The sequence below is a fragment of the Plecotus auritus genome (assembly GCF_963455305.1).
Source record: "Plecotus auritus genome assembly, chromosome: 6".
NCBI classification, from domain to species: Eukaryota; Metazoa; Chordata; class Mammalia; order Chiroptera; family Vespertilionidae; genus Plecotus; species Plecotus auritus.
The window spans coordinates 38,063,041-38,135,129 of NC_137773.1; the positions used below are offsets into that span (position 1 = coordinate 38,063,041).

At 41.3% G+C, this 72,089-nt stretch overlaps 2 protein-coding genes across 4 annotated transcripts; one reads left to right on the plus strand and one right to left on the minus strand.

Annotated features, from left to right (window-relative positions):
- Window positions 1-344: 344 nt before the first annotated feature.
- LYRM7 (LYR motif containing 7) lies at window positions 345-30,228 on the minus strand. 3 transcript variants are annotated; one of them, XR_013960805.1, is made up of 6 exons: window positions 30,133-30,228; window positions 18,785-18,857; window positions 16,329-16,399; window positions 10,850-10,931; window positions 3,100-3,511; window positions 345-746 (listed from the first exon to the last, which is right to left on the minus strand). XR_013960805.1 is itself a non-coding variant. In XM_080672144.1 (5 exons), exons 1-5 carry the CDS (start codon window positions 30,148-30,150, stop codon window positions 3,441-3,443), a joined length of 315 nt encoding a protein of 104 aa, XP_080528270.1. In that variant the 5' UTR covers window positions 30,151-30,228; the 3' UTR covers window positions 1,713-3,440. The 3 variants fall into 3 exon arrangements, 2 of the variants coding, with proteins under 2 accessions (XP_080528270.1, XP_080528271.1); XM_080672144.1 differs by lacking the exon at window positions 345-746 and having other exon boundaries at window positions 1,713-3,511; XM_080672145.1 differs by lacking the exon at window positions 345-746 and having other exon boundaries at window positions 1,713-3,511; window positions 18,785-18,848; window positions 30,133-30,210.
- A 4,918-nt stretch (window positions 30,229-35,146) lies between these two features.
- Window positions 35,147-40,642, plus strand: HINT1 (histidine triad nucleotide binding protein 1). Its single transcript, XM_080672146.1, has 3 exons — window positions 35,147-35,411; window positions 37,629-37,733; window positions 39,032-40,642. The coding sequence occupies exons 1-3, from the start codon at window positions 35,301-35,303 to the stop codon at window positions 39,194-39,196; spliced, it is 381 nt and encodes a 126-aa protein (XP_080528272.1). The 5' UTR covers window positions 35,147-35,300; the 3' UTR covers window positions 39,197-40,642.
- Window positions 40,643-72,089: the final 31,447 nt, after the last annotated feature.

Genomic DNA, 72,089 nt, shown 5'->3' on the forward strand with positions numbered 1-72,089 from the left:
GTCCCCCATTGGTACTGGAACTGGTTTACACAGGCCAGTCTTTCCAGGGAAGGCTAAGAACAGGGTCAAGAAGGACTGAGAGTGGATCTAAAATGATTAACAGAAGATGAGGTAGACATTTTTGTTACTTTGGTTCATAGCTGTATCCTACTTGTGTAGGTTTACAATAAATTGGTGTCTAGGTCTCCATTAAAAGAGGGAACAATCACTTATGCCAAGTGCTACTGAGAGGATGAATAAAATAAGGACTGAGAATTGACCTCTGCATTTAACAAGTGGAGGTCACTAGTAACTGGGACAAGGATTTCAGATAAGTGACTGGGATTAAATCTTTTTTTTTCTTTAAACAGTTCACATTTATTATTGAAAACAATAAAAAAATCTTGTAAAGACTATCAATATTGTATTACCAAGAGTGAGGTAATTAGTTTACAAAACATTTACAGAATTTGATATGCAAACAATGCATTTAGGGAGGAAAGTGAATTAAGACACTAGCGTTAGAGGGAAACCAAGAGTCCTTAGTGCTGGGAAAGGCAGAGGGACAGCTGCGTGGGGAGCTCAGGGCACCCGGGAGACTGGGACGCCTTGTCACAGGAGGCACAGGCCGCAGCCCCCACACACTGAGGGGGTGTGGGAATGGCTGTGAGTCAAATAGTTCTACAAACATCTCTGGGCTGATGTGGACTGTTGACTGGAGTATTTTCTTGGTAGATGTCAGCATGGGATTAAATCTCGATTGGGATCTGTACAAGAGAAAATGGGAAGATAAGTGGAGGCCTCCTAGAACAAAACAGAGCTGATAAATGGTGCTGAAGCTTGAGAGCAGGAGAGGTTTCAAGAAAGTTTTTTTTTTTTTAAGATGGGAAATATTTCAGAATGTTGAATACTGTTGCAAAGATAATCTGGTGGAGAGAGGGGAAAAATATTTGGTAGTAAAGAATATTATAGGAGTAAAGTCCCTGACTAGCTAAGAGGGTTAGAGAAATCCCAACATGCAGTTGACTGTGTGCGAACCCCTGTGCAATAAAAAATCCATGCATAGTTTTGACTCCTCAAAAACTTAAGTTGTCCCTTGATATATGCAGGAAATTGGTTCTAGGACCTCCCTTCCCCAACAGATAACAAAATCCATACATGCTTAAGTCCCCTATATGAAATGGTGCAGATCAATGCATACAGTCAGCTCTCCACATCCACAAATTCCTGACCGTGAATCAAAAACTCTATAGGTATTTACTGAAAAAAAATCACTTATAAGTGGGCCTGTGCCGTTCGAACCCATGCCGTTCAAGGGTCAACTAACTGTATAGTGACTTGGGATATGATAAAGATTGCTTTATATGTAATCAGAAAAAGGATGGTCTATTCAATAAACGATGCTGAGGCCTATTGTTTTGCCATAAAAAATGATATAGATTCCTCCTTCATATCATAAACAAAAATAAATTCTAGATGGCATAAAGGCTGGAATATAAAAAGCAAAACTTCAACATTCAGAGGAAAATGTATTACAACATGTTTATGACTTTGGAGTAGAGAAGAATTTCTTAAAAAGATACAAAAGCAAAATTAATAAAGGAAAATATTTTAAAAAATGGATACACTAAAATAAACTCCTATACTTCAGGTTTATAATAAACAGAGTTAAAAGATGAGTCACATATTGGAAGAAGACATTTACATCACAAATAACCAACACAGGATTAGTATCCAGAACACACATATATTTAATTTTTATGTAGGTATGATTTCCATATATACAATAATACACATGGGAAGTAGCAAACCTTTTGACATGTATAATCCATTCCATAGACTACTAATTTCCTAAAAAATATTAGGAAGCATTAAGGGTAGTCTCTTGTTTAAGTGTTCTACATCTAAATAATTTTGATAATGTTCTGATCTCCTAAAATTATTTTTAAGTATTAAATTTTTTTTTTAGTTTAATGATTTTCAGAGGGAGAGGAAGGAGAGAGAGAGAGTGGGAAAAGAGGGAGAGAGAGAGAGAGAAACATCAATGTGAGAACACACATCCATCAGCTGCCTCCTACACACCTCTACCGGGGATTGAGCCTGCAACCTGGGCATGTGCCCTTGACTAGGAATTGAACCAGCAACCATCTGGTGCACAAGATGACACCCAACCAACTGAGCCACACTGGCCAGGGCTTAAGTATGAAATTTTATATCCAGTATTGATATACCAATATGTTTTGCCAACAAAGCATTGAGAATCTTGTAAAATCCTGTGTTATCATTGAATGGGAGAATCAATCAGTGAATGGGAGAAAACACACTGTTCACTGAGTAAAACAAAATGGTAAAGATACTCATAAAAGAGAAACAAAAGTAATATTAAATACAATTTTATAGTTACCACCATTAAATGGTAGAATGCTAAGCTATTTTATAATACTGCCAATCTCTTCAGGAATGAGAAATGTAGAAGAAAAGCCATTGAAGTTTTAATGATTAAAAATGAAGAGGATACAGTCATATATTACATTTTTACAATAAAGCCTCGCTGTGGTCTAAGTACAGCTAATTCTACGAAGGCTATAGTTTGACTAAGGGCCACTATTTATTTAAAAAATTAGGATTTATTATTACACATAGGTGATACTAGGTGATTTTGATATTTTATCATCTATTTTCAGAAGACTGATTAAAAAATGTCTTTTTAGGAACACAGGGATATTCTCTATCTGTAAAAAGAAACTGTATTACTTGTTAGCTACAGAAACCATTTCAGTGCTTCTGGAAACAAGGGCCACTTTCTGTGAGAGTTGGCACACACTGTGATTGTTAAAAAACTTTTTATTGATTTTACAGAGAGAAAGGAAAGGAGAGAGAGAGATATAGAGAGAAACATCAATTTGTTGTTCCACTTATATATTCACTGGTTGATTATTATATGTGCCTTGTGCAGGCATCAAACCTGCAACCTTAGAGTATCAAGACAATGCTGTAACCAACTGAACTACCTGGCTAGGGCCACACACTGTGATATTTTGACCAATGTAGTATGTTTGGGACAATATCAATGTAATCTAATGGTTTCATTTCACATGGGAGGAAAACCCATCGACTTACCAAAACACAGCATTCTCAAATAGTTATAATAAGAGCAAAATATTCATCAAGGTCAAAGAAAAATAAATATGATATATTCCCCTAAGCATTTATATCACTTGGTAAAATTTTTTTTCAATGAAAATGAAATATCTTATCTAATGTTCTTTAGAAATACTTAGCTATGGCCTGAAGTTTTCAGCAATGTCTTTTTAATGGGAAATTTAATTATAAAACTACACTTTAACTGACTAATTTTCAACATGCCAATTCAGAGAAAAATATCTCCATTTCTAGGACTTATGTTGCAGATATATATTTTAAAATTAAAAATTATAAAGACTTGATTTTATCCTAGAAATTCAGTGCTTCTGAGTTGGTGTATCACAATATGGCACATTTTCTAAAAGAAGGTCTTTCCTAGGAACCAATTCTGAAAAACAAAACAAAACAAGAAAGGAATAATTAACATCATTAAAATTAAAAAAATTAAATGCTAATATGCTTATTCCCCCTAAAATTTATAACAAGAATATATGGAGTTTTAAGGCAAATCTTCCAGGGATATTTTATTTCAGTTAACTTCAAAGGTGGAGTCCTTGATTTTAAATGGAGACAGTAGGATTCTCATTTCAAATTATTATAAAAACATTATGACCAACTTAACCCTTTATCACTTATTTATTAAATATAACTAATTAAATAACCGACCAGAATTCAGCTAAAGCACATTATCAGCCTTCTGATTAAAGATTACTAATAATTAAGACCATCAACTGGAAAATGTTTTTATATGACTTACTATAGAAAAGGCAAGACTGCTTTCTTAATATAAAGATTCTAAATTTTATAGAACAGTGGTTTTCAACTGGGGGTGTTTTGGGTGGTCATACCAACTGAAGAATGCTACTGGAATTTAGTGGGCAGGAGACAGGGATGTATGGAACAGGCTGGTACAGCAAAGAACTATTCTGGTCAAAATGTTAGGAAACAAACAACTCTTTACAAGTTCAAGAAGACTGAAATCATATCAAGCATCTTATCGGATCACAAGAGCATGAAACTAGAAATCAACTACAATATAAAAACCTCAAAACATTCAAACACATGAAGGCTATTTAGTATGTTATTAACAACTAGAGGCCTTATGCAGGAAGAGGCCCTATGCAGGAAGATTCGTGCAAGAATGGGCCTTCCTTCCCCTGGCTGCTAGCCCCGCCTTTGCTCTGGCCAGAGCTGCCTTTTTGCTCAGGTCCGGAGCCACCTTTCTGCCTTCCCACACTGCCAAGAGGCCCTGAGCGGCTGGGGCAGTGGGGAACACCTGCGTCGTCGCCATGGTGATGACGCAAGCATCCTGCCCCGCCCCCTCGGTGCCTGCATATGCAAATTAACCCGCATTCTTTGGTGGGTTAATTTGCATGCTCACTCCTGATTGGCTGGTGGGTGTCGCAAAGGTATGGTCAATTTGTATCTTACTCTCTTATTAGTGTAGATGAATGGGTTACTGATAAGATCAAGGCAGAAATAAAAAACTTCCTGGAAACTAATGAAAATGAACACACAACAACACAAAATCTATGGGACACAGCAAAAGCAGTCCTGGGAGGGAAGTTCATAGCATTACAGGCCTATACCTCAAGAAATAAGAAAAAGCGCAAATACTAGTAACGTTCTAACCCTACAACTAAAAGAATTAAAAGAGAACAAGAAGAAAAGTCCATAGTAAGTAGAAGGAAGTAAATAATAAAGATCAGAGTGGAAATAAATGACATAGAGACTAAAAAAAAATACAAAATATTAATACAACCAAACACTGGTTTTGAAAAGATAAACAAGATTGATGAACCTTTAGCCAGACTCATAAAGAAATAGGAGAAAGGACCAAAATAAATAAAATCAGAAATGAAAGAGGCAAAGTAACAACTGATACCACAAAAATACAAAGGATTGCTAAGAAGTTGCTATGAACATCTATATGCCAATAAACTGGACAACCTGGGCCAAATGGACGAATTTCTGGAAACATATAATTTTCCAAAACTCAATCGGGAGTAATCAGAAAACCTAAATAGGCTGATAACAAGTAATGAAATTGAATCAGTAATTAAAAAAAAAACTCCCACCAAACAAAAGTCATGAGCCAGATGGATTTACAGGCAAGTTTTACCAAACATTCAAAGAAGAACTAACACCTATCCACCTCAAACTATTCAAAAAAATTCAAGAGGAAAGACTTCCAAGCTGTTCACCCTTTTCAGCTACACACATGAACATATGCCCTTCTTCCCATATATAGAAATATCAGTTTACTATCTGACCCCTAAGATTTCATCCTGATTCAAATCAGGGATTTCTGTCTGATGTCCATTAGGTCCACATGGCATATACCTGTTAGACCATAGTAAAGAATAAACAGGATATAGCAATAAAAACCTGAAATGGGAAACACATGTCAGTCTATTCCACAGCAAATCCTAAATCCTGGTGGACTGGAAGAGCAAGGACTAGCTTTTGGCAAAGCAATAAATTCTCTAGTCAACCCTTCTGGCAGTAGTTAATCCTGTTTTCTGGGAGACCCAAAGACTCTCTCTTGTCCACTATCCTTCAAGGCTCCTTGTTCATCCTCTTGGGTATCCTACTTATCTGGAGGTAGGGATATTGGGGAATATGCCCTTATCTGAGGCTCTGAAGCTTTCATATAAAGAGTTCTTAAAAAAACAATGGCGGCAGAGTAGGAGGATGCTGCATGGACATGCTCCCAGGAACAAGCTGGAATTACAACTGAAATAAGGAAAGGCTTCCTGAATAATCAACGGAAAACTCACAGGCGAGAAACCTGATACCCAAGGACCGAAGGTGGAGATGGCATAGAGACTGGTTGGAGGGGCAGAGGCGCAAAAGAGCTGGCTGGGCACCCACAGACGGCAACTGAAGTCCCAGAGAGATATCTCAGCTGTGGGGAGTTGGGGGGTGCCACTGAGAACTCTGGGGTCTAATTCTGAAGCTGGTCTCCCCAGCAGAGAGCACCAAACTGAGAAGGGTACCCACATAAGATCTAGCTGTGAAAAGTGGTGGGGTGCTGTCTGCCAGGCAGTGGCAGCTGAAAGTTTGGGCACTCTCTTAAAGGGCCAATGCAGAGAAATTAATTCCCTTTGGAGCCACCCACCTTGTGCTCTGGCGGAGGGAGAGTGAAGTGGACTGGAGCTGTGAGAGCAGAACCCAGGACTGGGGACTCGGGGGATAGAGCTCAGAAGGCAGACACCCCAAGTTTCCTGGGCTGAGTCATTCCCTCACACAGGAGAGGACATCTTTCCCACATAGACATCTGCCTTGCCTGGGGGGAAGATAGTCGACACACCCTATGGGAAAACAACTTGCCTTGAGGCCACTTAAGAGATTAAAAGTAACAATGAGCCTCCAGGCAGGAGCAACTGCCCCACTCTGTTGAAAAAAAACTCTCGACACACCTGAGGACTATTGCCTGGGGGCAATTCAACTTGGAATCTTATTAGTCTGTAGACAGAGGCAGTCTCTGGAGGCTTTGCATCTTTGCCTGATCCAATTAGTCAGAAACAGCCTTTAACACTGTCCTGAACTAGAGATTGAGAGGTATAGAGGATCTACCTAAAACACAGTCACAAACCCAGACAACCAAAATGAGGAAACAAAGAAACAACCCCCAAATGAAAGAACTAGTGAATTCTCCAGAAGAAGAGATAAATGAAGCAGAGATAAGAAATTTATCTGAAACAGAGTTCAGAGTAATGATGTTAAAAATGCTCAACAGTATGAAAAAAGATGTAGTAACTATGGAAAAAGAACAGTCTGAGATAAAGAATGACATTACACAAATAAAGGACACATTGGAAGGAATACACAGCAGATTAGGGGAAGCTGAGGAACGAATCAGGGAATTAGAAGACAGAGTTGAAAACATCATTCAATTAGAAAACCAAAAAGAAAAACAATTAAAAATCAGGAGAACAGCTTAAGGGAGCTGTGGGACAATGTGAAATGTATCAATATTAGGACAGTAGGTGTGCCAGAAGAGGCAGAAAGGGAGAAAGGAATAGAGAAGGTGTTTGAAGAAATAATGGTAGAAAACTTCCCTAACCGGGTAAAGAAAAGTCACACAAGTTCAGGAGACACAGAGAACCCCAGACAAGAAGAACCCAAACAGGCCCACACCCAGACACATCATAATTAAAATCCCAACAATTAAAGACAAAGAGAGAATCTTAAAGGCAGCAAGAGAAAAGAAAACTGGTACCTACAAAGGAGTTCCCATAAGGCTGACACCTGATTTCTCGTCAGAAACTCTACAGGCCAGAAGGGAATGGCATGGAGTACTCAAGATAATGAAAAGCAAGGATCTGAGACCAAGATTACTATATCCAGCAAGTCTTTCATTCAAAATAGATGGTCAAATAAAGAGCTTCCCAGACAAAAAAAGGATAAAGTTCATCACCAAAAAGCCAACATTACAAGAAATGCTAAAGGAATCACTGTAAGGGATTGCTGAGAAGAAGAAACAGAGAGAGAAACCTAGCCATACAAAATTAAAATGGCTATAAATAAGTACCTCTCAATAATAACCCTAAATGTAAATGGATTAAATGCTCCAATAGAAAGGTGTAGGGTAGCTGAATGGATACAAAAACATGGACCCAACTATATGCTGTCTACAAGAGACCCACCTCAAAACAAAAGACACACACAGGATGAAAGTGAAGGGATGGTAAAAAAAAAATAGACTTTAAAAGCATCATGCTAAGCAAAATAAGCAAGTTGGAGAAAGATAAATATCATATGATTTCACTGATTTGTGGAATATAATGAACAACATAAACTGATGAACAAAAATAGAGCCGGGGGGGGGGATATACTAAAATATAATAGAAGTAATCCTGTTATAGATTTTTAATATTTCCTACAACTTTTATGATATCATACTATGTTAGTACCGTTTTGATAATATTATTATACTTAAAATCCTTATTCTTGAAATATTAAAGTTTATTGCATATAATATTATTATATGTAAGATCATTTTTCTTAAATAATTGGTGTTTATTGCATGTAAAGTTATCATATTTAAAATAGTTTTTCTTGAGATATTAATGTTTATTGCATGTAACATTATTATATTTAAAATTGTTTTCCTTAAAATAAACTGAAAAAAAAATAAAAGTAGAGCCATCATGGTAATATAATAGTTAAGAGGTCTGAGTATTTTAAGTCTCTCTGTTGCCAATAACTATATTTAAGTAAATCAACCTGAAATTTTGTGTCCTTGTCTATAAAATTAAAGTAGTAAATGATACATTAAAAAAAAAAAAAGAATTCTTTCAGCCCAGCCGGCATGGCACAGTGGTTGAGCATTTACCTGTGAACCAAGAGGTCACAGTTTGATTCCCAGCCAGGGCACATGCCTGGGTTTTGGGCTCAGTCCCCAGTGTTGGGCATGCAGAAGGCAGCTGATCAATGATTATCTGTCATCTTTGAAGTTTCTCTCTCTCTCTCTCCCTCTCCCTTCCTCTCTGAAATTAATAAAAACATATTAAAAAAAAGAATACTTTCAAATCAATAGTAAAAAGGCAGATAATTGCCAAGAAAATGGGCAAGAGATTTAAACAGCCATTTCATAAAATAACAGGCCATTAAACAACTGAAAAGGTGCTGATACTTCATTAGTTATCAGAGAAATGCAAATTAAAATCACAATGTAATACCATTACACAACTACCAGAAAGACTAAAATTAAAGAGCTACACAGTACCAAGTATTGTTGAGGATATAAAGCAACTGGAGCTCTAAGACGCTTTTGTTGGAAGTGTAAATTAGTCTAACCACTTGGAAAACTGGTTAGCAGTATCTACTTAAACCTAAATTCTATATAATAAAAACCTAATATGCAAATCGACCAAATGGCGGAACAACCGGTCGCTATGACACGCACTGACCACTAGGGGGCAGACACTCAATGCAGGAGCTGCCCCCTGGTGGTCAGTGCGCTCCCACAGGGGAAGCACTGTTCAGCAAGAAGCCGGGCTCGCTGCTCCTTAGTGCTGCCTTGGAGGCGGGAGAGGCTCCCGCCACTGCCACTGCACTCGCTAAGGCTGGCGGGCTCATAGCTGGTGAGCGCAGCAGTGGTGGCGATAGCCTCTCCCACCTCCGCGGCAGCGCTAAGGACCCCTCGGGGGATGTCCACCTGCTGGCTTAGGCCTGCTCCCCCCGGGTCCCAGACTGTGAGATGGCGCAGTCTGGTCTAAGAGACCACAGTGCACGAATGTAGTGCACTGGGCCTGTAGTAAACACATAGTCCCTTTGACCTGGAAAATTCACTGATATCTCCAAGAAATGCATTATATTTGTATTTGTGTATGTACATATCCATGCACATATTTTTTTAAACCACAAGGCACACATAGAATATTCACAGTATTATTATTTATTACAGTCCAAAATTAGAAACAACCCAAACAAACAATAGTAGAATGAATAAAGTGTAGTATATTCAAACAATATTTATAGAAATGTTGCTGTACACAACAATATAAATGATTCTCACAAATATAATGTTGAAAGAAGCCAAATAAAATAGTAATGCTATATGATGTAATTTATATAAAGTAAAAATACTTGATAAGTTAAAAATTGATAGTGTTAAAAGTCAGAACAATGGTCATGCTTGTGGGGTGGGGATGACCGGGAGGGACATAAGGTCATGAGGGGCTTTTGAGGTACTGGTAGTATTATGTAGCTTGATATGGATGTTGGTTACATGAGTATCACACTTTGTGAAAATTCAGTGGGCTGTACAGTTATAAATTGGGCACTTTTCTGTTTGCATGTTATACTTTAAAGAAAAAAGCCTTTCAAACACTGCTTAATGTCATCTTCTTTGTTGTTATTGTTGTCCCCAAAGAAACTTAGGGAATAAAAACAAATCCCATCCCCTGATTGCTCGCCTGGTTGCCTCCTGCAGAGGGAGGCCATGGGTGGCAGCAGTGGCGGGGCGATTCGGGGAGGGGCTGGCCACTCGCCATCCCCAGATTGGCCTGCCAGGGTTGCCTCCCACAGAGGGAGGCCACCAGTGACTGCAGTGGGGTGATTCGGGGTGGGGCTGGCCGCTCGCTGTCCACAGATCAGCCTGCTGGTCACCTCCTGCAGAGGGAGGCCAGACTGCGGCTTAAGCCTGCTCCCTGCATGTTGGACATCCACTGAGGGCTCCTAGACTGTGAGAGGGCGCAGGCCGGGCTGAGGGACCCCTCCGAGTGCACACGTTTTCATGCACCGGGCCTCTAGTATAATATAAAATGAGATTCTGCCGAAGCCCCACCAGGAGTCTTGAGGTATAATGAATGATCCTCTACTCTATTTTTATTTCTTATAATCCCAATTGTTCTGAATTAAAATAACTCTAATCATAGAATAAAAAGTAGAGAAACAGACTTAGTCTAGGTATGTGGTAAATGGTACTAGAAATATTAAGAACCCCAAATAAATATGATAAAAATAGTCATACTGTCTTTGTAATTGTAAAATAATAGTTAAGGTTTTAAAAAAAAATTTAAAAATAAAAAAATCTGATAAAACAAAGTTTCATATTTCAGTATTTTTAAATGGTAGCCTTACAAATATGTAAAATATATACCACATTGTCTGGCAAAATCAAGCTCTTTTACCAATCAGCATTAAAAGCACTGTAATTGCTCAATATTTTAAAACACATTGCAATCAGCAAACATTTTTCTTTCATTTTACTTACTCAGTGTATTGTGGTCTGTGTGAATACCTTGTATAACAGATGTTCTGAGCAACAATTCCACATCGGAACCTATTTTTATTAGCTGTTAAGAAAACCAAACACAGAATAAATCCTTCAGGTGTTTTTCAGTGGTTCATACAAATGTACTGTTTCTGAAAAGTATAGGTTTACTACAAATTTTTTATGTAATAATCTGCCTTTAACTTTTTATAACCATTCCAAGTGTGCAGAAAGCTCAGACAGGCATATACTTTTAACTTTTATCCACCTGTTCATATTTTGATCCAAAGCAGGTTTAGAGTATTTTTTTTGTTGTACATATATATTTTATAATGTTTTTAAAACACATAGTTTTTTTTGGGGTGGTGGTGGTGAATCTTTCTTTTATAGACTTGGATGTTCTGAATACTAGAAAGAGTGTTGGATTAGGAGTCAGAATACCTGGATTCTAACTCTGGTTCTGTCATTAAGTGTATGGCCTTGGTTTAATAACCTACTCTGAATTTCAGACCTCATTATTTGCAAAATGAAGAAATGGACTAGAACAGCAATTCTCAACGCTGTGGACCCCTTGAGCCACCTTAAGACCCTTTCAGGGGACCCATGATGTCAAATTTATTTTCATAATACTAGAGCCTAGACCCTTCTACACTGTTTGAGTTGTGAGAAGTAGAGTTTTCTCTATGAAATACCATTTGTACTTGAATGAACCACTGACAGGCAGACAAACTATGATTATTCAGACTTGGGTATTTGCTAGATTATTTTCTTGAAAATGAGTGAAATGAGGAGGGAAGTTAACAGAGGTCAGATGATATAGTTTTATAGATCATGCGATGAGGAGTCATAGAGGTTGTGAGCAGAAGGAGGATAGAATATGCCTTAAAAAAAAAAAGGTTCACTCTGCCTTTAAAAGTATTGAGAACAGGCTATAGGAATTTAATGCAAAAGAAGGAAGATCCAGTAGGAGGCTGTTATAACAATTCAGTGAGAAATGATGGTAACTTGAACCAGGAGATAATGATGAGGAGGATGAGAAGTGGTTGAATTCTAGGTATATTTTGGAGGTTAAGCCAATAGGATTTGCTGCCAGATTAAAGTGTGAGAGAAGGTAAGCAGTAAGACAGCACGAAGGATATTGGTCTGAGCATCAAGAGGAGGGAGCTGCCATTAATTGACATGAAAGCCTGTGGGAGATCAAAACCTCACATCCTGACAGACTTGAGAAGCTGCTTAGCAGGGTAGAGAAAGGGAAAAAAAGGGCCTCCTCATTGGAGGTGCATAAGCTTAGTGGAGTCTTAGGTCTAAGGTTGGGAACAAGGTTAGATAAGGAGCAAGGGATTAGAGGAGACCAGGAGGTGGTGTGTATGAATTCTAGAGCTGAAAAATTTTTTTTAAAAAAATATATAACTTCCACTGGACTAATAGGAACAGAGTTCCACATTGAAACTAACCTTTAAGGAAATTTATTACTTGGTGATGTATAGTTTCAAAGAATATTCACCATTTTTGGAAAAGGCTCTTATATACTCCTTTATCTTTCCAACTACTTATTTGTGTGAGACTGAATTTTCTTCATAGACTTCAACCTAAAAAACACGTTGAATGAGGAAGCAGATAAAATATAGCTGACTTCTATTAAGCCAGACATAAAAGAGATTTGAAAAATGTAAATCATGGCCGAAACCGGTTTGGCTCAGTGGATAGAGCGTCAGCCTGCAGACTGAAAGGTCCCAGGTTCGATTCCGGTCAAGGGCACGTACCTTGGTTGCGGGCACATCCCCAGTAAGGGGAGTGTGCAGGAGGCAGCTGATCGATGTTTCTCTCTCATCGATGTTTCTAGCTCTCTATCCCTCTCCCTTCCTCTCTGTGAAAAATCAATAAAATATATTTAAAAAAAAATAAAAAAAATGTAAATCATGCCATTCTTCTCACTAAATTATTTTGAAAATGTAGTTATTTTTTATAAATAATGTATTTTTAACATGTAATGGGTCTATTGTTTTCAAATGATTCAATCAATATCTATTTTAAATTTCTCAGTTTTAAATTCTAATATGGTAAATACTGATAAGTATAACACATAAACAGCACTTTTTAGGGTACTCAAGTTTTTAGAAGGTAAAGGGGTCTTGAGACCAAAAAGTTTGAGAACTGCTGGTATAGAGGATGCTTAAGTTTCCTTTTGTTGCCAAGTCTAAAAAACCCTCTAATTCTAATACATGACAAGGCAATTATCAAAAAGCTATTAAATATTTAACATATGAAAAGTTGTAGAAAGTACCATATGTATTTATATATAATAAATATCTAATTTCTAGATTGCTAAATGTTAAATTAGTACTCTAATAAAAGTAAAATGAATTTGAGAGATTGTAGTTCATTTTTTCTATATTTTTTATTTAATAAATCTTTATTGTTCAGATTATTACAATTGTTCCTCTTTTTCTCCCCATAACTCCCCTCCACCTGGTTCCCACCCCACCCTCTGCCCTTACCCCCCCCCCCCACTGTCCTCATCCATAGGTGTACGATTTTTGTCCAGTCTCTTCCTGAACCCCCCACACTCCATTCCCCCCTGAGAATTGTCAGTCCACTCCCCTTCTATGCCCCTGATTCTATTATATTCACCAGTTTATTCTGTTCAGCAGATTTTTTATTCACTTGATTTTTAGATTCACTTGTTGATAGATATGTATTTATTGTTCATAATTTTTATCTTTACCTTTTTCTTCTTCCTCTTCTTAAAGAATACCTTTCAGCATTTCATATAATACTGGTTTGGTGGTGACAAACTCCTTTAGCTTTTTCTTATCAATTCTGAATGATAGCTTTGCTGGGTAGAGTAATCTTGGTTGTAGATTCTTGCTATTCATCACTTTGAATATTTCTTGCCACTCCCGTCTGGCCTGCATAGTTTCTGTTGAGAAATCAGCTGACAATCGTATGGGTGCTCCCTTGTAGGTAACTAACTGTTTTTCTCTTGCTGCTTTTAATATTCTCTCTTTGTCTTTTGCTCTTGGCATTTTAATTATGATGTGTCTCGTTGTGTGGTCCTCTTTGGATTCCTTTTGTTTGGGGTTCTCTGCGCTTCCTGGACTTGTAAGTCTATTTCTTTCACCAGGTGGGGGAAGTTTTCAGTCATTATTTCTTCAAATAGGTTTTCAGTATCTTGCTCTCTCTCTTCTTCTGGCACCCCCATAATTCTGATGTTGGTACGTTTGAAGTTGTCCCAGAGGCTCCTTACACTATCTTCATATTTTTGGATTCTTTTTTCTTTTTCTTTTCCGGTTGGGTGTTTTTTGCTTCTTTGTATTTCAAATCTTTGACTTGATTCTTGCGATCCTCTAGTCTGCTGTAGGATCTCTGTATATTATTTTTTATTTCAGTCAGGGTATGCTTAATTTCTAGTTGGTCCTTTTTCATATACTCGAGGGTCTCACTAAATTTATCGGCCTTTTCTAGAAAATTCTTGAAAAACCTTATAACCGTGGTTTTGAACTCTATATCCAGTCATTTGCTTTCCTCCATTTCTTTCATTTGTGACCTGTTTCTTTGTCTCTGCATTTTGGCTGCTTCCTTGAGTTGATAGAGTGGCTTTGTGCGCTAGGTGCCCTATAGGGCCCAGTGGCTCAGCCTCCCCAGTTACCTGAGGTGGACACTCTTGGTGCACCCCTTTGTGGGCTGTGTGCACAGTCTTGTTGTAGTTAAGCCTTGATTGTTGTTGGTATCACTGGGAGGAATTGACCTCCAGGTCAATTGGCTGTGAGGATCAGCTGTGTCTACGCTGGGAGAACTTCTGTGCTGGAGACACCCTTATGAGACAAGACTTGCAAAAGCCTCTGTGCTCGGCTTGGATGGGGCGGAGTCTCAGGGCGGAGCAGATAGCATTGGCTTCCCGTGAGCCCTGCCCTAAAAGGCTCCTGGGTCTCAGTGTCTCATGGTAATCACTGTAAGCACCTCTGAGAGAAAGCCGCCCTCGAGTTTCGCCCGCTGCCAGACAGTCCAGTTTCTCCCCGAATGAGTCTGCGTCCCCAGAGTCTCGCCCGGAACTGGAGTGCAGCATAGTTGGGAGCTTCCGTCTCCCTCCCGCTTGAGAAAGCCAGCCGCGTACTCAGTTGCCAGTCCTCTCCGCACACGCGCGTCCCCATACCTCTGACTTCTGCAGCTCCTGTGAGTCTCAGTGTGCTTTTCTCTTTCCTTCTAGTTGTAGAATTTCCATTCAGCCAGCCTTCCTGTAGTTCTGGATGGTGTCCGTTTTGTCTTTTAGTTGTAGTTTTGAAATTGTTGTGCGAGGCAGCAGTTTAGGTGTTTACCTATGCCGCCATCTTGGTTTCCCCCTGTAGTTCATTTTCTCAGTTTAGTTGATATAAACAATTTAAAATGTAAAAAATGTTAAAAGTTTAAATCATGATTTAAAAATTTAGAAATTGCCAAATTGTTATCAGATTATTACAATCTGAATAGCAAATAGGACAAACCTCCATATGTACCTTTTAACTTCAATTCATGACTTGAGTCTAATGTCATCTTAACTTCTACATAAATAAAACTTTCATAGTCCCTGTTTGCCCTATCATGTGCTTAAGGGAAATCTTTCCCTTTTTTATTACAGGGATAGAAATTCTTAAGCTATTTCATTGTCTCACTGGCTTATTATAGATATTTACTATTTCAAAAATACATTTTTCAAAATATAAATGATTTTCATAAAATTTTAAGATTCAGAAATTCTGTTAAACACAGAAGAATTTCTCTAATTTATTCTTTCCTTTTTATCAAACCAATTCTTGGAATCATAACTACTCCTGCAAATAGTTTTCCATTTTTCATTTTCTTCCTATGGGTCCTTTCCCTATATTTATCCAAGGTTAGAAACAGGAATAGTTAGGAAGCTCAAAACTGAGACAGTGTATATACGCAGCATGATTTTATACAGGAAACAAATCATTGTTAATTTTTTCAATGAATATGCATTGGGAGTACTAGGGAGCTCACGGACTGATTTCAGTATACTGTCTTAAAGTAAAATAAGTGACTAAAATGCAAATATTAAAGGCAAACCAAGAGTGTTCATGAACTGTGGCTGGTTCACTTCCATTGCCAAGACAGGAATTAAAAAAAAAAAATCTGTCTAGTTGAACTAAATGAGTAGGTGTTTCCGCCATAGTTCTGAGTTACCATAGCACTCATTCTTTTCAGTTTCAGTGTGAAGATAGCACTTCTGTGGGTGTCTGGGTTGATTCAGCTGCTCTTGTTTTAACCAGGGCTACCATCCTTGTTCTTTTTTCCAGGCAACTTGTTTTCTTATGATTGTAGGCAGATGACCCAGAGGAGGTGAGCCATACCAAACAAGTGAAGGTTATCTTTAACTATTGGGTTTTTATTTCACATACCGCTCTATTTTCATCATTTCCCCTAGTTGCTAAGACAATTTATAAGCGTTTTATTGTAAAATTGAAAAATTCAATTACTGTACCTCTTCTATTTTCTTAGAAGAAGCTTCATTTTTATTATTTTTGAATTCTTCATTTATTTTTATTCTGGCTGCTACAGAAAGAAAAATACATATAGTTACTTGCTTTTCTAATTTATTATTCCTGCCCCAATAATTTACATGTTATTCATTATGAATGACTACTTCTCTAGTAAAGGAAATAGTTTTGCCCCATGTAAAACAAAGTATAAAAATCAGAAATTTATTAAAGTCTCTTGGAGAGCTTATGACAGGCTGGCAAGTTTGTAATTAAACCTAATATAAACCTTCAGCACTCTAATACTTTTGTTTCCTGTTTTTCACTTTCAATTTCATTTGTGTACTTATGAGATTCAATAAATCAATGTAATTCTTTGGTTCTATAAATCTAAGAACTTAAATTAAAATGTTTTTAAGATGGCAAAACTCAATACTTACAAGCACATTAAACCAGACACACATACACACATTAAAATAAAGATACAGCAGCTCTGAGCACTTTGGCTGACATGTAAAGTAAATGATAAATAAAACTTTTGTTCATGTACACCACTGAGACTTCAGCATCATTACAGTAGCATAATTCAGTTTAACCTGACAAACTGCATTCTTGTATTGCTGTAAGCATTTAATGGAATGATCCATATAAAGTGCTTAGTAAACATACAATGTTACCTGTTCTTATAATTACTTAAAAACATTTAAAGCAACAAAAATATGCTATTTTGATGTGAGAATAGCCATAAAACCTTCCTTCTATTCTTCAGAATTTCAATATGCAAGGTGGTTAGAGTTTAGGCTTTGGAGCCAGACTGCTTAGGCTGAATCCTAGCTCTACTTCTTACTAAGTATAATGTGGGGCAAATCCTTTCACATTTTTTAGTTTCTTATCTGAACAGAAATCATACAGCAAAATCTCGATATAATGGACTAATTTGGGCGAGGCAGGGTGTCTGTTAAAGCTGACAGTCCATTTTATAATAAAACTAGAGGCCTGGTGCACGAAATTCGTGCACAGGTAGGGTCCCTAGGCCTGGCCGGTGATCAGAGACGATCGGGACTTCTGGCTGCTGGCTGGGGCCTTCCTTCATTCTGCAGCGCCCCCTGGTGGTCAGTGCACGGCAAAGCGAGCGATCGAACTCCCGGTCTCCCGGTTGAACTCCCAAGGGGACACTTTGCATATTAGTCTTCTATATATGCAAAAGATAGACAGGTTTTCCAAATGTGTATGTTAAAAAATTGACAAATGTAGATACATTTTTGTAATTAAAATTAAGTATGTATGAAAGTTTAATTTCACAGAAAACTTTTCTATATGTATGACTGTAATTTTAAATTTATACTAAATAGGTCTAGTAAATGTGTGCATTCACCAGTCATAGTGAATAAACAAATGCACACGTCTGGGCTTGGCTTAGCTCTTGCTGGAAGATGGGTGGCACGTGTTAAAACTGCTGCAGAAAGTCACGCCATGCAACAACAGAACCAATTACCCCGTGGGATGTTCCAAAGGAAAAACAATAAAAAATTAACTTCTAATGCTCTGGTATCTGTTATCAAATGCTAATCATTTGCTGAACATTGTTTACGAGAGGTGACTCTTGCAGACTATGGTTGTAGATATGTAACATTTATGTTGGTGAAATTACTAGAATTTTTCAAACATATGGCCTATTCACTAAAATTTGTTAAAAATAATAAATTTGTTAATAACAAATAACAAATTAACAAAGTAACAAATTTATAGATTTAATTATAAGCAAATCTTGGTTTAAAGCATTTTAAAATTAATAGGGTGTTAAATTAACTTCACATATGACATACAGGCTAGAAATTTTTCCATTAAATCCTAATTCTGTTAAATCAATCTCTGCAAAATTGAGGGTTTACTGTAATAGCAACTACATCACAGTGTTGTTATAATAATTAAATGAGGAATTTGTGTAAAGTACAATATAAGGCATATATTTTAATATTCAAGAAATTATTTTTGGTGAATTACAAAAACTAGAATTTCCTGGGACAGTGGAGACACTTTACCTAGGTTAAAGAGGTTTAGAAATGTATGAGGACTGGAACTGAAGATGACCAACACAGAACCAGGTACGACAGAAATCACTTAAAACTGTGAAATACTAAATGTGGAATTGCTTGGAATAGATTCTCTTTCTTAGCTGCTGTCACTTCTAGAATGACACAAGGCATTAACAATATGGTAGTATCTAGTCCTAGAGTGTGTGAAATTGTGATTATAAAATAGAGAAAGGACTTTAATTTTCTTTAAGTGTATACTCCTCAAAAAGTGTAATGTAAACTAATCTTTATAACACATAACAACATTAGGGAAGAGGTAGTGAAGGTCATTCCCTAAGATGAGGCTTGGCTATATAGGGTCTCTTGGATATATGAGCAGCCATCTGAAGAATGGACTTGTCCCAATGGAAAATTAATAAACTTACCTTCTAATGCTCTGGTATCATTTTTAAAAACTTGTTGTCTGGTCCTGTGCAATGTTTTAAAGAGCTGTAAAACCTATCAAGAAAATCAGAACTTAGACTGCAAAAGAAAAAAATCACATTTTACATAATTAAGTAGCTGATGAAAACCAGGGTTTGTGGAAATACCTTTACACTGATTATTTATCTTTAAATTTTAAAACTTTACAAAAATAATACGAAGTTCTTTGAAACAAAACAATATAAAGATAGTTAAAAAGTTAGTAATTCCCCTGCAAAACCAGTCTGCCAAGGTAAACAACTTTACCAGTCTGGTATGTATTATCATTTTTCTTAAGATATGGAGGCCTTCTTTTGTTCTTAAAATGAGGCACATACTAGTATACACAAACTCATGAACTTATTACATCTTAAGAGAGCTCATGCCCTGACAGGTTTGGCTCACTGAATAGAGCGTTGGCCTGCGGACTGAAGGGTCCTGGGTTCGATTCCAGTCAAGGGCATGTACCTTGGTTGCGGGCACATCCCCATTGTGGGATGTGCAGGAGGCAGCTGATCGATGTTTCTAGCTCTCTATTTCTCTCCCTTCCTCTCTGTAAAAAAATCAATAAAATATATTTAAAAAAAAAAAGAGAGAGCTCGTAAGGAAGATGTTTTGGGTAATTCAGGCAAGCTCAACTGTGATTTCTCAAAAAATAAGTAGAATGCTGACACTTTTGATTATTACAAGAGTATGTTAAAAAATGGAGAGAAAAGAGTCAGATTGTGAGGAGGATTTAGCGATAGACTGAGGCCACCTCACACTTCTTTAAAACACAACAACAAAAAACAGTTCTGGAAGGCGGAGCCTAGCCATAAAGAACCCAGCCCTAAACAGCCAACCCTGTCTGGAGGGCGGAACCTCACTCCAAAGAGCCCGGCCTAGCCTAGAAGAACCGAGCCCAGCCCCTAAGCAACACCTATTCTTCCAGCAGGCCCAAGGAACCCATCCTGTGTGTCAGAGTGATTTCCATAGGCACCTCTCCTTGGGAGTCAGCAGCCCTTTCAACCTCTGGCTCCTAGGCCAGTATGCTCCCTTAAGGGTCCTCTCCTATAAGGCAATCTTGTGGAGACCGGGGCTTCCCCAGGGCTGGGATCAATATGATGTTAATGGACCTACCTCGGAATAGCCCAGCCAAGGCCTAAGAGGCGAATCTAGTTCCAAAGAGCTGACACTAGTTCCGAAGTGCCGAGCCTAGACTCTAAGACCCACCTAGTCCCAAATAGCCAAAGTCCGTACTGAAGGCGGAGCCCAGCCAAAAGCCACCTCATACTTCTCAAGCCGAAAGGATACTCCATGTTATTCCCCCAGCACTGCTTTTCCTCCTGTCTTCTCAGTTTCAGTAATGGGAGACACAGACTTTCTCAAGCCAGAAATTTTAAAGTCATCTCTAAAGCTACCTTACTCTTCACGTGGAAACTTTAGGATGTCTAATTTTTGTATATCCACCATAGCCCCAAACTACTTAAGATCAGATGCTCCCCATCTGTTTCTTAGACTACTTAAAAAGATTTGTCACTCTGCCACCCTTCCCTCCTTTTCTCCAGTCCATTCATCAGATAATATCTAACATTTACTGCGTATATCCTGTGTGCAAGGTACTGTTTTAAATATTTTATATATTTTAGAAAACCTATAACTTCAAAGGCATACACCAAAACAGAAACAGGAAACAAGGAGCAGAAAACATAAAGACAAACAACTACACTTAACTCCCAAGTTATTGCAAACATGCAATAAAAACAAAAAGAAAAATTTTTAAAGGAGCCTTTAGGCCCAGGCCTGGTGGCTTAGTTGGATGAAGCATCGTCCTGCACACCAGAAAGCTTCAGGTTCTATTTCCAGTTGGGGCAGATGCTTGGGTTTTGGGTTTGATCCCTGGTCAGGGAGAGTGTGGGAGGCAGCCCGATTGATATCTATCTTTCACGTTGATGTTTCTCTCCCCCCTCTCTAAAAAATCAGTAAACATATCCTCGGATGAGGATTTTTTAAAAAAAGGAATGTTCAGAAACTCCCAAAAGCTTATGGATATCAAATGAGTAAGAGCAGAGGTTAAGTTGACAAATAAAAATTGAGGAGAAAAAAGATAAGAAAATTAAGAGAGTGATCTAGATGGCTCCAACAAGAGAGAACAGAGAAAACAGAAATTAAAAGGGAGAATAAATTAAGGAAATTTCACCAAGTAAGGTGCTTGAGTTACTTGATTGAAAGGGCTCCACCAAGTGCCCAACACAAAACCCATACAATGGCTCATGATGTAAGTTCAGCACAATGCTAATAAAAAGAAAAATCTGAGAGAAAAAACCAGTTCACATACACTGGGTATGTGATCAGAATGGTACCTGACTTCTCATATCACTGTGAGAAGACAATAGTATATTATATTCAAGTTTTGAAAAAAAAAAATCCAGCTTAGAACATCAGACACAGCCAAATTATCACTTAAAACAAGGGCAAACACATTTTTTAGAAATGCAAAGTCTCATATGCCATACACCTTTTCTTGGAACACTACATGTGTTCCACCAAAACAAGGGATGAACCACTAAAGAAAAAAGCATGGGAACCACCTGTCCAACAAAGGAGAGGCAGAGATAACAGTAAAGGACAAATATAGGTCAGCATTTGTGCAACCAGCTGAGAAAGCAACTAGTGTGGACTACAGAAAAGGCTGAACTGATCCAGAAAAGATGTTACTAGAGAAAAAATAAAACTGGTAGATGTTAGTTTGGCTTAGAGTTTGGGAACAGATATGCAGGAAACTAACCAATGATAAATACAAGGCAGTTATTAATTTCAAGAAAATATAAGAATTATAAATTAAAGACAATGTAATCATCCTATCTAATAAAAGGGTAATATGTAAATTAACCATCACTGTCACAAAGATGGTAGCGCCCATAGCCACAAGATGGCGGTGCCCAGTACTCTCAACCCCCTAGAGTCCCCCAGTCCCGGGGGGGCGGCCGCTGAGAGCAGGCAGCATGAGCGGCCTGGTGGAATGCTTGTTACGGTGCCACCGTGACGAGGCAATCATTCCACTCCGGCTGGAGAGGGCCTCTGGGCAGCGGGCATGGAGTGGCCGGCGGGGGTGGGGGGGGCGGTGGAGAGGGGAAGGCTTGCGACATTGCCCCGGCGATGAGACAAGCGTTCCACGCCTGGCCACAGATGGGCCTCTGGACAGTGGGTGTGGAGCGGCCAGGCCCTGCAGAGAGCTACTGGTGCAAGGATTCGTGCACAGGGCTACTAGTATAGTTATATTAGAGATCTCAGCTGTGGATAAATTTTATATAGTCAAATAATATCAGAGACAAAAATTGATTAACCAAAATGTGTATATTGTGAAGAATAGGGTGTAAGGGGGAAGCTTAGTCCTCAACCTCCAATGTTAAGAGTCAACAAATAATATCTCCAAAGAGAAAATAAATAGTAGTTTAAGCATGTTTAGAAACATGGAGGTAAATATCAGAAGGAATAGCTAAAATGATTAAAAGCTCTTATCTCTGGAGAGCAGGAATTAGGAGTATGTAGAAGGAAGTAGATACCTACTGGCATTTGTGTAACATTATTTCTTTCTTTTTAATTCATCTGCATTTGTCACAACCTTTTTAAAGCAGAATGTGACTTGAGCACTATATTTCCATTCACAAAATTTGCTCTAAGTTACTTTCAAATGGCTTTACAACATGCCTAGGTGAGCTTATAATTTTGCTACTCTAAATAATACTTTTCTTTAGAAAACAAGCTCTATGGATAGTTACTTCCATCATATTGGTTCAGCTTAGTATACTAATTTCTAGAGGACATACATGCAGTTGATAAATACAGAGAAGATAGAAGGTTTAAGAAGGAGACCCTAGGGGATGAAAGTTGTTTTAACCATGTTTATCTCAAAACATTTCAGTGACAAAAGATTTGGTCTACTAAGGAACCCACTTGAAAGCTAAACACTTTAGAGTTAAACCATAATGTTAACAAAGATTAGGTTACACACATCTCACAACAAACATAACCTCATTCTGTTAAAATAAGCCAACATGAAACTAGAAGAGAAAAACTAGTTCTGCTTAGAACCAACATCTTTGATTTCAGGTTTGTCACTGGACTAATTTTCTTCTTTTTTAAAATATATTTTTATTTATTTTAGAGAGGAAGGGAGAGGGAGAGATAGAAACATCAACAATGAGAGAGAACCACCTATCGGCCACCTCCTGCATGCCCCCCCTGCGGGTTTCAAGCCCATAACCTCAACCGGGGGTCTGTGCCCTGATGGGGAATCGAACTATGACCTCCTGGTTCATAGGTCGAGGCTCAACTACTGAGCAACACTGGCTGGGCTCTTCTTTTTTTTTTTTTTTAAATCTTCCTCTTTCTCTTCCTTTTCTTCAGCCTCATCATCACTGACTTCTTTACCATGTTCTTCTCCCCCAAAAAGTAAGGGAGTAGCCAATAAATTGAGAGTGTTTTTTTCACAATCTCCTTTATCTTTCTCTCCTCCAAATACTTGGTCTGGTCTTCTTTCAGATTCAGGATGACCTCTGGTTACTGTGTCGGTCCTAACTGTGAACAATCCTACTCGGGAAGAATCCCAGGCATACTGCTCATCATTGTTATGTTTGGTGATTATGGGCACTTTTTCAGCAACCAAATAGGCTTAATTACAACCTGACACCATATGACCAATCATAGTGATATCCGCACAGCCTGCAAAGCTTCCATGAATGCTTTGGTCCCAGACGTGGCAATTGTACCAAGATTAATGATCAAATCAGCCTTGGCCATTCAATTCCAGTATCCATGATAGTGAGAGCTTGGTCATATTTGTTTGGAATGAGGCTAATGTGCAGCTCTTTCCCAGAGTCCAGTTTACTGGGATCTGACTAGCTTTCACAGCTGATATTGTCCAGTGGATATGATGAATCTGAAATAAATTCCCTCAGAAATATCTCTTTATTCAAGTAGAAAATATTGATGATCAGTGACATCAACTGGGCAACTTCTACCTGAAAGGCAAATGTCTCAACCTCTTCCCCCTCCATCGGTTGGTTGTGAGTCTGGGTTTCCTCAGGCATCTCAGCTAAGGGACCACACGGGCTCCAAAATAATGCAGCACCAGGACGCAGAACCAACTAGCCAACGATTTCTTAATCTTTACTACACATTTATCACCTTTATAAAAACTAAAAATTTTAAGTGAGAAAGAGAAAGGATACTATCAAAAAGAGAAAAGAGAGGAGAAACCAAGATGGCGGCATAGGTAAACACCTAAACTGCTGCCTCGCACAACAATTTCAAAACTACAACTAAAAGACAGAACGGACACCATCCAGAACCACAGGAAAGCTGGCTGAGTGAAAATTCTACAACTAGAAGGAAAGAGAAAAGCTCACAGAGAATTGGAGGTACGGCAAAGGGTCTTTGTGCGCGCAGAGAGGAAGGGCGCTGAGAGCCTGGCTGACTTTCTCTGGCGGAAGGGGGAAGGAAGCCCCCGACCGCACTGAACCCCAGTTCTGACTGCACTGAACCCCAGTTCTGGGCGAGCCCCTGGGGACCCACGCTCTTACGGGGGGAGTCTGGACTCTCGGGCGGAGACTCGGGAGCTGGGGAAGGCAGAAGTCTGAAGGCGCAGCGTGCCAGTGCGCACAAAGGCTGCGGAGGTTGCCACAGGCTTTCCCTAGTGGAAGGGAGTCAGAAGCTCCTGACTGCACTGAGCCCCAGTTCTGACTGCACTGAACCCCAGTTCCAGGCGAGCCCCTGGGGACCCACGCTCTTGTGGGGGGAATCCAGACTCTCGGGCGGAGACTCGGGAGCTGGGGAAGGCAGAAGTCTGAAGGCGCGCTCGTGCCAGTGCGCACAAAGGCTGCGGAGGTTGCCACAGGCTTTCCCTAGTGGAAGGGAGTCGGAGGCTCCTGACCGCACTGGGCCCCAGTTCTGACTGCACTGAACCCCGGTTCCAGGCAAGCCCCTGGGGACCCACACTCTTGTGGGGGGAGTCTGGACTCTCGGGCGGAGACTCGGGAGCCGGGGAAGGCAGAGGTCTGTGCGTGCGCGCAAGGGCAAGGCTGCCGGGAAGCCAAGACTGTCTGCTCCACCCTGAGACTCCACCCCATCCAAGCCGAGCACAGAGGCTATTGCAATTTGGCAAGTCTAATCCTATAAGGCTGTCTCCAGCACCGAACTTCTCCCAGCATAGACGCAGCTGATCCTTACAGCCAACTGGCCTGGAGGTCAATTCCTCCCAGTGATACCAACAACAATCAGGACTTAACTACAACAAGGCTGTACACACAGTCCACAAAGGGGTGCACCAAGAGTGTCCACCTCAGGTTAACTGGGGAGGCCGACCCACTGGGCCATATAGGAAACCTAGCACACAAATCTACCCTACCAACTCAGGGAAGCAATGAAAATGCGGCATCAAAGAAACAGATCACAAATGAAAGAAATGGAGGAAAACAAACGACTGGATATAGAATTCAAAACCACGGTTATAAGGCTTTTCAAGAATATCCTAGAAAAGGCCGATAAATATAACGAGACCCTCGAAGATATGAAAAAGGACCAAGTAGAAATTAAACATACACTGACTGAAATAAAAAATATTATACAGAGACCCAAAAACAGACTAGAGGAACACAAGAATCAAGTCAAAGAATTAAAATACAAAGAAGCAAAAAACACTCAACCGAAAAAGCAAAAAGCAAAAAAAAAAATCCAAAAAGTTGAAGATAGTGTAAGAAGCCTCTGGGACAACTTCAAGCGTACCAACATCAGAATTATGGGGGTGCCAGAAGAAGAGAGAGAGCAAGATACTGAAAACCTATTTGAAGAAATAATGACTGAAAACTTCCCCCACCTGGTGAAAGAAATAGACTTACAAGTCCAGGAAGCACACAGAACCCCAAACAAAAGGAATCCAAAGAGGACCACACCAAGACACATCATAATTAAAATGCCAAGAGCAAAAGACAAAGAGAGAATATTAAAAGCAGCAAGAGAAAAACAGTTAGTTACCTACAAGGGAGCACCCATACGACTGTCAGCTGATTTCTCAACAGAAACTATGCAGGCCAGACAGGAGTGGCAAGAAATTTTCAAAGTGATGAATAGCAAGAACCTACAACCAAGATTACTCTACCCAGCAAAGCTATCATTCAGAATTGAAGGGCAGATAAAGAGCTTCACAGATAAGAAAAAGCTAAAGGAGTTCATCACCACCAAACCAGTATTATATGAAATGCTGAAAGGTATTCTTAAAGAAGAAGAAGAAGAAAAAAGTAAAGATAAAAATTATGAACAACAAATACATATCTATCAACAAGTGAACCTAAAAATCAAGTGAATTAAAAACCTGAGGAACAGAATAATCTGGTGAATATAATAGAATCAGGGGCATAGAAAGGGAGTGGACTGATAATTCTCAGGGGGAAAGGGGAATGGGGGGTTCATGAAGAGACTGGACAAAAATCATACACCTATGGATGAGGACAGTTGGGGGGAGGTAAGGGCAGAAGGTGGGGTGGGAACTGGGTGGAGGGGAGCTACGCTGGGAAAAAGGAGAAACAATTGTAATAATCTGAATAAAGATTTATTAAAAAAAATAAAATTCACTGTCTTTTTAAGACTCTAGTTTTTTAAAAAAAAAAAAAAAAAGAGAAAAGACATCCCACAGAATGGGAGAAAATATTTGCAAATCTTATATCTTATAAAGGGACAGTTATCTAGAACATATAAAGAACAACTCAATAATAAAACATTTTTTAAATAGGCAAAGGATTTGAATAGACATTTCTCTAAAGAAGACAAACAAATGGCTATTAAGGCCAAAGAAAGATGTTCAACATTTGCCATTTGGGAAATAGAAATTTAAATCTCAGTGATACTACTTCACTCCAGTAGAAGGGTTACAGTAAAAAAGATAGTAAAAAACAAATGTTGACAAGATTGTGGAAATATTGGAACATATACATTGTTGGTTGGAATGTAAAATGGTGCAGCCACTTTAGAAATGTTTGGCAGTTGCTCAAAAATTAAACAGAGTTATCATATGACCCGCCTGGGTAAATACCAAATAAAAATAAAAATGTGTATTCACATAAAACTTATACATGAACGTCCGTATTATCTATTCATAATAGTGTCAAAAAGTAACCACCCAAATGTTCATCAACTCATAAATGGGTAAATAAAATGTCGTCTATCCCCAAGATATATTGAAGTCCTAATCCCTAGCACCTACAAATGTGACCTTATTTGGAAACTAGAGGCTCGGTGCATGAAATTCATGCACTCAGGGGTGGGGGCGGCGTCCCTCAGCACAGCCTGCACCCTCTTGGCCTGCGCCCTCTCGCAGTCTAAGAGCCCTCGGAGGATGTCTGACTGCTGCGGAGGCAGGAGAGGCTCCTGCCACTGCCGCTGCACTCACCAGCCCTGAGCCCGGCTTCTGGCTGAGCGGTGCTCCCCCTGTGGGAGTGCACTGGCCACCAGGGGGCAGCTCCTGCGTTGAGCGTCTACCCCCTGGTGGTCAGTGCATGTCATAGTGACCAGTCGTTCTGCTGTTCGGTCGATTTGCATATTAGCCTTTATTATATAGGATGGGGTCTTTGTAGATGTAACTAAGTTGAGGTCATCGTTATTGCCTTGGGGCTATCAGAGCTACTATCACGTTGGAGTTAATTAACTTTTATTAAAAAGTAGAAAGCTGCTTGGCTCTGTTGCACAATGGATAGCTCATTGGACTTCTAAAAAGCAGAAAGCTAAGTCACATATTGTCTTCTCTTTCCCATTTACTTATTCGGATTGGACAAATTTAGGCAGTGTATATAGAAATGTATTCTTTACAGATCAGTTTGAATCTGACATTGCCATTTATTGTAAGCTTGGACAAGTTACTTAAGACGTTTTGCCTCAGTTTTATTGTTTTTTTAATAATGAAGTAATTTTAAGGGTGTATGGTATAATTTCTATACTAGGTTTCACTGTAGTCATTATTTATCTACTGGAGGCCCGGTGCACGAAATTCGTGCATGGGAGGGGGTCCCCTCAGCCCAGCCTGCACCCTCTCCAATCCAGGACCCCTCGGGGGATGTCCAACTGCCGGTTTAGGCCCAATCCTGGTGATTGGGCCTAAACCGGCAGTTGGACATCCCTCTCACAATCCGGGACCACTGGCTCCTAACTGCTCACCTGCCTGCCTGCCTGATTGCCCCTAATTGCCCCCCCTGTTGGCCTGGTCACCCCCAACTGCCAGCCTAGTCTCACCCAACTTCCCTCTCCGCCGGCCTGGTTGCCCCTAACTGCCCCCCGCCCCGCCGGCCGGGTCGCCCCATATTGCCCCCCCCTGCCAGCCTGGTCATACCCAACTGCCCCCCCCCGCCAGCCTGGTTGCCCCTCACTGCCCCCTTCTGCTGGCTTGGTCGCCCTTCTCCTCCCCCCCCCGCCCCTGCTGGCCTGGTTGCCCCACACAGCCTGCTGTTTGGTTGTTTGGTAGCCCCTCACTAACCCCCCTGCCAGCCTGGTCACCCCATGTAGCCTGCTGCTCAGTCATTTGGTCGCCCCTCACTAACCCCCCTGCTGGCCTGGTCACCCCACGCAGCCTGCTGCTCCATTGTTTGGTCGCCCCTCACTGTCCGTCTCCCCCCCCTCCCCCCCGCTGGCCTGGTCACCCCACTCAGCCTGCTGCTTAGTTGTTTGGTCGCCCCTCACTGTCCATCTCCCCCCCCCCCCCCCCCCAGCAGGCCTGGTCACCTCACGCAGCCTGCTGCTCGGTCGTTTGTTCGCCCCTCACTAACCCCCCTGCTGGCCTGGTCGCCCTATGCAGCCTGTTTGGTCGTCTGTTCGGTTGCGATGGTTGCTTAGGCTTTTATAGATATAGATGCCTTCTAAGTCTGGGTTATATGCCCTCCTGAGTACATCCCAGCATTGGGCACTTACTACACTGAATGTTAATGGCTCACTTGTACCATACTTTTTCAAAGGCTTCTTGGTTACCTTTGTATCCTCCACACTTGGCATGGGTGTCTTCTGTACATTATAGGCCTGGCTAAAAGTGTTTTTGGAATGAGTTCTTTCATTTGTATTCAAGTTTTCCGAGCAATTTTCCATTTCAAGAACTTTCCATATGTGACTTCCTCTTTCTGGAATGGTCTTTTTCTCTCTTCATCTACCTATTTCTAATTAAACTTCACATCTCAACCTAACTTAAACTTCTATGAAATATTGTTTTGCATCCCTCCAGATTAAGTTAAATCCCAATTATATGCACACAAAATACACTATTTTAGCTCAAAGCTAAATACAATCCTAATCAAGTAATTGTTAAAAATCTCTGACCTGCTAGACTTCTGTATGAAGGCAAAGGTGGTCTGTTTATTGTTGCACCCACTATGCCTTAATAGTATAGGCTAAATGTTGGGTCTTAGGTATTACTAATAGCTATTATGTAAACTCAATAAAATTTTAAAATGAATAACCCTTTACAATTGTTTCTACTGGTGCTGTGATATATATTAAACCATACTGAGAACGCCAAGTTCAGTAGTAGATGAGGCATTGCTTGGCGGCTACCTATTATTGACCATAGCATTGCTTTCCCTCCCTATATTGTAGCAGGTCATTTCCCCCTTCCAATGCCTGGGTTTCAGCCAGTGACAGGGACAGGTCTCCACCTGCCATGCTGATGTTGAAGGTTAGGGATGGCTAGCCCATGAAATTGTGCACCGGCCAGGAACGTGTAACAGTGGCGAGAAATGAACCTGAGACCATGTGACCCCGGCAGGACCATTGCTTCCCAAGCTCATTCAGAGAACTTGGGTCTCTGTTCTGTGTCGCGGAGTGTTACCTTTGGTAAGTGAATGTGCTGATTTCCTTGGTTCCTAGACTTCTGTGTACCTTCCAATTACATGACTAGACTACACCTTTCACCTCATCGGGTGCTTGGAGCGCAGGGCTGCCTTTAGCGTCCCCTGCACTTCCCAAGGATGGGAAACGGGTCCCTCAGACAAATACTCAATGGGAGATGAAACGCGGGCAGAGCTCAAGTCTCGCATTACTGAACATACTCCGTACCCAAGCCGATTAAGAACTGGGAACCACTGGTGCCCCCCATCCCTCCTCCACACCTGCACAGCCCGTCAACCAGCCTTTAGGGTTGGTCACCGACTCCTCAGGTGCGAAGGCCACATCCTCCGTGGAGGGCCTGAACCCCAGTTACAGGACTCCATACAACTTTCGTCAGGCTACGCTCTTAACCCCCCCAGCCCCCGCTCTCCCCTGTCGGCATCGCACCCAACACCTCCCCAGGCCCTGTCACCTTGGCCGCCTGACCCATGTTTCTCCCACAGCGGCAGCTACCTCTTCAGCAGTCTAGTCGCCCCGCCTCTCGGCAATCAATCACGGCCCGTGCGCAGGCCAACTTCCTAACGCGCTGCAACCAATCACCAAGCAGCATCTCTCCGTAGCCCCGCCTTCCAAGGAGAGCATGGAGAGAGTAGTTTGCTGAACCAGTGACGTCTGGTAAAACCGCGAGAAGCCGCCGTGGCCAATTACTGTAACCGTAGAGAGGAGAACGGAAATCACCTGGACGCCATGTTAGTTAGGGGCAGAGTCACTTCCGGTTACTTCTGCTGCACCCCTCTGGTGGCGGAGAGTGGATTGACATTTAATAGAGATGGCTTAGGTACCAACATACCATACTGTTCGCTACCTCCGGTTTCGGGACTGTGTTCATTTATTAAAGAACTCTCTCTCTCTTTTTTTTTTTACGTTTTCCAGTTACGTCTGTTCTTGCAAAAGTACATAAATAAGAGCCAAGCCATAACAACTGTAGCGAACAGACATTGATTGGAACGCTGACTCCCAAAAGTGCTATGCATGCATTCTTTCCCCAGAAGGTTCCGCTGTTTCTTGCTTAAGACCTCAGGGCTAGTAGATGGAGGTCGGGGATACAAATCTCTACGCCTAACCTGAAAGCTTAGTTTTACCCTCTACACATCTAGCCTGCTCAACTTGCCTTACTCCTTGTTTTTGCTAGTCAAGAGGTCAGAAATAGTTTATTAGCAGCATCACGATCATAAACAATCATAAAACATTTATTTAAATACATTTTAACTTATGATCTTGCAAGCATCAGGAAAAATCTCAACTTTGTTCCCATTGCATAATCACTGTTTGCCTTTTGTACCTCCACAGCCTTTTAGGTTAGGTCAACTTCTAGGTAAAACTGACTTTATTAGAAATGAAAAGGTTTTGAGCAATGGGTCCCCAACACCCTTCCTTTTCCTTCTCTAATTTACATAATTTGAAATGCGTCATGAAAATAGTAAGGTAATTATCCACTTTACTTTTATTTTTTTAAATATATTTTATTGGTATTTTACAGAGAGGAAAGGAGAGGGATAGAAAGCTAGAAACATCGATGAGAGAGAAACATTGATCAGCTGCCTCCTGCACACCTCCCACTGGGGATGTGCCCGCAACCAAGGTACATGCCCTTGACTGGAATCGAACCCGGGACCCTTCAGTACGCAGGCCGACGCTCTATCCACTGAGCCAAACCGGTCTCGGCCACTTTACTTTTTTTAGAATTAAAAATTTGTAAATTACAGTTGACATTCAATATTATTTTGTATTAGTTTCAGGTGTACAGCATAGTGGTTAGACACTTAACATCATTTACCAAGTGATCTCCCTAGTAAGGCTAGTACCCAGGTGGCACCATACATAGTTATACAATATTACTGATTATAGTCCCTATGCTGTACTTTACATCCCCATGATATTTTTGAGTTGACTTTGCTTTTCTATTAAAATGCATTAGATTTTCAGAAGAGTGTTTAATGTAATCAAGCAATTAAACCAAATATACTGGGTACTTTCTTTTATCCAGGAAACAATAAATTAGATGATCCTGTGACATTGCATTGTAGAGTCTTCTGATTGTTAATGAATGATTAAAAAATGCTTATTTTCATTTCCAGATTAAGATCATAGCCCAATTTCCTAAAAGTTTATAAATTATTGTTACAATTTCTGGCTAACTGGGGTCCTGTATTCAGTTAACCCAAACCCCTCATCAGCCAATGTTTGAAAATACATTGTTCCCATAGTGCCCAAGTCAGTTCAGTCCTAAACCTTTTTCCTTAGATAAACCTCTATGGTTCCTTCAATTTTTTCATAAGTGGGGTGACTGTTCTGGTTGTTCTGGGAATATGTCCTGATTGGTGTGGGACCCAGAACTGAACAGGAAATTCCAACAAATTCATCATTCATGTAAGTTCATGGAGCTATGTGGTAGGCAGAATAATGGCTTACATAATTCTAGGAACTTCTGAATATGTTCTTTACATGACAAAAGGGACTTTGCAGGAGTGATTAAATTAAGGATTTTGAGATGGGATGATTATCCTGGATTGTCTGGTGGGCCCAAGGTAATCAATCACAAGAATCCATATAAGTGGAAGAAGGAAGCAGAGTTAGGGAGAGGTTTGAAAGAGGAAAATGCTCTGCTTCTGGCTTTGAAGATAGAGGAAGGGGCCACAAACCAAGGAATGCAGGTGTCCCCTAGAAGCTGGACAAGGTAAGGAAACTATTCTCCCCTAGATCCTCTAGATTGGAATGCAGGCCTGTTGACACCATAATTTTAGCTCAGTGAACCCCAATTTGGGTTTCTGACTTCCAAGAAGCCATCTGATTGTGGCCTTTTCCATCTTCAAAGCCAATAGTACAGCACCTTCAACCTTAGCCTCACCCCTGCTTCCGTGATTCATATCTCCTTCTCTGACTCTCACTCTCCTATGCTCCACTTTAATTTATAAGAGCCCCTGCGATTATATTGGCCCCACCTGAAAGAAATCCAGGAATCTCCTCACCTCAAGATCCTTAACTTAATTACACAAGCAATCCCCTTTACCAAGTAAAGTAACATACTCATAGGCTCCTGAGATTAGGACATGGCCATCTACACTGAGTGGCCAGATTATTATGATCTCTGAACACATAATAATCTGGCCACTCAGTATATATATTAGAGGCCCCGTGCATGAATTCGTGCATGGGTGGGGTCTGGCCAGCCTGGCCAGGGGGAAGGGACATGGGCAGTTGGCTGGCCTGCCTGTTGGTCGAACTCCTGGTCGAGGGGACAATTTGCACATTAGCCTTTTATTATATAGGATATACACTGAGTGGCCAGATTATTATTTTTAAAAAAATATATATTTTATTGATTTTTTACAGAGAGGAAGGGAGAGGGACAGAGTTAGAAACATCGATCAGCTGCCTCTTGCACACCCCCCACTGGGGATGTGCCCGCAACCAAGGTACATGCCCTTGACTGGAATCGAACCTGGGACCCTTCAGTCCACAGGCCAACGCTCAATCCACTGAGCCAAACCGGTCAGGGCAGTGGCCAGATTATTATGAGTTCAGAGATCATAATACTCTGGCCACTCAGTGTATATGATAGTAGCTTGGATTAGGGTGGTGGAGTAGAGGTGAGAAATGATTATATTCATGAAATGTGCTGAAAGTACAGACAGAAGGGTTAAGGATGATTTCAAGGCTTTGGCTTGAGCAATTCAATGAATGGCATTACAGTAGATATGGAATTCTGCAGGAGGGGGCTTTTTGTTTGATTGTTTATTGTGACACAAACAATTGAAAGTAAAAATAAATTTGAAGTGCCTAATAGACATCCAAATGGAGGTGGTGAGTGGGCAGTATTATATACCATAGAGCAAATTGGAATTAAGGGAAGAAATAATACTGGATGATAAATACTGGAGAGTCATTTCTCTGTAGATGATAAAGCCCTCAGACTTAATGAAAGGTGACCATATCATTTATTATCTAAACCAGTACATATTTTTCTTAACTTTTTGACAATTTCACTTACAGAAAATTTACAATAATAGAATTTGCAGATAACCTTTCACTCAGATCCCCCAAATGTTAACATTTCACCACAATTGCTTTATCTTTTTTAAAATCTATATATAGATGTGGGTTTTTAAAAAATCTCTGCTGTTTGAGAGTGAGTTGCGAACATGAAACCCCTATACTCCTAAATATTTTAGTGGGTTGTTTCCTATAAAAAAGACATTCTCTTACATCAGTGGTTCTCAAAGTATGGTTTCAGGCCCAGCAGCAACTGCATCCCTGGGAAACATTTTAGAAACCTAAGTTATAGAGCCCCAGCATATATCAACTGATTTTGATAATTTTGCTGCGGATATGTGAAGAAATTAGCATGATTTTCAAAACTATTCTATAATTTACAGGCATTATTTAGATTTTACCAATTGTCCTAGTAACGTCTTTGATAGCAACAATAACAAATGGGGAACTTTTGATAGGTAAGGGGGCCGCTATCAGTAATTTTGCCAAGACAAAGTGGTAAAATAAAATAATTTAGGGTCGTCCGGGAGGTGTAGTTAATTTTTCTCAATAAGGACACTTGGAGATTGCTAGCTAGAGAAGAGGGCCAAGAACAGAATGCAACGAGAGGCCTGGAACAGGAGGCTCACTGTAAAGGAGAAATAGCATCCAGAGAGGTCGGGGAGTGGACTATTGCTGAGGGGAGGTAATGGTCAACAGTGGCCAATGATGCCAAGAGGTCTAGTATGATAATTGGAATTACCTATAGGATTTTGTAAGCAGGGGTCCTCAATGATTTTAACAAGAGGGAAATGGGCTCAAAAAAGATGAGAAATATATATATCTTAAAAAGGAGCAAAAATGTGGAGGAGGATGTGGGGTTAAGGAAGGTGTAGGTACTTTAAGGTGGGACATTTGACGTTATGTTGGTTACTGCTGGGAAAAATTCTTTGTACAACAGGGTAGAGAGGTTTACATACTACTGATGCCTGGGTCTTGCCCCCGGAGTCTGGTTGAATTGATCTGGGTTGCAGCCAGGTTTTTTAAAAAGCTCTCCAAGTGATTTTAACGTGCAGCTCAGGTTGAGAATCACTGTTAGAGGGGGGAAAAAAAATGATGCAAGGAGGGCTTATGTCCCGGAGCCAAGACCTACTGTAGCTGAGAAATTAAAGTGTCACGCACGGTGTCTCACCCAGCAAACACTGCTTGGATTATCAAATCTTTACAGTTACAGTATCCAGTTTTTCCTACAAGGGTCCTTAAAGCAAGCGAAACTGGCTTACACTAGTAACTCCACTCTCTGAGAGACAAGAAAATAAAGAAAAACGATCTCACCGCGGCTCATGAAGCCTGGGATCAAAAACCTCCCTCAGGCTGGGTTTCGCGGGCCGCTCCCCTCCCGCTCCCACGCGCCCGCCGCGCCCGCCGCACCCGCCGCACCCGCCGCACCCGCCGCACAGGTCGCCTGTGCGCAAGCGCAGAACCAGCTCGGCCGCCGAGCAGCGGTCCCAGCGCAGCCTGGCCGCGCGCTCCCGCCGTCTGCCCGCTCCCCAGCTCCTCCCTCCTCGGGAGCTGCGCCCCCGGTAGCCTTGCGGAAGCGAGGCCACGATGGCAGATGAGATCGCCAAAGCTCAGGCCGCTCGGCCTGGTGGCGACACGATCTTCGGGAAGATCATTCGCAAGGAAATCCCAGCCAAAATCATTTTTGAGGACGACCAGGTAGGCAACGGGTGCCGCCTCGCTCGTGGGCTGAGGCGGGGCCGCCGCTCGTGGACACGCCGGTTTCCCCGGAGGGAAGAGAAGGGTCGGCGGCGCCGCGGGAAAGAGAAGGAACGGGACCGGCTGCTCGGCGCGGCCTCTGCCGCGGGCCCCCAGCCAGCGGCCTGCCGGCGCGTGCGGGCGCTCCGGTTACGCGTTATCTGCCCGGGCGCGGGCCCGGCCGCCTGGCGCCCGCGGGGCCCGCTTGGCGGGGTCCCGGCGCACGTGAAGGGCGCGCCGGGTACTCGGCGTGGGCGCCCGCCCGCTCCCCGGCTGCCTCGGACCTCGCCCGTGTCAGGAATCTTACAATCTCGCCAGCGCTCTGCCTGACAGGGAGAAACCCGATCGCGCCCTGACTCGGGCCCAATCTCCGCGATCTCCCGCGCACGGCAGGCCTGCCCGGCGATCTCCGAGCCGCGTGGCGCTAGAAGGCGGGCGGGAGGACACGCGTCCTGCGGGCGGCGGGGCGGGGGGCGTGCGTGCGCGCGGAGCCGGTCCCCCCGCCCGCCTTCTAGCGGGAACTAAGTGGGCCTGCTTCGCGGACTTGCTTTCCTTTGGCGCCTCCCGGAAGCAAGTTTATGCCAAGAGACTGAGAATGTAGTTCTTGTTGACTTCACCATAGGTGAAAATTCAGTTTTGGAAAGGCCGACTTCACGTGACTTTCAGACGTCTTGTGTAAAATATTTAGTGGGCTGTTGTTTTTATGGGTTTGGATCTCAGATAAAGCTTGGCAGGAGTTTGACTGATTTACATGGAAAACATTCTGTAAACTTTGTTAAATTAAGAAATATGGATTATAAGAGAAACATTCATTTTATGCTACTAGTAGTGTTCTTAGATTCAAAATGTTGGCTAAGATTTAGATTTCTCAAGGTGAACTTTATTTAAATACCTTTATTTGTCACTAGTTAGGGAAATTCTTTTGTTTTGGAGAGTGCACATTTCTTAAAAAAATAATAATATATATATATATATATATATATATATATATATATATATATATATATATATATATATATATATATATATATTGATTTCAGAGGAAGGGAGAGGGAGAGATGCAAACATCAATGATGAGCGAGGATCTCCGATTGGCTGCCTCCTGCACGCCCCCCACCGGGCATGGAACTTGGACCTCCTGGTTCATAGGTCACCGCTCAACGACGGAGCCACGCCCACCAGGCAGAGTGCACATTTCTTTTGAAATATTTTCAGTTGCTTTTTATGAATGATCGTTAAAATAATGACTTTTGAACCACTGTAGTCCCAATAGTTTTAACGGCATGAAGCCATCTAAATGATTCAGCATTTTTTATGGAGTACCCAGTAGAATTACTCCTGAGACAGGTAAGCAACATAGGTTCTAAGTAGCTTACACCTTCAGTAGGGAAGAGAGATACAAAAACGTTCTTGTAGTACCACTTGTCTACATGCTGCTTATCCTCCTCATGTCTACAAAAGAGAACAGGTGTATGTCTTAAATCGCTGAGTACAGTGGGAAGAAATAGGTATTTATGTAAGTGCAAATATGTGATTACAAAACATCGCTGCAGTCAAGGAAAAAGCCGGGAAATTACACAACGAAGGGCTCCTGACCTAGGGAGGTGCCCGGGGCATCAGAGAAGATACCCTTCGGAAATGATATGTACTGGGAGCTGAGGAATGAATAGCAGTTTAAGTGAGACAAAAGTTGGGGTTGAGAGGATCATTGCAGCAGAGATAACTGCACTTGAAAAAGCCATTAGGGTAGAGAGAGATGGAGAAGGTGACTTGAGCAGGAGGAGTTGTATGGGATCAACCTGGAAAGGTAGACAAGGATTTGTCTATGTAATTTCTACTCATCCTTTGGATCTCAGTTTAAATATTGCTACTTCAAAGTGGTTGACCCTGACCACCCAAACTAATTCAGGCTTTTCTCTGAAAATCATCTATTGCACCCTTTACTTTCACTTTGTAATATGTAGGGTTTTTGGTTAATTATACTTTTGTTTGTTTAAAGTCAGTCTTCCCATTAGACTAAGTTCCATGAAAAGGACCAGGAAACCACATGTATTGGATACACTACTGGTTTCCTAGCATTTACTACAGTGTCTCCCAAGGAGTTAGTGTGAAAGAATAAGTTTAGCTTACAAGAGGATATACTAAACTTTGATTTTTTTTCCCTTCCCTTCTCCTTAGTGTCTTGCTTTCCATGACATTTCCCCTCAAGCACCAACACATTTTCTGGTGATACCGAAGAAGCATATATCCCAGATTTCTGTAGCAGAAGATGATGATGAAAATGTAAGTAAATTTACTAGCACAGTTTTTATTTTCTTGCTATTTATTTATTTATGTTTAATTCTCACCAAAAGATATTTTTCCATTGATTTTTTTTTTTTTTTTTTTTTTTGAGAGTGGAGGGAGAGGAGGGGTTAGGGGAGGAGGGGTGGGAAACATGATGTGAGAGAGACACATTGATTAGTTGCCTCCTGCACATGCCCTGACCAGGGCCACACAACCGAGGTAGGTGCCCTTGACCCGGAGTCAAACCCAAGATCCTTCAGTCCTTGGGCCGATGCTCTAATTACTGAGGCCAACCAGCCAGGGCTTATTTTCTTGCTTTTTAAATTGGGAGGCTAAATTTTGACCTTAAACTGAGGTTACATTTTCGTTTTACTAAGTGCATAACTGAGGAAAACAAAATCATTAGGGCTTCAATATAATATATATAAATAGTTTTATTTTTTAAAGAATGAGATGTAATTGATATATTAATTTTATATACAACATAATTTGATATATATAGATATTATGAAACAATCACCACTATAATTGTAGTTAACATCCATCATCACAAATTATTAAGCAGAAAGGGTTCCCCATAAAGTTGATGAGATTCATTTTTCCTCAACAAAGAAATAGCATATCATATAGGAGAGGGTTCATGGACTCTTCTGTTAATACTGTTAGAGAAAAGAAAAATAATGTTTTGGTTTTGCCAGGAGGTACAGGCCTCAAAACTTTTTTTTGCCAATGTTCTTTGTGGTAGATTGGATAATTGCTTGTAAATATTTATTATTCTTTAGGGGTGTATTATACTTGCTGCCTCATTGATGTCAGGACTGGTGCTATGACTTGGTTTGGCCAATGAATGCAAGCAGAAATGATTTATGTTTTTTGAGTGGAAACTTTAAGAGCTAGCACATGGTTTACCATCTTCTCTCTTCCCTCTGCCTGGTCACAGCTTAATCAAATCTATCCTGATACACTGCTCCATAACAAGAAAGGGAGATGTCTAACTTTATTAAGAACACTTAAATACCACTTGCAATTTGATTTAAAAATTGTTTTAATTAAGCAGTAGATTTTTGTTTCCAATTTTTAAGTTGAAATTAGAAATGAATAAATATTTAATCTTACTGGGTTTTTACTTGCAAGTTATGTTATATTCGGCTGAAAAGAGCTTCCAAATATTTGTCCAAAGGAGTATGTTTTTATCTAGCAAATTTTAAATTTAATATTTCTTCTTTGTAGTTTATTATTTAATGACAAGAAGTTGTAAACTGCCTGTGCTTAAGAAACTTTTTCTTCTTTTCCAGCTTCTTGGACATTTAATGATTGTTGGCAAGAAATGTGCTGCTGATCTGGGCCTAAAGAAGGGTTATCGCATGGTAGTGAATGAAGGCTCAGATGGGGGACAGTCTGTCTATCATGTTCATCTTCATGTTCTTGGAGGTCGGCAGATGAATTGGCCTCCTGGTTAAGCATGTTTTAGGGATAATTTTCCCTGCTGTAGGCAATGATCAGTTTTGCAAATTCTAATATGCTAAACAGTACATTTTATTTTTGCCTGTGTATGGAGTGATTGAGGAAATAATTTCTAAAACCCATACATAATAAAAGACATCGTTGCATGTTCTGAATTCTGTTTTTGATTTATTACTTTAAAAATATATATGCTGGGATGTATGAAGGGGTGATCATAATTTGGTAGGTTTTTTTTGTTTTTTCTCCCCAAGGAGGATCCACATATGTACATTGTTATAGTGGTATGACTGCTCTTTGAAGACAAATTAAAAAATTATAAATGTAGCTTTAGCTTTGAAATAAACTTTTAATCCAGGAGAAAATTTACTAATCTAGTTATCTTATAATCTAAGAATAAAGGAATATGTGATATGATTGACCCAGAAAGTGACAGTTTTGGGTTTAGAAACAATGTTTTTGACCAAGCCATATGTTTCCCCTGGATTGTTGGGATAATTTGGAAAGGATGAAAGTAGATTTATCACAGAATTTTGATGACCTTGTGAAACCATACATTGGTATTTCCTTATCTAAATTCTGGCTGAATATTTATTATAAAGACTTGAAAACCTATTAGAATTGACTTCAAATTGAAAATTTATAGTTTTGAATGTGTATGTGCATGAATTTGGCTATGTGGAATAAAAGAGGGAATCTCAGAGTCTGAGTTCTCCTTATGTAGACTGACAACCAAACATGTTTTTTTAATCCTCATCAGAAGACATTTTTTCCATTTTTTTTTTTAAATTAAAAGAGGAAGGAGGGGGAGGGGTAGAGAGAGAGAGAGAGAAACCTTGACTGGTTGCCTCCCAGTGGGGCTAGGGATCAAACTTGCAACCCTTTGGTCTGTAGGCCAACACTCTAACCACTGAGCAAATTCCAGGGCCAACTTTTGTTTTTAGTCTTGCCATGTACCTAGCCTTTCTGAAGGCCACTTTAGTAGGGTTTGACACATTTAATTGAAAATTGTTTTTCTTCTTAATTTTTAATTTTGTTAGTGATTTTAGAATCATTTTGGGGGGGCGGGAATTAGGGAAATTGGTCATTTGTTGTCTTAAAAATATTTTTTTCCAATTGTCATTTTTTACTTTGTTCATGGTGTTTAAAATATTTGTACAGTTAATGTATGGATTTTTATTTCATATTTTAAAAAGCTTTTTTCCCATCACAGGAGGATTTTAAAAAATGGTTATTTTTCTCCCTAATACTTTTATGGCCTTATGTACTTTCATGACTTTTCTTAAGTCGGGGGAGGTCTGAGGAAGAGTTTTAGAGGGTTTGTGCCACTGTAAAGAATGTAATGAGAGAAGCATTTGTATTGTAAGAGGCTTCAGTCAGCTTTCTTTAGGTATATTTCCCACTGATTTAATCAAACCAGTGCTAATAAATCAGGTAGACAACTGCTAATGTGTCTTGCTGCTCGTATCTGTAACTTTTCTGCCTAAAATGGTTCTGAGACAAAATTTTCAATGTGTGAAGGGGGTGGGGTTTCCACACAGCACCAAGTTATTCACTAGACACCAGCTGAGTGTCTTACAGTTCAACTCAGAGATAGCGTCAGATTCCATGGGTTAGGGGTTCAGTGCCACAAGACTCCCTGCTCCCCTTGCCAGATACAAGTCCAGTTTATTACTGGTGCTTTGAACCAAACTAGCTATAAATCAGAGATTCCTAAGACCCCCTCTTCGGGTTCATTAATTTTCTAGAGCAGGCACAGGCTCTCCCTCCTGGGAGCACACCCCTTCTCCCCCTTTCTCTTCCTCTTCCCCCACCAGTGCATGCATCTCCTAAATTCGAAGGGACCCCATGTCACTTGCAACCAGGGAAGCAATGGGCAGTAGCCCCTTGTCCTGGGCTAACCCCTGGGCCTGTCCCCTTTTCTCTGTGTGACTCCAGGGAGCTGAGAGCAGCCCTTGGCTCACTTTCTTTTTTTCTTTTAAATCCTCACCCAAGGATATTTTCCCATTGATTTTTAGAGTGGAAGAGGGGAGGGAGTTAGAGAGTAACATCCATTGGTTGCCTCCCACACACACCCTGACCTAGGCCAGGATCCAGCCTGTGAGCCTGCAACTGAGCTATGTGCTCTTGACTGGAATCGAACCCATGACCCTTCATTCCAAGTGCTGGTCCTCTAACCACTGAGCCAAACCAGTTAGAGCTTGGCTCACTTCTTCCCATAAGAGAAGTGAGAGCCAGAACAGCTCTGCCTAGGCTCTCCTGGTGCTTCTGTCATAAGCTCTTCCTTGTCTCACTGTCCCAACTTTAATAAACATACTCTCAAAATTAAAACACTTGCTAGAGCAGCTCACAGAACTGAGAGACCATTTCTCCCATCAAAGAATAGTGTGGAAAGGAACATGCCAAAGAGTTACATGCCACAGTTATGTCCCCTTTTGAAGGAGCTTTGCTAGAGGTCCCACAACACATATATAATAAAAGGGTAATATGCAAATAGGCCAAACGGCAGAACAACCAAACAACCAATCAAAGAGTAATATGCTAATGATATGCTAAGGCTGCTCAACTGCTCACTGCGACGTGCACTGACCACCAGGGGGCAGTGCTCCAACCAGTAGGTTAGCTTGCTGCTGGGGTCCGGCTGATTGGGACTAAGCAAGATGGGCCAGACACGCCCTGGAGCCCTCCCATGGTCCCTCCCTGGCTTGATCATGTACCCGTGGGGTCCCTCAGCCTGGCCTGGCCCCTCCCCTCTTCCACTCTAAAAATCAATGGGAGAATATCCTTGGATGAGAATTTAAAAGAAACCAGCTCTCCAACATCTCACCAGGGGTCCCTCTCGCAATCTGGGACCCCTGGTGAGATGTCGGAGAGCTGGTTTCAGCTGATCCCACAGGCCACTCCCCTTGGGAGGGCACCAGATGCAGGGCTCATGTCTGGCGAGCGCTGCTATGGCAGCGCGAGCCTCTCCTGATGGGGACTGATTGGGCACAAGCCCGCGGCAGGCACAGTGGGGCTGGGATGAGCAGGAGTGGCAGGTAGGAGCTGCAGGTGGAGTTGGACTGTGGGTTTCAGCCCAATCCCTGCAGGCCATCCATAGGGACCCCACCCGTGCACAAATTCATGCACCGGGCCTCTAGTTTATATATCATTGGCCACCTAAAGCTGTAAGATAAGCTGAGTACCTTGTCATCCAGAAGGGGAAGGAAGTGGAGTAGATTTTGAGAGACAAGTTGCATTCTCTGCATGGGTTTTAGTTAAAGAAAACAAGTGGTTAATCCTTTCTCGAATATGTACTGCAAGTATGTCAAGAGTTGATCTCTATCCTCTGCATATCAATCACTCTCTTCCTTCATCAATAAAGCAAACAATATGAGAGCACCAGCTGATCATAGTAACTGCTTCTTGAGTTGCTTTCTGATATACAGGATCATTTAATAAAGAGATTTTTGCCTGTAATAGTGCATTAAGTTTTCTCCCTGAGTGTATTTATTATAATTATAGCTGGTTCTATAAGCTTCTCAGAAATAGTGTGACTTGTATATGCATTTGTTTGTTTAGAGTAAATGCTGATGTTTCTACAGCTGGTTCTTCTCTTTGTTTCATACTGAAGATTGTTTTGCACTTGTCCTAGAAAAATGCAGTTGATTTAACATGGATTCATTGTACTTTGTTTGAAAATGACCTGAGAGCTTGGGTGATTACTCTAAACAGTCAAGATTATTGATTTATAATTTAAAGTAAAATCCACCTTTTAAAATTGTACAGCTCAATAAGTTTTGGCAAATGTACATAGTCATGTATCCAACACAACAATCAAGATGTGCAATATTTTAGTCATTCCAAAAAGACTTGTTAGGAGGCCATTTTATAATCCATGCAAGAGATGATGATAACTTGGACCAGTATGAGCTGATGAGAAGTGATCAGATTCAGCATGTATTTGAAGGTAAAGCTGGCAGGATTTGCCAATGGGTAAAATATGGGAGTAAGAGAAAGAGAGGAGTCAAGGATTTTTCACTTTTCAAATTTCTGTAGACTGATTGGGCTTTCTCTGGTGCTTTTACATGAGCTTAGTCATGTTGCTGTGTTCTGTTGAAGGTTGGAGGGTTCAAAAGGAGCCCACTCAGATGTCTCACAGTTGGCACTGACAATCATCTGGGGTCCTTTGACTCTCCTCTGGTATGGCCCCTTATTTACCTTTAGGCTAGACCAGTTTACATGGTGGTCAGACAGTAATAAACAATCCCAAATTTAGTTTTAAACAGTTACAATGTGTTATTTTTTATGATTTTATGTGTTGGTTGGGCAGTTCTGCTTATCTCGCCTGGACTCACTCATGTAGGTTGGATGAAATGGATTCAACTGGGACAAATGGAATGGCTTAGCGGCTAAGAGTAGCCTTAGCCTCTTTCCCTGTTGTCTTTAACCCCAAGCTTCTTCATAATTCAATGTTCTTAGGGCAACATTTCAAGAGGGTAAAGCAGATATTGCAAGGCCCCTGTAGGCTTAGGCTTCAGAACTCAGATAACATCACTTCCACCACAAAGCAAGTTAAAAGGCTAGTTTAGATTCAAGGATTTGGAGAAGTAGATTTAACTTACGCATGGGAGAAGCAGAAAAGCCACATTGCACAGGGGTGAGGCAATCTGGTATCCATGGTAGCCACTGTGTAAAGAACTCATAGACTCTTGTAGAAAGGACAATGGCTGTGGCAGGTCCTCTGAAGTGTTACACAGGCACTTTGCTTAACTGGTATAGTGCACCTGAAAAAGTTGTAGTGTGTATAAATATCAGCCTATAATTAAGTATGCAAGAAATATACCTCTTACGGATTTTCTATAACAACTTATTTTCTGTTTTGAGTCTCTGATCCATCCATTTTAGTCAACTTAGAATTTCCCCCTATCCCTGGGGTTGTACTTAATTTCTGGAAAGTCTTATATAGTATTATGGCATCAGGAGGGGCCATCTAGGCCTCTTTGTCATTGGTCTCTACAGTCTACCTGAGACTTTCGTTATCTCATTCCTTATCCATTGATTCCTGTAGGTTGATTTTTGTAGTGATAATGACCATGATTATGATAGTAATTATGATAGCTTTTAACAGTATGAATAGCAATTGCTATTTATTTAGTGCCTGCTGTGAGATAGGCACTGTGCTAAAAACCAAAACAGTGCGGTGTGCATCTATTACAACCTGTGGCATTTGCCAGAGCATTGTATGTGTAATGGACACTTGTAATTATTGATGTTCAGCATTTGAACCCAGTTGGTATTTGAGGGATGCCTTGCTTCTCCCAAGAGAAGTTGAAATGAACAGACACCTAATATTCTAGCTCCTCTGCCAGCTGGGATGTAGGCACTTGTTTTAGACTCTGCCAATCAGATGCACTCATCTGGGATTTTGAATTTGAAACTAATGACACAAAGAAACAAGGACAGTGGAGATTTCTTTCTGGTGTCAGTGGCAGCAGCAGCCAGTTGGCAGGCACAACAGTGTCTGTGTTGCCAACCTTTGGATCTAGTATTGAATACCAGGGGTGACAACAGAGCAAGCAGCAGTCTCTGTGCTCAGTGGCAGCGGTAGCAGTGTACCAACAGTCAGCTTTCCGGTCCTGTTTTTGACTGGGTGTTATTTGCATAGCTTCTCTTTATTCTTGCCTATTTTCTCAGTTAATCTGGAGCTACCCATTAAATATTGTTCCAAGAGATCCACTGCTGGATACATTTTTTGCTAGGAATGGTTAGTTGTAGGCAGTAGATCCTCCGGGAAAGGTGCTGGTGGTTGGCAGGGTGGCTGGAAGGCTGAGATTCGTTACTACCTGGTTTGAGATAAAGGCGAAGAGAATCCAGCTAACATTAAGGAACTGAGTTTTCACAGCCTAGGGTCAATAGTAGCAAAACAGTCAATTAAATTATCCCATGGATCACAAGTACTGATATGCCAACGGAAGTCAAGCCTCTGGGCTTCCAGGTGCTACTGCCATCGGTGGTACGAAGAGTAGGTGGGACTCAAGGATTATTGAGGTGTTGTCATTGCTTCTAATATTGCCAAACATCCTGAAGAAAGAATAGCAAGCCAAGATTTCTAAATTATTAGTTTATCAATCAAAACCTAAGGGATCTCTATGACTGTGCTATAAAAATTAATGAGATTTTTAAAAAGACATAAGCTCTTGCAGCTGAAGAATTCAAATAGTTGTAAGCCTAACACAACCTTTGATCCTTAATGTTGCCAACTTTTATTTTAATTCATGGACTGCCTGGTCTCTTATGAGGAAGTGAGGTTATTGATCAGGAAAGAGTGGTATCTAAATATTTGGATTGAGCTATATTGGGGAATTTGGCTGACTCGGACCACCCCAAATTCCCAACCTATTGAGCCTCCCTTGTCAGCTGAGGCAGCCTCTTTGGATTCTTGATTGCTCGAAGATCCTTTCTCAATCACTCCTCATATACTGCAGTTATTTTTGTGCCTCTGTCTTTCAGAACAGGGAATTCTCTCATGCTCAATCCTCTCTCTTTCATGCACCTCTTGCATTTCTTTGCAATAACATATCAGAATATGCCAAGAGATCCCAAATAGTATATTTGGACCATCCTCAGAAACGTAAAAAGATAAATTACCAGGCAAAGCTAGCACTTTCTACTATTGACAGAATAGAGAAAGTCTGGAAACACTCAAGAGTTAAGGAGCTAAAGTAAATTTAAAAAGATTAAAAAGTAGAGGTTAAAATCAAATGCAAAGAGAACCAAATGAAAACAATTATGTATAAACTAGAGGCCCGGTGCATGAAAATTCATGCACTGGAGGGGGGGGTCCCCTGAGCCTGACCTCCCCCCTCTTACAGTCCGGGAGCCCTCAGGGGCGGGAGGTGACCTGGCAATCGGGGAAGGCGATGCCCCATCACACCTCTGCTGCTGCCTCTGCCGGCAGTGCAAGCCTTGGTTGGCCCTGGTTACCTGAGCCTCGGGTGGCCCTGGGCGGCTGGGCAGCCACCATCCGAGGCTTGCCTGCGCCTCAGGCCGGCCCTGGGTGGCTGGGGTGCTGGGGGGCTGAGGGGACTCTGGAGGCAGGTGTTGGGCCTGGCCTTGCTGCGCACCTGCCACCCCAGTGGGGCTGAGAGGACTGGGCACTGCCATCTTGTGGCTGTGGGCACTGCCATCTTTGAGGGCAGGGAAGTCAATTAGCATATTCCCTCCTTATTGGCTGTGGGCACCGCCATCTTTGCAATGGTGTGAGGGTCAGTTAGCATATTCCCTCTTTATTAGATAGGATATTAAACACAGAAGCATGGACACATGGAACAGATTGACAGATCCAGGAGGGGAGGTTGGTTGAGCAGGGGGGAACTGAATAAAAAAGGTGAAGAAGAGATTAGCTGAAGATCACATACGCATATACGCATAGCCCAGGCGTCCTCAAACTACGGCCCGTGGGCCACATGCGGCCCGCCAAGGACATTTATCCAGCCCGCTGTGTGCCGCTGCCTGTCCTGCTTAGCAGCCGACTCATCCCGGGCCCGCAGTGTGCATAGGAATTCGTTCATAGTTTTTTTTTAAAACTATAGTCCGGCCCTCCAACCGTCTGAGGGACAGTGAACTGGCCCCCTGTTTAAAAAGTTTGAGGACCCCTGGCATAGCCCATGGATACAGACATTTGTGTGGTAAAGGCGGAGCTTGGGGGGGGTGGGTGGAGGAAGAGCTAAGGGGAAATGGGCAAAAACAAAGAAAATATAAAGTTACTTAAAAAAAAATAAATCTTTATTGTTCAGATTATTACAATTGTTCCTCTTTTTTCCCCCCATAGCTCCCCTCCACCTGGTTCCCACCCCACCCTCTGCCCTTACCCCCCACACTGTCCTCATCCATAGGTGTACGATTTTTGTCCAGTCTCTTCCTGAACCCCCCAACACCCCTTTCCCCCTGAGAATTGTCAGTCCACTCCCTTTATATGCCCCTGATTCTATTATATTCACCAGTTTATTCTGTTCATCAGGTTTTTTGTTCAATTGATTTTTAGATTCACTTATTGATAGATATGTATTTATTGTTCATAATTTTTATCTTTACTTTTTTCTTCTTCTTCCTCTTCTTAAAGAATACCTTTCAGCATTTCATATAATACTGGTTTGGTGGTGATGAACTCCTTTAGCTTTTTCTTATCTGTGAAGCTCTTTATCTGACCTTCAATTCTGAATGATAGCTTTGCTGGGTAGAGTAATCTTGGTTGTAGGTTCTTGCTATTCATCACTTTGAATATTTCTTGCCACTCCTGTCTGGCCTGCATAGTTTCTGTTGAGAAATCAGCTGACAATCGTATGGGTGCTCCCTTGTAGGTAACTAACTGTTTTTCTCTTGCTGCTTTTAATATTCTCTCTTTGTCTTTTGCTCTTGGCATTTTAATTATGATGTGTCTTGGTGTGGTCCTCTTTGGATTCCTTTTGTTTGGGATTCTCTGCACTTCCTGGACTTGTAAGTCTATTTCTTTCACCAGGTGGGGGAAGTTTTTGGTCATTATTTCTTCAAATAGGTTTTCAGTATCTTGCTCTCTCTCTTTTTCTGGCACCCCCATAATTCTGATGTTGGTATGCTTGAAGTTGTCCAGAGGCTCCTTACACTATCTTCATATTTTTGGATTCTTTTTTCTTTTTTCCTTTCCGGTTGTGTGTTTTTTGCTTCTTTGTATTTCAAATCTTTGACTTGATTCTTGCGATCCTCTAGTCTGCTGTTGGATCTCTGTATATTATTTTTTATTTCAGTTAGTGTATGCTTAATTTCTAGTTGGTCCTTTTACATATCCTCGAGGGTCTCACTAAATTTATCGGCCTTTTCTAGAAAATTCTTGAAAAACCTTATAACCATGGTTTTGAACTCTGTACCCAGTCGTTTCCTTTCCTCCCTTTCTTGCATTTGTGACCTGTTTCTTTGTCTCTGCATTTTGGCTGCTTCCCTGAGTTGATAGAGTGGCTTTGTGTTCTAGGTGTCCTATAGGGCCCAGTGGCTCAGCCTTCCCAGTTACCTGAGGTGGACACTCTTGGTGCACCCCTTTTGTGGGCTGTGTGCACAGTTTTGTTGTAGTTAAGCCTTGATTGTTGTTGGTATCACTGGGAGGAATTGACCTCCAGGCCAATTGGCTGTAAGGATCAGCCGTGTCTACGCTGGGAGAACTCCTGTGCTGGAGACACCCTTATGAGACAAGATTTGCTTTAGTGGGGCTTTGGTGCTCACTGAGTCTGCCCCCTGAGTGTGTCCCTTATGGATCTGAGGAGTTGTAATCTGGATGGTCCCACTCTGACCCCTGGGTACACTGGCTCTTGGATCTCCAAGGAGGTGCTAATTTAGCCTCTGCCTGAGGCCACCCAGCAGGAGCTACAGAGAGATCTGCAGATTCCTCTTCTTTGTTTGGGGTTTGGAGGTGCCCAGATGAGGCTCAGCTGTGAAGCAATGCAAGCTGCTGTGGGGCCTCGGGTCTTCTTTTGGATGTCCTGGGTATCACTGACTCAGCTGCAGTTTGTTAGGTAAGTTTAGAATTCAAAGGACCAGGCCATTCATATGCAAAAGCCTCTGCGCTCAGTTTGGATGGGGCGGAGTCTCAGGGCCGAGCAAACAGCAATGGCTTCCTGTCAGCCCTGCCCTAAGAGGCCCCTGGGTCTCAGTGTCCCACAGTAATCACTGCAAGCACCTCTGAGAGAAAACCGCCCTCGAGTTTTGTCCGCTGCCAGACAGTCCAGTTTCTCCCCGTATGCGTCTGGGTCCCCAGAGTCTTGCCTGGAACTGGAGTTCAGCACAGTCGGGAGCTTTTGTCTCCCTCCCGCTTGAGAAAGCCAGCCTCGTACTCAGTTGCCCACCCTCTCTGTGTGCATGTCTCAGTACCTCTGCCTTCCGCACCTCCTCTGAGTCTCAGTGTGCTTCTCTCTTTCCTTCTAGTTGTAGAATTTTCACTCAGCCAGCCTTCCTGTGGTTGTGGATGATGTTCGTTTTGTCTTTTAGTTGTAGTTTTGAAATTGTTGTGCGAGGCAGCAGTTTAGGTGTTTACCTGTGCTGCCATCTTGGTTTCTCTCTATAAAGTTACTTTTGAACACAGCACATGGACTCTGTATCCTTAACAGAATAAATACTAAGCACAAGGACAACTGCAAAGAAATCCTGAACATTATTTTATGGGCCTGTTGGTGTTACCACTGTTTTTTTTTTGTTGTTGTTGTTGTTTTAATTTTCATTGTTGACAGTATTACAGATGTCCTCCATTCTCCCTTTTGCCCTCCCCTCCACCGAATCCCCCATAACTGTTTTTGTGTGTTATCGTAGGAGAGAGTAAATTAATAACGATATTGGTGTGGATGTAATCTAAATTTTCATTGTGGTGGAAAAGGAAGTAAAGTCATGGAACAGGGAAAGGTGAGCCAGAAACCCATGAAGTTGAGAGTTATCAGTATACACAGATGATTAAAAAAACACCCTAGCTTTGTCCCTAAGTTTAGATTTTGGCTGCAGAAGGCTAGGAAATGGGTGAGAAAATACACTTATTGTTCAACACCAACTACATTCCATTTCAAAGGCTGAAAATTCCCTATTTTTCATACTAAACTATGACCACTCACATCACCCAATGCAGTATATCAGAGATTCTGCATGAGGCTGAATGAAAATATTAAGATGCCCTAATAATAAAAACTGAAAATATGAACTGCACCAAATGTAAATAGAATATTTTTTCATTACCTAAGGAGAAATTACTGTCTAAAGATGAAGTCTTTTTGTAAATTTGAGACCAGAGACACCTGGGTACAAAAGAATTAAGATCCCCAAACCAAAATTTCTTGCTCATCAGTTACAAGTCCAAAGTCTAAAATTCTTCAAGCCCCAAACCCATCTTCTCCGTTTCTTTTCCTGCTTGGTTTTAACCAGGGACTAGATGCTTGAGTGGGACTAGGGCTCCTTCTGTAGCCATGATTTCTGCTTGTTTTTCGGGGAAAACTATGCTCTTCAGAACTTCATAAATCACAACTCTTAGGAGCCAAGTTTCTCCTGAGTCTTCCACTGAATAAAGTTCAAAGTGCTCATGGGCAGAAATGTAGAAAAGAGATGTTTCCAGCGGTGCTCGCCTTGACGTGGCGCCTGCTGCTTTCTGCCACGACCTGCACAGCTGCCCCAAGGGAAGCAGCCCGGAGCAGAGCCCGGAGGCCCCGCGGTCCCTCTGTGAGTGAGCGTGGGAGAGTCCAGGCTGCAAGAAAGCGCACCCTGGTGTGGACCCCGAGGCAGAGCCCCCCTGCAGACTGGCTTCTTTCTCCCTCTGCCACAGGAGGAGGAAAAAGACCTCTACCAAGCCCCCCTGCACAGTTTCCTCCGTCTGTTTCTAGTAAGGTACTGCAAGACCCTAAGGACCCTGACTGGCCCATTCATAGGTACCTGGGAGCTTCAGCGCCACTTGCCCAACCCTCACCCGCGTTCAGGGAGACACCCTGCTGCCATGCTCTGGAAGACAATTTTGCCAGCACAGCTTCTAGGAAGCCAAGAACCAATACAAGTTACTGTGAACAGCCAGGGGCCCAAGAGCCTATATCAGCCCTGGAGTACCAAATGACATCTGCCATGTCCACTGGTATGGCAAGGTGCTACTTTATATAGTACACACTTTAAAAAATACATTTTTATTGATTTCAGAAGGGAGAGAGATAGAAACATCAATGATGAGAGAGAATCATTGATCGGCTGCCTCCTGCACGCCCCACACTGGGGATCGAGCTTGCAACCTGGGCATGTGCCCTGACTAGGAATTGAACCGTGACCTCCTGGTTCATAGGTCCACGCTCAACCACTGAGTCATACATGCCTGGTGATAGATACACTTTTATAAGACAGCAACCCTGCCAACTCTGCACACAACTCATCCCAACTATGAGCATTCACATCACAAAGCAAGAGGATAAGGGTTTTCTACCAGCAGGATGGTCAAGGCCTGCAGACCCAAGGCCCATATTGTCAGTCAAAACTACAACTTCAAAAGAGCAACGATATGAACTTTTGAGCAATGCTGATTCAAACTCACCAAAGCATCTGACCTGGCTTATCAAACAGTTATTCTGAGTTTCTTTCCCACATTCAGCCATCCAAGAGCACCACCCAGGAAGGAATGTTTTCCAAGTTCCGTGAGACACAATCAAGGAGAAAAGGACTCAGCCCAGGGCCAAGTCCTTCCCATCACTGGAGTGAACTGCAGGGAGAACTGCCTTTAGATGGTGGAACGCCTTGCCCTGAGATCCTCAATCCTCGAGGACTCTTACCTCTCTTTATCCAAGAACCTCACAGGTGTAATAAAATCTTCAATGGGAATCAAAAGAAAAGAGATGTCTCCACCTCAAGAGCAGGAAATGGAGGAAAGCCAGACCCCCCCCCTTTTGCCCCCCACTCTGCTTCACTTCCAATGAACTCAGGAGATGGAGAGTACGTGAGCCCTGGGGGAGAGAGCTCCAAGCATGAGAAAACTCGCTGTCAAGAAAATGCACACTCAGTTGACCCTCACCTCTCAAAACAAACCTGCAGGTCAGGTCTTTCCCCATTACCTCTGTATTAGTCAGAGTTCTCCAGGGGAACAGAGCCAGGTGAGAAAATATAGATAAATAGATAAACATCTGAAAGAGGAGATTTATTATAGGAATTGACTCACCGTGGTATGGAGGCCGAGAAGTCCCATGATCTGCCATCTGCAAGCCAGAGAACCAGGAAAGCGGATGTATAATTCAGTCCAATGTGAAGGCCTGAGAACCAGGCTGCTAGGGTAAGTCCCAGAGCCTGAAGGCTGGAGAACCAGGGGCTCCGATGTCTGATATTCAGAGAAAGACAAGAGAAAGTGGGCATCCCAGCTCCGGAAGAGAAACAATTTCCCCCTCCACCTTTTTGTTCTAGCCAGGCCCTCACAATGCATTGGGTGATACCTGTCCACATTGGTGAGGGTAGATCCTCTTTACTTCGTCTACTACATAATTTAAATGCTAATCTCTTCTGGCAACAGCCTCCTGTATGCACCCAGAAATAACGTTTTACCAGCTCTCTGGGCCTCCCTTAGCTCAGCCACAAACATTAACTATCACAGCTCCCTAGGGAGAAACACCCCTAAGGCTGTAATTCCCCAGCTTTGAAGTTTTTAAGTTACTGTTTGTGGTCAGCTAGTCCCCACTTATTTGTCTCATCCTCTTGAAAGTATAGGATTCAGAGCGAACCTAATTTTAATCCTGAGGACACCTGGACCAAAGGCTGCTGGCAAAAGCCTAACAGCCGGCTGGGGGTTATTAGTGTGGAGCCCTTGCTTGTAGCATTTGCTGATTTTCACGGTATAAATACTCCCACGGATCTCCAGCTTCCAGATGAATGTAGATGTTTGAGAGGTGATGTGCAACACTAGAGAAGTACAATAGACCTAAAAAATCTCAAGAATACAGTTAACTGCAAATCGTAGTAAAATAATTAGGAAATGATGACTTTTGAGTATTGTTTAAAAACATTTTTATTTAGAAATAATTATAAACTCACAAGAAATTGCAAAATAGCACAGGAAGTTTCTGTACCCATCACCCAGTGAACCCAATGGTAATACCCTACCTATTTACCATATATTGCCAAAGCAGGAAATTGAGATTCTATTGCTTCTGCTTCTAAAAACATCTTTTTAAAAAATATATCTTATTGATTTTTTACAGAGAGGAAGGGAGAGAGATAGAGAGCTAGAAACATCGATGAGAGAGAAACATTGATCAGCTGCCTCCTGCACACCTCCCACTGGGGATGTGCCCGCAACCAAGGTACATGCCCTCGACCGGAATCGAACCTGGGACCCTTCAGTTGGCAGGCCGACGCTCCATCCACTGAGCCAAACCGGTTTCGGCTAAAAACATTTTTTAAAAACTTTTAATTGTGGTCAAGTACACATGATATACAATTTATTACCTTAACCATTTTTAAATGGTTGCAGTTCAGTATTATTAACTATATTCACATTTTGTGTAAACAACCCCCAGAATTTTTTCCTTGCAAAACTGAAACTATACCTTGAACTGCCCATTCTTCCTACCACCAACCCATGGCAACCACCATTCTATTTTCTGAATTTGACTAGGTACCTCATATAAGTGCAGTCATACAGTATTTGTGTTTATATTTCACTTAGGAAAATTTTCTTAAGGTTTATTTGTATTGTAGCAGGTATAAAAATTTCCTTCCTTTTTAAAGCTGAATAATATTCCATTATGTGTATACTAGAGGCCTGATTCATGCACTGGTGGGGTCCCTTGGCATGGCCTGTGGGGATTGGGCTGAAACTGGCTCCCAACATACCCCAAGGGGTCCAGGATTGCAAGAGGATGGTTCTTGGGTGACACACCCCAGAATCAGGTTCCCTCTTCTCTGGTTCCGGGTGCATCACCCGAGAACCGCAGCTGCCAAGTCACTGCAGCTTGGCAGCTCCTGCATTGAGCGTCTGCCCACTGGTGGTCAGTGCATATCATAGCTACCGGTTGGAGCATCTGCCCTCTGGTGGTCATTGAGTGTCATAGCTACTGGTTGGATGGTCAAACGGTCAGATGGTCACTTAGGCATATATATATATATATATATATATATATATATATATATATATATATCACATTTTGTTTATCCATTCACTTGTTGATGGACATTTGGGTTGCTTCTACCTTTTGGCTGTTGTGAATAATGCTTCTACAAACATGAGTGTTGACTTATTAATTGTTAAGTTTGTATAATTTAATTTTCAATAATAGCTATATTTAAAAATTGGCTGACAAAATTCCTGAAAATTTAACAATTAGCTACTCTACCAGCTCCAGCACACCAGTGGGCCTGAGCCACTTCAGATGGCAATGGGCACCATTTGTTCCAAGATAGAGGAAGAGGAGAAGCAAAACCAGAACTCCAGTGTTCTCCCTCTGCTTGGCCCTCTCCTGCTGGACTGCCTTCTGTTCCAGGCTAACGCCAACATACCCTACACATACCCATTCAAACACTTCCCCACCAAGGATTTCTCAGTTTCCCTTTTCTACCTACTTGGGGTGGGTTTTAGGGAGAAGGAGTCAGTATTCCTGACAGTCGGCATCAGCATCTCTTCCTGCTATGCTATCTCTACTTTTTGCCATGACGTTTTCAGTAGTGAAGTGCACAACACTACTACTTTTATAGGAGAATGACTTGCTAATGCTCGGTCTGCTCCACGCTTTCTCCAGCCCTTTCCTGGAGATTGATTTCAGGAGGGGGTGTGTCTGTGCCTTGGGCATAGGCTGCCTTCTTTCCACTGTGATTCCCCCTTCTAGGCTATTGCCAACCTCTGCAGGGAGGGAATCATCTCTGGAGGCTTTGTGGACTGTTTTAGTTCCCCTGAATGTCTACACAGGTTAGAGAATTTCTGCTTCCATTGGGAACACAGCCCTCCCTTAGGAACTAATGATATTATTCAAACAGAGCAAAGAAGGCTTTATTTCAGTCATGATTGGTAGTGGAGTGTTAATTTTCCAGAGGTGTATGTTTTTTTCAAGTGCAGAAAACAATGAGAAGTTCTAGTCAGCAACTTAGATAGTACAATAATACAATTATACTTTTGGTGAGTGCTATTTTGAAACGTTAGTCATGCACTTTGGGGACTCACTAAATTTCATTTAGGCAATACATTTAAAAATTCATCGATCTGATAGGAAGTTGTAATTAATCTCTATTTTTCTGCAGGGAAGAAGCTGAGAAATGTAACATTTTATGAGGTATAAAGTGAGAGACTAGGTAGAGGGGAAAAACTTGGGAAGGCAGGAGTGCAGGACCAGATGGTCAACCTGTAGGACCCAGGACATCAGGAAGACAAGTCCCTAAGGCTCACTGGAGGCCGCAAACCCAGCTAGCTGGCCATGTTCACGTTCTCCCTCCTTTTCTTAGCACCTATGTGGCATTTTGGAGACAAAAGAACGTCACTCTTTCTCTGTTTTCTTTTTTTGATTTGTTTGTTAATCCTTACTCTAGAGAGACAGAGAAACATCAATGTGAGAGAGACACATAGATCGGTTGCCTCCCAAACATGCCCCAACCAGGGCCAGGGGTTGAACCTGCAACCCAGGTACGTGCCCCAGACTAGGAATCGAACCCACAACCCTTTGATGCACAGACTGATGCGCTAACTGCTGAGCACACTGGCCAGGGCTATGTTTTGCTTCTGAGTTGGTACATTTGCCAATCATTTTAGTAAGCCTTACAAGTGTGTGTGTTCCTGTGCTTCTCTTGCTGGTGACAGAAAGTGTACCTCCCAGTGATGTTTGTCCATTTATTTAATGAATAAATTTATCTTGAAAATCCTATCACTTTAGTCTTCCAATGTGTTACTTTTCCTTAGGGAATAGACATTGCTTCCTGTTCAGTAAGCATTGATCAGCTCCTGGGCAGGAAGTCCTACATTCTAGAATATTAGTTAGGTATATTTGTTTAAAAAATCTAGCTAACAAACATTTGAATAACAGATTCTGTTCTGGCCTCCTTTCTGGCTGATATACCTTTGTACGGACCTGGAAGGCTAGGTTTGAAATTTCCAGACTCCAATGGGACTTCCCTAGAATGTAGCACTCCAGGGAGAGCTGGCCCCTAACCCAGCTCCAGCTCCACTGGCCACCACGTTCTTTCCTTTTTCTCACTGAGGCAGTGCACTCTGTGCCTATACCCTGGCTTTCACAACTGCACTCCTTCCATCTCCCCACAAAGGACCCCTCTGTCGCCAGCGCTGGTGATCCAAGTACCAGTGGAAGAGGGCAGACTCAGGGTGGGAGTATCCCCGTGGCCCTGCAGCCTCCTTGCTCCATGCCCCATGCAGAGCGATGAACCAAGTGAAGGTTCAGAGCCAGCATAGGGGCCCATCTTGCAAAAATTGCTCTTCTCGAAATAAATGCTGTAAGTAGTAACTTTAAAATGGGAAAACTCATCCAAATTTCCATACAATTAACTTGCAAATAAACTTTTGTAACCCACTTATAAGTTTGGAACCCTGTTCCGTGAAGTCCAGGTCAGGTAAACTTAGTCCTTGCATTTGGTAATTCCTGGTTATGACTATAAACTGTCATTTGAGTAGAGTCAGTCTGAAGTTGGGAATTTAATTTTTGAAAGTACAAAATGTATAAAATATTTAATCTTGAGGAGCTTGCTGGGAAAATCAGGCTAAATTTAGACTGCAGCTTTCAAATACAATTCACCACAGGATTGAAGGCTACAAATCTAAATTTGTTAGCCCCAAAGCAACCAAAAACAAAACCAAGCCAAAACAACAAAACACAAACAAACAAAAACCAGGCAGAAAATGGATAGCTTGTCAAGACCAAGCCATATTAGTCCTTTGGAAATTCTCATGGGTGTATAGATTTTAGGGACAGGATTTAATCGAGTAGGTCAGATCAATGGGGGAAGAAAACTTGGAGAAACTTCAAGCTTATTTTGGGCCTTCCGATGGGATTTAATGCTAATAACTTACTTTAAACCAAGCCTGATTAATATATAATACAATACATAATTATGCTTTATTGTTTTTATAATTTAGTCAGCATCCTTTTTCTTCCAATGTTAAAAATAGAGAAAAAACATGTAATTGTCAGATGTAGTCATGATACTTTTTGTTTATTCCATTTTGATAGGCATTTCTTAACATCAGCCTGGTAAATGGTTTTCTTTAGGGGTGTAAACCAGCATCGTTGTGTAAGTAAAAGAAAGGCTGCCTGGGGAGTTAGGGACTTGGACTCCGATTGTGACTTACTTGAGCTGTGCTCTGGGGCCCACCGGTTCACTTCAAGGTCTTCCAGGTGTCTTATGTGCCATGAGTTCCCTGTCTGCCTCAGAGCACTGGGTGAGGAGCAACAGAAAACGCTTATGTGAAAGCACTTTGAAAAGCATGAAGAGCTAGTACTCATCTCATGGCTTTGTTGTAAAGATTAAATGAATTAATATTTATTTGCCTGGTGCCTGACGTATGGTAATTGCTCAATTAATGTTAATTATTATTGTTACCCCTGCTTTTCCCATTTAAACCCATACCATGTTTTCTACACCAGCCAATTTTTGGAAAAAATTAGAAGATAAATATTCAGGAACATTAAATTCAACTTTACAAGTGGATGAATTAAAAACGATCTGACATTTGCAAATCACTTACCCTCTAAGTCATTTTTAGCTTCTCCTTTTGCATCCAGTAACGCTATACCCCGAAAATATGAATATTTAAATGAGGATTTCCTATTAAAAGGGAGGCCTATGTTTTTTATTTGTGCTTTGCCTGTTTCTCCGAGAAAACCTATGTGTAGCAGTTGGTTCTGAGTTCTGAGCACTGTCTTCTCTTGCACCTCTCAGTGTCCCCACAGCAGGGCAGAGCAGCACCGTAAAATGAACGAGTCAGGGCAGCTGCCTGCGCGCGCCTCACTGGATTCGGCAGTCTGATTTGAAATCCTGTGAATGCTTTGTTTGAAGTTGTGCTAATGAAATGCACAGGTCATTCCTGAAGAGCTTTCATGCCCTCTGAGCATTGTGTGTGTGTGTGTGCGTGCGTGTGTGTGTGTGTGTGTGTGTTCAATATAATCCAAACGACATCATGTTTATGCTGTAAAACTGGCTTTCCTTTTGTTGGATGCATTCCTTTGTGGGAAGTAAGAGAAACTTGGCCTATGTTTGAGCCAACCACTCTGTTGTGACTGAGTATCCCTTTGAGAAACGATCCACCTGATGTTCCTGCTGGTCTTTTTACTCCTTATGTGTAGGAGCAAAATTACAAAAGAATGCATCCAAGGCATGACTTAGATCTCTAAAGGCGTTTCTGGATCATTTTCACAGTCTGTTTGATAGTCACACAGGGATCTAGATATTTTGTTGAGGCTTTTGCTAAATCCTGATTTCTAGAGTAATCTGTAAGTAGGTCTCTGTATAGACACTAGTAAATTAAAGTCTAAAAATACTAAATGAGCATATATGGACAAAAGATTCCAGTGATTATTTAGTGTAAACCTAATCACTCACTATTAACTTTTCTTTTCAATCTTGGCAATGTTTGACAAGTTCCCATGAGTGATAGCATTTACTTTGCTACCTCGCTTTCTGTAAAGCCTAGAACCTTCACTGACACCAGTACTTTTCTATGATTTAATTAATGCCAAAATAAAAAGACTTCCTAATCCCTATTTTGAGCAAGTTATAGTGGTGTGTGTGTATGTGTGTGTGTGTGTGTGTGTGTGTGTGTGTGTGTGTGATGTATGCTTAGGGCTTATTTGGCAGATTCACATGTAAGTCAATAAGTATTTGTTAAATACCATGTACTGAACACTGCTAACATGGGGAATTTAATACAAGCAAAGAATATAGACTTTATGAATGTACAGTTTGGAGTTGAGTGATAAGACATAGGAGATAAGACCTGTAGATGTGAAACAGCGTTTAGCATTCTAAAATTTTAACATTGGAAGTGGATAAGCACTAAGGTTTTTCCATTTTAAAAATTTGATTCTATGACTTCAATGACAAAGAAAAAGAATATATAACCAGATGCTAAATTTTATGGCATAGCTTTAAGGACTGCCTTGGAAAATTTATAAAGACAATAATGATTCAAGAGTTAGAGAATAACCAAAGGACTTGTATGCATGCATATTAGCATAACCAATGGCCATAGACATTGGGGCAGTGGGGGCTTGCCCGGGATGGGAATGGCTTGGGGGGCGGGGGAGAGGACGGTCTATTGGGGAAAAAGAAGACATACGTAAAACTTTAGACAATGAAAAAAAAAAGTGATTTTTTTTTGGTTCCAGAAACTGTTACTAATAACCAATTAAGGTATAAAAGGAAAAATTCTTATCTTTTTCACTCCTTTTGTTAAAAAACACACATCTGTGGGCTTTTTTACTATATTCTTAACAAAAGGTGCTTAGGATAAAAATTGAGCCTTGTAAACCCTTCCCAGGGCCTTCTTTTGATTTTGAGACAGAGAGAGAGAGAAACTTCCATGTGGGAGCTGACATCGCTTAGCTGCCTTCTATACCCCCATACTGGGGGTCGAGCCCGAAACCCGGTGTGTGTCCTTGACTGGGAATCGACTGGCAACCTTTTGGTGCATGGACAACACCCAACCAAATGAGCCACACCAGCCAGGGCTTTCCAATGCCCTTTAAGGGTGTATTAATTATCTTAAAAGCTAGTTTTCATTTTCACTTAATCATCAAGCATTCCAGGAGCCACCCATTGTGTGTAAACCACAGGGAATGCAAAGACAAATAAGAATCAGCCTTATTGTTCCACATTATACATACTGAGCTTATTATGTTTATGTGATTTCTGAGGAAATGTACTTATTCTGAAATATATTCTCTCTCTTAGGATAACAAAAACATAGGGAATGCTTTTCGTGTGTGTCCACATAAAAGAGCCACAATATCTGTGGCTTCTCAGAAGTCAGTGGCTATTCTCAGACCATAATTTCAATGTTGGCAGAATCTTCTACACAAATGAATTCCAAATCCACATCCCTAGCTTTGAACACTTCTGAATTCCAGTCATAAAACTCCAACCACTTAGTGTAAATGCACTTGGATACCCTGCTCACCTCAGCTGAACTTAACTGTGTCATCATTATCCATGTCCCCTTCTCCCAATAGAATTGTCTAATGGTGCGTGCCACCATTGTGTGTTCACCTGTGGTTGAAACTTTTGAGCTATCTTAGACTCCTTCTTCCTTATATCTCATGATCTGCCACTAAAGCCTGTCAATTCTTACTTCATAATTTCTCTCATACGGGACTCCTCCTTTTGACTTCTGAAGTCAATGCTCTAAATTATCACCTGTCTCTTACCTCCTCACCTTCAGGCTCTCTGTCCCTGTACCTAGCCAACCATCATTTCATATTGATTTTTCAAAGCATGACTTAGATCTCTAAAGGCATTTCTGGTTCAAAGATATTATAATTCCATTATTCAAGAACATTTAGAACTTCCCTGTTACTTGAAAGATTAAGTCCAAATTGGCATTCAAGGATTTCCAGTCTCTTTGCAACACATGTTTCCAGTTTACACCCATATCAGGACCACTTGCAACAGACTGGATCATGCATTCATGCCTTAGCACTCTTCCATATCTGTGCCTGCTGTATTCATATGTTAATCACAAGCTAAGCCCTGTTATCATTTTTTTTTCCAGTTGAATCTGCCTTGACTGCTCTACACACAGTGGTCTCCCCATTGGCTGAATCAACAGCAATGTCTGTTCTCATATATGGCCTTGTGTGTGTATGAGGTTTATAATTCTTCCACTTAAATGGAGGTTGTCCACTATTCTTTATATCTCCTATTGCAGATAAAGCAGCTCTCAGTATATATCTGTTGATCAGCTAACTGAATGAATGATTTGGTAAATGGAGAATGAATGAAAAGATAGACTAAGCTAACTTGGACTCAAAGTCTTGCATATAATATTGATTTAAAACTTCAAGAACAGCATTATGTTCTTTCCAAATGCTTTGACTAAACTGTAGTCAAGTCAGGAAGAAATGTTATCTGTCCTTCTGGAGCAAATTATAGACTTGGGAAGTTAGTCAGGAAATTTCTTCTGGAGTGCCCAAAGGGTACTAGTAGTCCTGTATCCTTTTGAACCTCAAGTCTCTGAATATTTCATGAAGACTGTAGGACATTCACATATATATGAGTTCAAGACTTGCCTTAGCCCTGTCCAGAATAAATTGAAAACCAAAAGTCAGCATCCCTGATCTTCTTCCCAGATTTCTGAGGAATGCTTCTACCATGAAGGCACCAAGTATCCCTCTGTCTTCAGTCCAGAGGTTTTGACAAATATCCACTGACCTGTGTTAGATATTTAGAAGAGCTATCAGCTTCAGCATGGGTCACTCTATCCTTAGAGGTGTCCAAGGGTATGGCATGATTAAAATTACCTTAGGATTTAAAGCAAAGAGTTTATCTGCCTAGATTAGCACACATATAAGTCCACACAGTACTTAAGGGTCCATTTAATAACTTTCTATGGGTAGTGGGACTGAGAGGGAATCTGATGAACTCACTCTGTATCTTCTTTACTGACAATAATATGCACCATTTAGGCCTATACATTTGTATGGAGTAAGCATGATGAAACATTAAAAAGTTGTTTTATTATATTTTAAGATTGTTTTATTGTGTTATGGTTCAAAAAGTGAAATGAGGAATTTGACTAAAGACCTTCATTCTAATACTAATCAGTTCTCTGTGTACATGGTTAAAATATTTCTTCTTGGTCCAACTTCCATGATCATTACTGCTTTGGATCTGTGAGATTGTTGACCAAACAAGTTGACTTGTAGAAGTTGTAATATTGCCACCTTTCTATGATTGGTTTCCTACACAGCAGCCAAAGGGGCTTCCTCTCCCTTCATATGCTTGTTGTCTAGGAAGGAAAAGGAATCCTTTGTTGACACTGTGATAATGTCTTACTTTGAGGCTGGGATTTCACAATAATCAAAGAATACATACACAATTCCCCTGTTCTCAACGGCAGGTGCTCTGAGCCTGCAAATATTCTTCTACTTTTCCTTAGGAAGTTACTGTACCTGAGCCTCTGCTTCTGCCTCTTTAAAGCCCCAGCAAGGCCATTGGCTGGGGAGCTCAGTTGGGTAGAGCATCCTTCCTATATGCTAACATTGCCGGTTCGATCCCCAGGCAAAGCACATAAAAGAATCAATCAATTAATGCATAAATGAGTGGACCAACAAATTGATGTCTCTCTCTCTCTCTCCCTGTTAAAAAAAATCCCAAGCAAAAGTGTTGTGTTTACTCAGTCTCCCGCTCCAAAAATACTCCCTGTAGAACTGCACTACATGTCTTAGTCTTTGAGGATGCTAAGGTGCTGTGATTTCCAGTGAGTCTTGGTAAATTTAAACAGATGACTGCTTAGTATCAACACCACCATAGTGACAGAAGCACATCATTGAGAAATTAATAACATTAATAATTGACACACAGTACAAGATACTGAAGATGACTCTTTTGACCAGGAGCCATTCATTCGTTCGTTCATTCATTCATTCATTCATTCATTCAACAAGTAATTCCTGAGCACCTACTTTGTGCCAAGCACCATGCTAGTAACTGGGATACAAAGGTGAACAGGATAAAAAGTTCCTCATCTTCATGGATCTTATGTTCTAACAGGCAGGCAAGACCGATGATAGGCAAGTAAACAAGTGAATAAATAACATTATTGCACATTGTATTTGTGTTAAGGAAATAACCAAGCATTGAAATTGGGTGGTCATGAAAGACTTCTCTGAGGAGGTGACATTTATGTGGAGGTTTGAAGACTGTAAAGAAGCTAAACACATGAAATGTCAAGGAAGAGATTCCACAAAACATGGAATAGTAAGGGGAAAAGCGAAACTAGATGAGTGGAGAGATGGGTAGGGTCCAAATTATGTTAAGAGAACCTGCAAAGATAAGTATAAAGGGTGTTTATTGTGGAACCCTAAGTGGAATGGGATGACTTGAAGGATTTTAATGAGTGGTGTGGTAAGAAGTGAATTTTATACTGAAAGATAATCCTGGCTGCTGTGAAGGTGGGAATGGGGGAAAGTTAGAAGCAGGCCAGTTAGGACATATATGTGCTGTCTTCTGCTTGTTCCTACAGATCCTCCTTATACTCTGTCCTAGGCGGCTAATCCATGTGGGTTACTTCAACAGGATTCCCATGCCCACTGGCTTCAGTAGGGTTTGACCAACACGCAGCTAGAGATCAGAGAAAGAGAGTGAGCTGAGGCTCATTATTCACCTGGATTCTTTCTTGCAAGGGCTGTGTTCCTCAACTAAGATCCTTGCTTCTTTTAAGGTGGCCTACTCTTTATGATTTCTCCTTCTTTTGCGTTCCCGTAACCCTTTCCGCCTGTCATCCTTTTGAGGCTATAGCAGCTCTGATGCTGCTAGCCTGGGTTCCTTAAATCCGTTGTTCCCTTATCCCTGTATGCTTGTTTGAAGATAAGCCTAACGCTCTAGATCACCAGGGTTGGATAGATTCTTTCAGGCTAAATCACTTCCCTGGATTCCTTCTTTCACTTTGTCTTCTGTAAATTCGTTACTTTCTTGCCATCTCACTTAACATGGTAGCCATTGTGTATTGTTTAACTTTTGCACTCTTTGCATTGGGAGTGTCATTAGGATATCAAATCAACAAGATTGCCCTCCAGTACATCCGAATCATTGGTTGGACACATGACACAGGCTGAGACAATTTTAGTCTCCAATGGCTGGTCCAGGCTGTGCATGTGCTCTGAATGGGGGCAGTCAGAGACCTTCCCTAGGATTCTTCTAACCAGAGCCAACCGGAGAAGGGGATTTCCCCCCTCTGCTTAATTCTGAGCTATGAGGACATGATACCAGAATTTCTGGCATGCATTCCCCTCGCCCCATCCCTTCAATGAGGCAAAAGCCTGTTTGCTATTGGAGAGGTTGAAGCCAAGTAGAGATCAGCAAAGATTAGAGTTGGGTTGAGAAAAAGTGATGGAATAAACGAGGACTGAGGAGGCGTCAGGTTTCTAGTTACAACTGCTGAGACTCTTGAAGCTGCATGAGTTCCTGCAGCTCTTCCTTTGCTTCTGTGACAAACCCTGATACCCTTCGAGTCAATTCTTAAGTTGGGTAAACGGCACCCAATGGCACCAGCACTGTGGGGTACTCAGGAGACACCTTAGTTTCACACTCTTGCCGGTATGACCCTGCTGCAGACTGGCAGTTTGTGAAACTGACCATGTGTCATTCCATCTAATCCCAAAGGAAGACTACGCAAGCCTAGCTCTCTGGCTAAGGATTTAGGATTGGAGAGACTAGTTTTGAGTTCTTCACACGGCGCCCGATTCAGAAGCTGAATCAAAGGTAGCTAAAATGAGGCAGTCTTGAGAGGAGAAACCAAGATGGCGGCATAGGTAAGCACCTAAACTGCTGCCTCGCACAACAATTTCAAAACTACAACTAAAAGACAGAATGGACACCATCCAGAACCACAGGAAAGCTGGCTGAGTGAAAATTCTACAACTAGAAGGAAAGAGAAAAGCTCACAGAGAATTGGAGGTACGACAAAGAGTCTTTGTGCGCGCAGAGGGAAGGGCGGCTGAGAGCCTGGCTGACTTTCTCTGGCGGAAGGGGGAAGGAAGCCCCCGACCGCACTGAACCCCAGTTCTGACTGCACTGAACCCCAGTTCTGGGCGAGCCCCTGGGGACCCACACTCTTACGGGGGGAGTCTGGACTCTCGGGCAGAGACTCGGGAGCCGGGGAAGGCGGAGGACTGAAAGCGTGCGCGTGCCAGTGCGCACAAAGGCTGTGGAGGTTGCCACAGGCTTTCCCTAGTGGAAGGGAGTTGGAGGTTCCTGACTGCACTGGGCCCCAGTTCTGACTGCACTGAACCCCAATTTCAGGCGAGCCCCTGGGGACCCACGCTCTTGTGGGGGGAGTCTGGACTCTCGGGGGGAGACTCGGGAGCCGGGGAAGGCGGAGGACTGAAAGCGCGCACGTGCACGCAAGGGTAAGGCTGACGGGAAGCCAAGACTGAGACTCCACCCCATCCAAGCTGAGCACAGAGGCTATTGCAATTTGGCAAGTCTAATCCTATAAGGCTGTCTCCAGCACTGAACTTCTCCCAGCATAGACACAGCTGATCCTTACAGCCAACTGGCCTGGAGGTCAATTCTTCCCAGTGATACCAACAACAATCAAGACTTAATTACAACAAGGCTGTACACACAGTCCACAAAGGGGTACACCAAGATTGTCCACCTCAGGTTAACTGGGGAGGCCGACCCACTGGGCCATATTGAAAACCTAGCACACAAATCTACCTTACCAACTCAGGGAAGCAGTGAATTGCGGCGTCAAAGAATCAGATCACAAACGAAAGAAATGGAGGAAAACAAATGACTGGATATAGAATTCAAAACCACGGTTATAAGGCTTTTTAAGAATATCCTAGAAAAGGCCGATAAATATAACGAGACCCTCGAAGATATGAAAAAGGACCAACTAGAAATTAAACATACACTGACTGAAATAAAAAATATTATACAGAGACCCAAAAACAGACAAGAGGAACACAAAAATCAAGTCAAAGAATTGAAATACAAAGAAGCAAAAAACACTCAACCGAAAAAGCAAAAAGCAAAAAAAAAAAAAAATCCAAAAAGATACTGAAAACCTATTTGAAGAAATAATGACTGAAAACTTCCCCCACCTGGTGAAAGAAATAGACTTACAAGTCCAGGTAGCGCACAGAACCCCAAACAAAAGGAATCCAAAGAGGACCACACCAAGACACATCATAATTAAAATGCCAAGAGCAAAAGACAACTTTTCTCAACAGAAACTACGCAGGCCAGACGGGAGTGGCAAGAAATTTTCAATGTGATGAATAGCAAGAACCTACAACCAAGATTACTCTACCCAGCAAAGCTATCATTCAGAATTGAAGGGCAGATAAAGAGCTTCACAGATAAGAAAAAGCTGAAGGAGTTCATCACCACCAAACCAGTATTATATGAAATGCTGAAAGGTATTCTTAAAGAAGAAGAAGAAGAAGAAAAAAGTAAAGAGAAAAATTATGAACAACAAATACATACCTATCAACAAGTGAACCTAAAAATCAAGTGAATTAAAAACCTGAGGAACAGAATAATCTGGTGAATATAATAGAATCAGGGGCTTAGAAAGGGAGTGGACTGATAATTCTCAGGGGGAAAGGGGTATGGGGGGATCATGAAGTGACTGGACAAAAATCATACACCTATGGATGAGGACAGTGGGGGGGGAGGTAAGGGCAGAAGGTGGGGTGGGAACTGGGTGGAGGGGAGCTATGGGGGGAAAAGGAGAAACAATTATAATAATCTGAATAAAGATTTATTAAAAAAAAAATGAGGCAGTCTTTACCATGTCACCAAAGACAAAATTAAAGCTGCAGTCAAGTCTACATTTAGGAGAAATTAGCTTTCTTTTCTTTTCTGTTGCATTTCCAGCTGTAGCCAAAATACTGGCAGATAAGGTATCTTGAGATATGACTGAATATTTAGAAAGTGAATATGAAAAATTAATCTCAAGATTATTTTCACATTTTGCTTTTGGAAAAAAAAACTAACACCAGATTTTACAACTTTTAAACATTTCCTCAAGAAGAAAGGAGAAGCACATTACATTATTATTCATGGTCCTTCCCCTTTTAAAGCTTGTCAGTTTTGAGGTTTCAAACAGTTGATAAGCAAAACTGAATCACAGTGCTAAAGTCAAGTTATTTACCTGACTCCAATGTTAAGCGGGTTCTGGTGCAGTTAGCGCCACCTAAGTGCAGTCAAAGGTGGGGATACAGGTGTGTAGCTCTTCTCCCTGATCAACAAGCTCCACGTTCTCTCTCTCTCTCTCTCTCTCTCTCTCTCTCTCTCTATATATATATATATATATATATATATATATATATATATATATAATAGATTTCAGAGAGGAAGGGAGAGAGAGATAGAAACATCAATGATGAGAGAGAATCATTGATCGGCTGCCTCCTGCATGCCCCCTACTGGGGAATGAGCCCACAACCCAGCATGTGCCCCGGGCCAGAATCGAAACTGAGACCCTTCAGTCTGCAGGCCGATGCTCTATCTACTGAGACAAACCAGCTAGGGCAAGCTCCACTTTCCAACTGCTTCCTGAGAGACTCAGTCAACTTTGAAGACCAGTTAAAATTTGAGTCCATTTATATCACCATTGGTGGAGTTCCTGAACTCTAACCAGGCAAAACAAATGATGTGCAGGTGAGGACAGCACTTCTACTGCCAACTGCTCTTTGATTCTGTGACAGGGTCAAGTGAAATGACAAAGCCAGCTCTTGGTCTGAGACAGCATCCAAGGGGGTAGCCATGCACACAGTACCTAATGGTGTCTCCCTGTCTCTCTCTTCCTTTTCCCCTTGCTCTCCCGCCTACCATCCTTCTCCATCTGTATTAGTTTCCTGTTGCTGTTATAACACGTTACCACAAACTTTGTGGCTTAAGACAACACAAACGTATTATCTTGCAGATCAGAAGTTGGAAATGGGTCTGACTGGGCTAAAATAATCATGTTGGCAAGGCTGCGTTACTCAGGAAGGCTCTCGGGGAGAACCTCTTTCCTTGCCTTTCTAGTTTCCGGAGGTCACTTGCATTGCTTAGCTCCTGGCCTCTCCAGCCATCTTCAAGTGAGCAATTGCAACTATCTGACCTCTGCTTCCATCATTGCATCTCCTTCTCTGACTTTGACAAAGACTTTTCTGATTCCCTCTTTTACTATTAAGGACCCTTGTGATTACACTGGATCCATGCAGATAACCTGGGATGATCTCCCCATTTCAGATTCAGTTGATCAGCAACCTTAATTTCATCTGTAATCTAAACATCCTTTTCATGCAACCTAACCTAACATGTTTGCCAGGCTCTGGGGATCAGATGTAGACATGGGTGGTGGGGGGTGCATTATTCTGTTTACTGAACTATCTCTTTCTGGAGCCATTGCAAAGCAAAAGTACTTTTTTAAGGTAAAAAGTACGTCTAGGATGATGAAAATGTTCTGGAATTAAATAGTGGTGATAGTTGCACAACCTTGTGAATATGCTAGACAACTACTTAATTATACACTTTAAAATGGTGGATTTTATGACATAGGGATTATATCATAATAAAAAATATACAAAAAAGTCTAAGTTGATTATATGGGTTCTATCCGCTCTGCTGTTTTATCTGTTGCTTTACTTATACGCCAGCAGGAAATATCACTCGCAGTCACTCCTTCCCCAGCTTCATCTAATTCAATTTTCTACTGAGTGGGAACAAATTTAATAAATCCAGATGTCTCAATTTCAAGAATGATGAAAGAGGAGACAGATAAACAATAAAATAAAATGTACTGGAGTGTCAAGGATGCTTTAGATATCTGAGGCTTTTAGCCCCAAGACCAACCTCAGTCACACTCCAGCAAGTCTTCTAATTGGGCTGTACATAACTTGGAATAATCCCCAGATAAATGAAGTATGCACTTGAAAATGTTCTGGGAAGGTATGTGCAGAAGCTTGAATGGTACATGCTAGTAAATACTGTGAAGGAGGGAATATAGATGACCTCAAAGCAGCTGCATCTACACACCAAAATAAGCAAACAGAAGGCCCATGTGGGCAGGAAGTGTCTCAGGTAGGTTTTAATGACACTAATCATGGCGAGGTCAAAGAAGAAAAGAGCTCCAGGGGTCCTTTCTCTGCGAACACCAGCTTATATTACCCAGAATCCACGAGTAAGCCCTATTCTATCTGATAACAGAGCCCCAGGAGAGATGGGAGTGTTGGTCCCAGGAGCCCAGGGCACAGACATAAACCATTAGGTGGGCCAGAGGTTCAACAAACTTCCCTTTGCTATAGACCTCCAACTTCTATGGGTAGAATATATGTAGCTGTTTGCAGCAAGCTTTCCCAGCTTCACTTCTTATGTATCTACTTGGTTAGAAGGGAGAAGACATTAGAAATAAGGAGTGTGGAGCTGGATAAGGTACAATGTCAGATATTACTAAAAACCAAATCCTTGAACTTTCATTCTTGTTGGGGTATGCTACAATAAAAAAACACAACAACAACAAAAAAACACGAACTAGTTACTCTGGCTGCCTCCTTTATCTCTGTACTCACCTAAGGGGAAATTCAAAACTTATGTTGACGAAAATGGTATTTGTAGCTGCTAAAACTACTTTTCTTCACTCTGAAAAGTGCTTTTATTTTTCAGGAAGTCTCGTAACATTTATTAATCCTCCCACACTGCTGTCATAAAAGACAAACCTGAGATAAGCTTTTCTTTCTTTTTTGCTTTGAGTTTGCATTTAAAAGAATATGATGCTGCAAGAGAGGTTTTAAGAATTTACAATGAACTTACATAGCTATTTACTGCCGAAATTTTGCTTTACTCTCACCAAGGGAGCACATTTATTATATTTTTCCCCCTTGTGCATTTCCATTTCTGAGAAGTCTCCAGAAATGGAAGGAAGTGGGGAATTGGTACACTTACTCTGCAGCCAGGGAGACACTTCACCTTTAATAGCTCACGGCACCAAGGGGATGGGAATCAAATATATTTCTTGACTGGAGACTGTCAAGCTGTGATCAATCCTATCTCCATGCTGCTCCTACAGCTGGATGTTGCTTGTATTTCAGTCTCTGAAAACACAGGTTACAAATTCTAGTTTTAGATGGGGTGGGAAAATCCTTTGATGTTTTTGAGGTGAAAACATCAAAGAAGTGGAGTTCAGCATGTGTGCCAGAAAAAAAAATTATATCCTAGTTCCATACTTGGAAAAAAGGATGAAAAACAAAACCAAAGACCCTGTAATTCCTTGAATACATTTTATTAATTTCAGGCTTCCACAGTAATTTTATCCTAATCTCTTATGGGCCCTAGGACATGTTAAAAAAAATCAAACCAAAATTATCAGTAGGTTTATCATCTAAACCTGGATTTATTCACAAAAATTGTGAAACATCAAATTGCTTCTGCATTGCAGTATTTTTGCACAATTCCCTCTAAACTACCTCTGTTTTCTCTCTCTTTCTCTCTCTCTCTCTCTCTCTCTCTCTCTCTCTCTCTCTCACACACACACACACACACACACGGTGTTGGTTAGTTTTTATGGACTGCAACAAAGCTTAATGCAGTAAACTTCTATTATGGGACACCTTCTCCCATAGATTTGAAGAACAGTATGAAATAATTCTTTATTTCCCAAGCTTATAGTTGGGAAGCAATGCAATTAGCCTATGCTATAAATCATCAGGAAAGGCAAATAATCAGTTCCTCAAGTAGGGTGTCTAAAGCAGGGTTTCTCAACCTTGGCACTATTGACATTTGGGTCCAGATAATGCTATATTGCCGGGCTGTCCTGTGCATTGTAGGACATTTAGCAGCATTTTGGTCTAGATGGCAATCCATTTGTTCAAAACTTTCAATTAGCTTTTTAAACTCTCAATTAAGACATGCAAAAATAAGTCAAGAAAAAGGAAAATAACCTGGCCAGTGTGGCTCAGTTTGTTGAGCATTGTCCCATGCACCAAGAGGTCACTGATTCCATTCCTGATCAGGGCACATGTCCAGGTTGCAGGCTCGATCCCTAGGAGGGGGCATGCAGAAGGCAGTCGATCGATGATATTTCTCTCTCTCATAGATGTTTCTCTCTATCCTTCTCCATTTCTCTTTCTCTAAAATAAATAAAAACATATTTTAAAAAACAACAACAAAAAAAGGAAAATAAAGGCAACTTGTTGGAGCTATGAAGTAAAAAAACAGAAAACAAACCTCCACCACCCAAAACGACATAAAATTTACATGAATATACCAATGCATAAACTGAAATTCAATAATGAAAAATGTTAATAATCCCAAATTAATTTACAGATTCAATGTAATCTAAATAAAAATGCAAGTAGAATTTTTTGGGATAGAAATGAACAAGCTCATTCTAAAATGTATATGAAAAGGCAAAGGGCCAAAAATAACAAAGGTATTTCTGAAGAAGGAGAATAACACTTGAGATCTCATACTTCCAGATATCAAGACTTATTGCAAAGATGCAGTAAATATGAGTGTGATATTAAACAAGATCAATGGAACAGAATAAGGAGCTGAATAAAAACTGAGATATAGACAAATATATCATAGAGTTATTCTACATGTAGTCTCATTCCAATGCAATGACAAAAGAATGGTCTTTCCCCCAAATTTCAGATATATAATTGACAACCGTATGGAAAAGTGATAAATCAGATCTCTCCAATCTTTATCATATCAATTCCAGGAGTGTCTTCCTTTGGTATGTCAGTACATGCTCCTAATAGATCAAACCTCACAGAAATATTAGCAATGGCATAGATGTCACCATGACTAGCCAACAAGGACTCTAGAGCTACTCATGCCAATGAGTTGAGAATGATCTACATAAGGAAGAGGTGATATCATTAGTAACTTCTGTCAGAGTTAGTGATACCTTTCTTTCAGTCTTTTCTATTTGTTAAGATCCTCACCCTAGGAACGCTGCTCTGATTGTATAAACACCGAGTCTGTAATTCTTCCCAGTAGAGTGCCTGAGTAGTTAAGGATAGCCGAATTTTGGAGGTCATGTAATTTCTAGCCTTGGTTATTTATAGAATTAGATTTCAGAATATTATGTCCCTAAACATGAGCTATTAGTCTGAGGCAAACTGAACCAGATGTCTGGCTGAAAGGAAGTTGTAGCTGGTAGAAGCACAGGGAAAAGAGAGTTATTCAAAACATGAGATCTGAACCAAGGCCTTACATTAGCTTGGTTAGATATTTGGATCTCTATTAGACTCTTCTAAGTCACAACTACTTGGTCCATTATCCAATGAAGGTTGTTGAATTTGTATTTAAAATGATCTGTAATTGATCAATTGCAATACAAGTTTCCCTGCTATCCGGAAAAGCAAAGAAGCAATTATTAATTAATATGGAAAAAATTTTGAGCATTCCCAGACCCCCAAAATAACCTACTAAATCAGACCAAATAACACATAAAACCTAAAATAACACTAACATATAATAAAAGCAGGAATAATATGATAAATACACAGCCTGTATTAAATAGAAATAATATATGTACAGTGTAGTTTCACTTATTAAAAAGACTGATTTCTCCTTAAGTATAAGATAATGGAACACTATGTTTTATACACCATCAATCCACTCAAGCAATAGACTTTCCGTTTTATCCATTGCTGGATGCCACATTGCTATTAGCAGAACTAAGAGTAACTTTAGCAGCTTTCAAGATGCTTTCTCTCTGTGTGTAAATAG

Bases quoted from the DNA above. Each gene is read 5' to 3' on its own strand.
- LYRM7 (XM_080672144.1), bottom strand. The intron at 16,400-18,784 runs GTAAGTTTATTA...TTCTTTCTGTAG, and splicing joins TGATACCAGAGCATTAGAAG to CAGCCAGAATAAAAATAAAT. The intron at 10,932-16,328 runs GTACAGTAATTG...TTTTCTTAACAG, and splicing joins CTTCTAAGAAAATAGAAGAG to CTAATAAAAATAGGTTCCGA.
- HINT1 (XM_080672146.1), top strand. From the start codon at position 35,301: ATGGCAGATGAGATCGCCAAAGCTCAGGCCGCTCGGCCTGGTGGCGAC. The intron at 35,412-37,628 runs GTAGGCAACGGG...CCTTCTCCTTAG, and splicing joins TCATTTTTGAGGACGACCAG to TGTCTTGCTTTCCATGACAT. The intron at 37,734-39,031 runs GTAAGTAAATTT...CTTCTTTTCCAG, and splicing joins CAGAAGATGATGATGAAAAT to CTTCTTGGACATTTAATGAT.